Here is a 72,089-nt window from a genome sequence, read left to right on the forward strand (position 1 = left end):
CGGCAACCTGCAGAGAGGTCAGGACCAACCCTCAAGGCCAGTTTCCTAGACACAGATTAAGTTTGGGCCTGTATTCACTAAGGGTCCGATTTAGGAAATTACGCCTTTCCTATATACTTTTTAGTAGTTGGTATTCAGAGTAACCTTATTAAGGTGCGTAACAGGCTTTGTAGGCGTGGTTCACTTGCGCACGCCAAATAAGTGTAATTGAACTGCTAGAAACCTTCCCACTGGCTGGCCAACAGATGTTCTCGTGGAGTTTTTATTCAATAGGGTTTTCAGTACATTTGTCTTAATAAGTCATCCCTTTAAATACAGTACACCTTTTCACTTTGGTTTTTGTCAACAGACTCAATAGAATATATTGAGAGAACGGGTTCAGAATATTATGGATCAATGAAGGAAAGATATCTAAATATATGCATATTTGTCTCCGTTTCAACACCAGTTGGTAGATTTTAAAAAAATACTCTGATCTTGTAACCTACAAGATCAGAGTATTTTTTTTACATTTAGGGTTAGGAAAGTATTTATGAATCATAAAAAAATAGCTTGGAGAACCTTTCGGCATGAAAGAAAGTAAACAGTGGTTTGATTCATTCTAAAAATTGCCACACTCACTTATTTAACCTGTGGTAATGTTGGAATATTTGTGTACATAGAGAATAGTGTACAACATCTATTGCCTGCACCAACCATGGAACTGGGTGATGACACAGCCAAGTATGGTGCCATACATCGGGTTCAAACTGCTGTCTTAATCAGTGTTCCGCTCCATAAACGATTTAATTAGCCTTTTATTATGTTATCAATTGTTACTAATGATTCTTAGCAATAGCCACATGGCCGTGACGGCGTTTACAGAGGAAGCAAATAAAGGTAAACCTTTAGGGTTAGGTTATACCTACTGAAGGGAACTAATAGTAAATTGGCAGTTGAATAAGTGTTATTATTATGCCTACTCACAGTCGATACTGATAGTGGTTAATATTTAACATGATAGAAATAGGAGACAAAGTCGGGGTAGCCTATAATTAAGACATTCAGGAGTGTCCATCCCTGCAAGTTAAAAGGCCGTACAATAAAATTCTGCATAATGGCACGGCATGTCCCAGTGTGTAATCTTGGTTTCATCAGCCCAGAAAATATTGTTTCTCATGTCTGAGAGGCCTTCAAGTTGTAGAACTACCTCAAGGATGATCAATGGAAACAGGATGCACCTCAGCTCAATTTCCAGTATGGTCTGAATACTTATGTAAATAAGGTATTTCTGTTTTTGCAAACATTTCTAAACCTGTTTTTGTTGTGTCATTATGGGGTGTTGTGTGTAGATTGAGGGGAAAAATGTATTAATATATTGTTAGTTACGCTGTAACATAACAATGTGGAAAAAGTGAAGGGGTCTGAATACTTTCTGAATGCACTGTAGATGTGCAGTTGCAATTTATAATGCTGTCAACATTCTAACTATACCCAGTACTAGGCATCTCTGAGGCAGTATTACATTCATGTCTGGACCTTTTCTGTCGGCAGCTTACAATCTGGCCAAGGAGCAGAGACTGAACTTTGGAGACGACATCCCGAGTGCCCTGCGGGTCGCTAAGAAGAAGCGCTGGAATAGCATTGAGGAGAAGCGCATCAACCAGGAGAACAAGCTGCATGCATATCTCACCAAACTTATCCTAGCAGAGAAGGAGAGGTGAGGGAGGGACCGGGAGCTAGGCTTTTGGGCAGATAATCATACTAGTGTATGAGCAAAATGTCTGCACTGATATTCCTACATTTTGGCCCATTCCACCTGACAGCTGGTGTAACTGAGTCAGGTTTGTCGGCCTCTTTGCTCGCACACGCTTTTTCAGTTCTGCCCACACATTTTCTATAGGATTGAGGTCAGGGCTCTGTGATGACAACTCCAATACCTTGACTTGTTGTCCTTACGCCATTTTCCCACAACTTTTTCGGTCCGAGAACCTTCTAGAGCCACGTACCTCACCACGCACTATCGACCTGGGGTCTAGAACAGGTTTCTAAAGTTTCGTAACTCTAGTTCTGACGGTTCTTTTTTAGCTCGAACAAAGCTAACTAATGTATATCTCAGTGTATGTCTCTACGCACCCCAATGTGTCCCTCCTTCCAAGCTGTGCTTGTGTGTGATTTAGTTTTTCTTTGAAATTTTATGGGAAAAATGACTATTTACAGTTCATGGGGGTTGCCTAATCACACACATGAAGTTTTGGAAAGATCTGACTTTTTAACCCTTTGAAACATCCCCTGTGACACCAATTATGGCACTTCCGGTTGGCACAGGAAGCTATAGGTAAACACATATCCTCATTGGGGTATGCCTTTACAGAATCCTGAGTTTTAAGTGTTTATGTTAAGAACTGACCGATTTACACAGGGTTGAATGCACTATTTAAATGTGAGGGCTCAATGTATGAGTTGCAACAGCACCTCACCACACGCAGCAGCAACTGTTGCTGATGCTGCCTATCTTTCTTTTCTAGTTTGTGAGAAGACAAAGAACAGGGCCATTCTTTCACCTGACAGCTAGCCAGCCGGAGAGACGGGGAACAGGATAGGGAAACAGTGCCCAGCGGGCGCTGCAGAGCCACCAGAGAAGATGGCTAGCAGCCCAGAGAAGAGTTCCACAGCACAGGAGCTGAAGGAGCAGGGCAACCAACTGTTCCTCTGCCGCAAGTACCAGGAAGCTGCCACCTGCTACAGCAAAACCATAGTGAGTAGCAAGCTACTGCTCTTAAGGGGAATGATGATGTAAAATGTCTACACCTTTTCAGATGACTGAAAGTCTATATGATATGAGATATTGACACTGTCCTATTCACCTACTCTGAATAGATGTCAGAATAGAAGTAGCTTGGTCTGATGCACTCTTACAAAAATAGCTTGTGCAATATGTAACGTGCGTGGTTGCACCTGTGTGTGTGTGTGTATACATCTTGCCAACAGAACCGTAACCCCTCAGTGGCGGTGTCCTACACCAACCGTACTCTGTGCCAAGTGAAGCTGCAAGCAGAACGACAAAGCCCTGGCGGACTGCAAGGAACTGGACCCCCATTCTGTCAAAGCCCACTTCTTCCTGTGCCAGTGTCACCTGGAGCTGGAGAACTACAACGAGGCCATCGGCAACCTGCAGAGAGGTCAGGACCAACCCTCAAGGCCAGTTTCCTAGACACAGATTAAGTTTGGGCCTGTATTCACTAAGGGTCCGATTTAGGAAATTACGCCTTTCCTATATACTTTTTAGTAGTTGGTATTCAGAGTAACCTTATTAAGGTGCGTAACAGGCTTTGTAGGCGTGGTTCACTTGCGCACGCCAAATAAGTGTAATTGAACTGCTAGAAACCTTCCCACTGGCTGGCCAACAGATGTTCTCGTGGAGTTTTTATTCAATAGGGTTTTCAGTACATTTGTCTTAATAAGTCATCCCTTTAAATACAGTACACCTTTTCACTTTGGTTTTTGTCAACAGACTCAATAGAATATATTGAGAGAACGGGTTCAGAATATTATGGATCAATGAAGGAAAGATATCTAAATATATGCATATTTGTCTCCGTTTCAACACCAGTTGGTAGATTTTAAAAAAATACTCTGATCTTGTACCTACAAGATCAGAGTATTTTTTTTACATTTAGGGTTAGGAAAGTATTTATGAATCATAAAAAAATAGCTTGGAGAACCTTTCGGCATGAAAGAAAGTAAACAGTGGTTTGATTCATTCTAAAAATTGCCACACTCACTTATTTAACCTGTGGTAATGTTGGAATATTTGTGTACATAGAGGATAGTGTACAACATCTATTGCCTGCACCAACCATGGAACTGGGTGATGACACAGCCAAGTATGGTGCCATACATCGGGTTCAAACTGCTGTCTTAATCAGTGTTCCGCTCCATAAACAATTTAATTAGCCTTTTATTATGTTATCAATTGTTACTAATGATTCTTAGCAATAGCCACATGGCCGTGACGGCGTTTACAGAGGAAGCAAATAAAGGTAAACCTTTAGGGGTTAGGTTATACCTACTGAAGGGAACTAATAGTAAATTGGCAGTTGAATAAGTGTTATTATTATGCCTACTCACAGTCGATACTGATAGTGGTTAATATTTAACATGATAGAAATAGGAGACAAAGTCGGGGTAGCCTATAATTAAGACATTCAGGAGTGTCCATCCCTGCAAGTTAAAAGGCCGTACAATAAAATTCTGCATAATGGCACGGCATGTCCCAGTGTGTAATCTTGGTTTCATCAGCCCAGAAAATATTGTTTCTCATGTCTGAGAGGCCTTCAAGTTGTAGAACTACCTCAAGGATGATCAATGGAAACAGGATGCACCTCAGCTCAATTTCCAGTATGGTCTGAATACTTATGTAAATAAGGTATTTCTGTTTTTGCAAACATTTCTAAACCTGTTTTTGTTGTGTCATTATGGGGTGTTGTGTGTAGATTGAGGGGAAAAATGTATTAATATATTGTTAGTTACGCTGTAACATAACAATGTGGAAAAAGTGAAGGGGTCTGAATACTTTCTGAATGCACTGTAGATGTGCAGTTGCAATTTATAATGCTGTCAACATTCTAACTATACCCAGTACTAGGCATCTCTGAGGCAGTATTACATTCATGTCTGGACCTTTTCTGTCGGCAGCTTACAATCTGGCCAAGGAGCAGAGACTGAACTTTGGAGACGACATCCCGAGTGCCCTGCGGGTCGCTAAGAAGAAGCGCTGGAATAGCATTGAGGAGAAGCGCATCAACCAGGAGAACAAGCTGCATGCATATCTCACCAAACTTATCCTAGCAGAGAAGGAGAGGTGAGGGAGGGACCGGGAGCTAGGCTTTTGGGCAGATAATCATACTAGTGTATGAGCAAAATGTCTGCACTGATATTCCTACATTTTGGCCCATTCCACCTGACAGCTGGTGTAACTGAGTCAGGTTTGTCGGCCTCTTTGCTCGCACACGCTTTTTCAGTTCTGCCCACACATTTTCTATAGGATTGAGGTCAGGGCTCTGTGATGACAACTCCAATACCTTGACTTTGTTGTCCTTACGCCATTTTCCCACAACTTTTTCGGTCCGAGAACCTTCTAGAGCCACGTACCTCACCACGCACTATCGACCTGGGGTCTAGAACAGGTTTCTAAAGTTTCGTAACTCTAGTTCTGACGGTTCTTTTTTAGCTCGAACAAAGCTAACTAATGTATATCTCAGTGTATGTCTCTACGCACCCCAATGTGTCCCTCCTTCCAAGCTGTGCTTGTGTGTGATTTAGTTTTTCTTTGAAATTTTATGGGAAAAATGACTATTTACAGTTCATGGGGGTTGCCTAATCACACACATGAAGTTTTGGAAAGATCTGACTTTTTAACCCTTTGAAACATCCCCTGTGACACCAATTATGGCACTTCCGGTTGGCACAGGAAGCTATAGGTAAACACATATCCTCATTGGGGTATGCCTTTACAGAATCCTGAGTTTTAAGTGTTTATGTTAAGAACTGACCGATTTACACAGGGTTGAATGCACTATTTAAATGTGAGGGCTCAATGTATGAGTTGCAACAGCACCTCACCACACGCAGCAGCAACTGTTGCTGATGCTGCCTATCTTTCTTTTCTAGTTTGTGAGAAGACAAAGAACAGGGCCATTCTTTCACCTGACAGCTAGCCAGCCGGAGAGACGGGGAACAGGATAGGGAAACAGTGCCCAGCGGGCGCTGCAGAGCCACCAGAGAAGATGGCTAGCAGCCCAGAGAAGAGTTCCACAGCACAGGAGCTGAAGGAGCAGGGCAACCAACTGTTCCTCTGCCGCAAGTACCAGGAAGCTGCCACCTGCTACAGCAAAACCATAGTGAGTAGCAAGCTACTGCTCTTAAGGGGAATGATGATGTAAAATGTCTACACCTTTTCAGATGACTGAAAGTCTATATGATATGAGATATTGACACTGTCCTATTCACCTACTCTGAATAGATGTCAGAATAGAAGTAGCTTGGTCTGATGCACTCTTACAAAAATAGCTTGTGCAATATGTAACGTGCGTGGTTGCACCTGTGTGTGTGTGTGTATACATCTTGCCAACAGAACCGTAACCCCTCAGTGGCGGTGTCCTACACCAACCGTACTCTGTGCCAAGTGAAGCTGCAAGCAGAACGACAAAGCCCTGGCGGACTGCAAGCACGCGCTGGAACTGGACCCCCATTCTGTCAAAGCCCACTTCTTCCTGTGCCAGTGTCACCTGGAGCTGGAGAACTACAACGAGGCCATCGGCAACCTGCAGAGAGGTCAGGACCAACCCTCAAGGCCAGTTTCCTAGACACAGATTAAGTTTGGGCCTGTATTCACTAAGGGTCCGATTTAGGAAATTAGCCTTTCCTATACTTTTAGTAGTTGGTATTCAGAGTAACCTTATTAAGGTGCGTAACAGGCTTTGTAGGCGTGGTTCACTTGCGCACGCCAAATAAGTGTAATTGAACTGCTAGAAACCTTCCCACTGGCTGGCCAACAGATGTTCTCGTGGAGTTTTTATTCAATAGGGTTTTCAGTACATTTGTCTTAATAAGTCATCCCTTTAAATACAGTACACCTTTTCACTTTGGTTTTTGTCAACAGACTCAATAGAATATATTGAGAGAACGGGTTCAGAATATTATGGATCAATGAAGGAAAGATATCTAAATATATGCATATTTGTCTCCGTTTCAACACCAGTTGGTAGATTTTAAAAAATACTCTGATCTTGTACCTACAAGATCAGAGTATTTTTTTTACATTTAGGGTTAGGAAAGTATTTATGAATCATAAAAAAATAGCTTGGAGAACCTTTCGGCATGAAAGAAAGTAAACAGTGGTTTGATTCATTCTAAAAATTGCCACACTCACTTATTTAACCTGTGGTAATGTTGGAGTATTTGTGTACATAGAGAATAGTGTACAACATCTATTGCCTGCACCAACCATGGAACTGGGTGATGACACAGCCAAGTATGGTGCCATACATCGGGTTCAAACTGCTGTCTTAATCAGTGTTCCGCTCCATAAACGATTTAATTAGCCTTTTATTATGTTATCAATTGTTACTAATGATCCTTAGCAATAGCCACATGGCCGTGACGGCGTTTACAGAGGAAGCAAATAAAGGTAAACCTTTAGGGGTTAGGTTATACCTACTGAAGGGAACTAATAGTAAATTGGCAGTTGAATAAGTGTTATTATTATGCCTACTCACAGTCGATACTGATAGCGGTTAATATTTAACATGATAGAAATAGGAGACAAAGTCGGGGTAGCCTATAATTAAGACATTCAGGAGTGTCCATCCCTGCAAGTTAAAAGGCCGTACAATAAAATTCTGCATAATGGCACGGCATGTCCCAGTGTGTAATCTTGGTTTCATCAGCCCAGAAAATATTGTTTCTCATGTCTGAGAGGCCTTCAAGTTGTAGAACTACCTCAAGGATGATCAATGGAAACAGGATGCACCTCAGCTCAATTTCCAGTATCATAGCAAATGGTCTGAATACTTATGTAAATAAGGTATTTCTGTTTTTGCAAACATTTCTAAACCTGTTTTTGTTGTGTCATTATGGGGTGTTGTGTGTAGATTGAGGGGAAAAATGTATTAATATATTGTTAGTTACGCTGTAACATAACAATGTGGAAAAAGTGAAGGGGTCTGAATACTTTCTGAATGCACTGTAGATGTGCAGTTGCAATTTATAATGCTGTCAACATTCTAACTATACCCAGTACTAGGCATCTCTGAGGCAGTATTACATTCATGTCTGGACCTTTTCTGTCGGCAGCTTACAATCTGGCCAAGGAGCAGAGACTGAACTTTGGAGACGACATCCCGAGTGCCCTGCGGGTCGCTAAGAAGAAGCGCTGGAATAGCATTGAGGAGAAGCGCATCAACCAGGAGAACAAGCTGCATGCATATCTCACCAAACTTATCCTAGCAGAGAAGGAGAGGTGAGGGAGGGACCGGGAGCTAGGCTTTTGGGCAGATAATCATACTAGTGTATGAGCAAAATGTCTGCACTGATATTCCTACATTTTGGCCCATTCCACCTGACAGCTGGTGTAACTGAGTCAGGTTTGTCGGCCTCTTTGCTCGCACACGCTTTTTCAGTTCTGCCCACACATTTTCTATAGGATTGAGGTCAGGGCTCTGTGATGACAACTCCAATACCTTGACTTTGTTGTCCTTACGCCATTTTCCCACAACTTTTTCGGTCCGAGAACCTTCTAGAGCCACGTACCTCACCACGCACTATCGACCTGGGGTCTAGAACAGGTTTCTAAAGTTTCGTAACTCTAGTTCTGACGGTTCTTTTTTAGCTCGAACAAAGCTAACTAATGTATATCTCAGTGTATGTCTCTACGCACCCCAATGTGTCCCTCCTTCCAAGCTGTGCTTGTGTGTGATTTAGTTTTTCTTTGAAATGTTATGGGAAAAATGACTGATTTACAGTTCATGGGGGTTGCCTAATCACACACATGAAGTTTTGGAAAGATCTGACTTTTTTAACCCTTTGAAACATCCCCTGTGACACCAATTATGGCACTTCCGGTTGGCACAGGAAGCTATAGGTAAACACATATCCTCATTGGGGTATGCCTTTACAGAATCCTGAGTTTTAAGTGTTTATGTTAAGAACTGACCGATTTACACAGGGTTGAATGCACTATTTAAATGTGAGGGCTCAATGTATGAGTTGCAACAGCACCTCACCACACGCAGCAGCAACTGTTGCTGATGCTGCCTATCTTTCTTTTCTAGTTTGTGAGAAGACAAAGAACAGGGCCATTCTTTCACCTGACAGCTAGCCAGCCGGAGAGACGGGGAACAGGATAGGGAAACAGTGCGCTGCAGAGCCACCAGAGAAGATGGCTAGCAGCCCAGAGAAGAGTTCCACAGCACAGGAGCTGAAGGAGCAGGGCAACCAACTGTTCCTCTGCCGCAAGTACCAGGAAGCTGCCACCTGCTACAGCAAAACCATAGTGAGTAGCAAGCTACTGCTCTTAAGGGGAATGATGATGTAAAATGTCTACACCTTTTCAGATGACTGAAAGTCTATATGATATGAGATATTGACACTGTCCTATTCACCTACTCTGAATAGATGTCAGAATAGAAGTAGCTTGGTCTGATGCACTCTTACAAAAATAGCTTGTGCAATATGTAACGTGCGTGGTTGCACCTGTGTGTGTGTGTATACATCTTGCCAACAGAACCGTAACCCCTCAGTGGCGGTGTACTACACCAACCGTACTCTGTGCCAAGTGAAGCTGCAAGCAGAACGACAAAGCCCTGGCGGACTGCAAGGAACTGGACCCCCATTCTGTCAAAGCCCACTTCTTCCTGTGCCAGTGTCACCTGGAGCTGGAGAACTACAACGAGGCCATCGGCAACCTGCAGAGAGGTCAGGACCAACCCTCAAGGCCAGTTTCCTAGACACAGATTAAGTTTGGGCCTGTATTCACTAAGGGTCCGATTTAGGAAATTACGCCTTTCCTATATACTTTTTAGTAGTTGGTATTCAGAGTAACCTTATTAAGGTGCGTAACAGGCTTTGTAGGCGTGGTTCACTTGCGCACGCCAAATAAGTGTAATTGAACTGCTAGAAACCTTCCCACTGGCTGGCCAACAGATGTTCTCGTGGAGTTTTTATTCAATAGGGTTTTCAGTACATTTGTCTTAATAAGTCATCCCTTTAAATACAGTACACCTTTTCACTTTGGTTTTTGTCAACAGACTCAATAGAATATATTGAGAGAACGGGTTCAGAATATTATGGATCAATGAAGGAAAGATATCTAAATATATGCATATTTGTCTCCGTTTCAACACCAGTTGGTAGATTTTAAAAAAATACTCTGATCTTGTACCTACAAGATCAGAGTATTTTTTTTACATTTAGGGTTAGGAAAGTATTTATGAATCATAAAAAAATAGCTTGGAGAACCTTTCGGCATGAAAGAAAGTAAACAGTGGTTTGATTCATTCTAAAAATTGCCACACTCACTTATTTAACCTGTGGTAATGTTGGAATATTTGTGTACATAGAGAATAGTGTACAACATCTATTGCCTGCACCAACCATGGAACTGGGTGATGACACAGCCAAGTATGGTGCCATACATCGGGTTCAAACTGCTGTCTTAATCAGTGTTCCGCTCCATAAACGATTTAATTAGCCTTTTATTATGTTATCAATTGTTACTAATGATCCTTAGCAATAGCCACATGGCCGTGACGGCGTTTACAGAGGAAGCAAATAAAGGTAAACCTTTAGGGGTTAGGTTATACCTACTGAAGGGAACTAATAGTAAATTGGCAGTTGAATAAGTGTTATTATTATGCCTACTCACAGTCGATACTGATAGCGGTTAATATTTAACATGATAGAAATAGGAGACAAAGTCGGGGTAGCCTATAATTAAGACATTCAGGAGTGTCCATCCCTGCAAGTTAAAAGGCCGTACAATAAAATTCTGCATAATGGCACGGCATGTCCCAGTGTGTAATCTTGGTTTCATCAGCCCAGAAAATATTGTTTCTCATGTCTGAGAGGCCTTCAAGCTGTAGAACTACCTCAAGGATGATCAATGGAAACAGGATGCACCTCAGCTCAATTTCCAGTATCATAGCAAATGGTCTGAATACTTATGTAAATAAGGTATTTCTGTTTTTGCAAACATTTCTAAACCTGTTTTTGTTGTGTCATTATGGGGTGTTGTGTGTAGATTGAGGGGAAAAATGTATTAATATATTGTTAGTTACGCTGTAACATAACAATGTGGAAAAAGTGAAGGGGTCTGAATACTTTCTGAATGCACTGTAGATGTGCAGTTGCAATTTATAATGCTGTCAACATTCTAACTATACCCAGTACTAGGCATCTCTGAGGCAGTATTACATTCATGTCTGGACCTTTTCTGTCGGCAGCTTACAATCTGGCCAAGGAGCAGAGACTGAACTTTGGAGACGACATCCCGAGTGCCCTGCGGGTCGCTAAGAAGAAGCGCTGGAATAGCATTGAGGAGAAGCGCATCAACCAGGAGAACAAGCTGCATGCATATCTCACCAAACTTATCCTAGCAGAGAAGGAGAGGTGAGGGAGGGACCGGGAGCTAGGCTTTTGGGCAGATAATCATACTAGTGTATGAGCAAAATGTCTGCACTGATATTCCTACATTTTGGCCCATTCCACCTGACAGCTGGTGTAACTGAGTCAGGTTTGTCGGCCTCTTTGCTCGCACACGCTTTTTCAGTTCTGCCCACACATTTTCTATAGGATTGAGGTCAGGGCTCTGTGATGACAACTCCAATACCTTGACTTTGTTGTCCTTACGCCATTTTCCCACAACTTTTTCGGTCCGAGAACCTTCTAGAGCCACGTACCTCACCACGCACTATCGACCTGGGGTCTAGAACAGGTTTCTAAAGTTTCGTAACTCTAGTTCTGACGGTTCTTTTTTAGCTCGAACAAAGCTAACTAATGTATATCTCAGTGTATGTCTCTACGCACCCCAATGTGTCCCTCCTTCCAAGCTGTGCTTGTGTGTGATTTAGTTTTTCTTTGAAATGTTATGGGAAAAATGACTGATTTACAGTTCATGGGGGTTGCCTAATCACACACATGAAGTTTTGGAAAGATCTGACTTTTTTAACCCTTTGAAACATCCCCTGTGACACCAATTATGGCACTTCCGGTTGGCACAGGAAGCTATAGGTAAACACATATCCTCATTGGGGTATGCCTTTACAGAATCCTGAGTTTTAAGTGTTTATGTTAAGAACTGACCGATTTACACAGGGTTGAATGCACTATTTATCACAAGCTGCTGGTTGGGTATGGAAAAACACGTTTAGGGTGATTTTAACTACTTCCGGTTGCTTCAGGAAGCTTAGAATCGACACAGGTAGACCTCATAGTATCCTGATGGACTGTCATTGAAGACAGGTTCATAAGGCATTCATAACCCACATAGGCTTCAGGTTGACTTTAGAGGAGCAGGCAATGTATTCCTATGGGGAGAGATGTCGTTGTAATCTGTGAGATCAAAAAAAAACTGTTTTACTGTTAAGGGTTAATGCCACGCGGTCAAGGTTAGGCTTGCACAGATCGGGAGGACCTCAGGAACGTACCTGATGTCGAATTGTGCTTCTCACCCTAACGGTTCTCTCACTGTCACCCAAAAGCAAATGACATTTAGGGCCAGGCTTCATTTTGGGCCTACTTTTTTCACGGTCGCTGCACTCAGAGCGAGCTACGGTCAAACGGGGCATCTCCTTGAACTCGGAACGGCCTAGAGAATATGGAAATGCCATTGCAGGCTCTGTGTGTCTTTAAGCACCGCACTTTGTCACTCCATCCTTGCTGTGTGTGTGTGTGTGTGTGTGTGAGAGAGCTTTTCTTTGACATCTGTTGGGAGAAATGACTGATTTACAGTTCATGGGGGGAAAAAACAACATAACTTCCAAAGGTTTTCAACCACTTTTCGTGAACATGAGAATATTTCTACCATAAAACTACTACACAATTTTGTGTACTTTACTCAGAAAATATCCTTTTAGTCAGATTTCCAACATTGGTGATTAACATGATTTAATATGACTTTTGTGGCAATTTCTACAGAAACACTACTAAAGGACAGAATGGAGGTATAATTTGTAGAATTTCAACCATGAGATCTTTTTCAATAATAATAGAAATAATTGTATGCATTTTAGTCAGTGACATTGGTGATTAACATTAGGCAATTTCTATCATAAAATTACAACACAACAGAAGTGAAGTGCCATTTGGAGAATTTCAACCTCGGAGATATTTTATAATATTTGAGGAAATCAATTTTACGTATTTTAACAGGCAAAGCATAATTTCCAAAAGATTTCAAACACTTTGGGAAATGCGTGCCTGTAGTGAAATTGCATGTTTGCATAGCGCGCGGAGGTGATAGTGCGGCAGAGTCGATTTCCGCGCTTATAAACGCAACGTCGTTACAGTATTTTATCAGCAAAACATCATTTCCAAAATATTTCAAACACTTGTTAACATGATGTAATATGACCTTGAGGCAATTTCTACCACAAAACTACTAATGGTAAGGATTGGTTTTGGGGTATTGGTAACTTTTTTGTTATTGAATCTTACCTCGCGGTGCTCCGTCGTATATCCGACGTCAGCATGACAACAAACTAGCTAGCTCTTAGCTCTCTGTTATAGTATAGTTATAGTATAGTTACAGTTCAATGGGAAAAGCAAATCAATTAAGACTTGAAATTGAAATATACTGGCACATCAATCGTCTGTATATGAAATTCATTTGAAAGGGTGAGGTTAAAGATGTTTGTTTTTGTGTGTAGTTCACCACTAATCGGTAGCTAGGTAACGTTAGTTTAATAACCGAAATTTGAGCTAGGCTAGCTGTTAGCTAACGCTTGACTTTGTCATCATGAGATAACGTTACATTAGACATACAAGCTTCGCTAGCGATATGTTTTTGGAGGCGTAATGACCTTATCTTTCATATCCGTGATAACCCATTTTCAAAAAACTAAAATTTAAATTGATACACAGCTTTATAGGGCTGGGGTTCCCACACGACCATATTTCCATCTCACAGCGCTTATTTACGGAAGACAGAGTGGACTACCTGAGCTAATTAGCAATCTGTTTCTCCGAATACGCCTGCTGTGTGAAGACAGACGCCACAAACGTGTTGTTACTGAAAAATACTGTTCTGTGTTAACCGGTTAAGACCGTGTACAGTAGGTGTGTATTTTTTTTGCATTAGTGAAATTATTTTGACGTGATATGAACCTAGAGGGATTTATTTCAAGAACCGTAACGTTACTGCAACTGAGAATCGATTCACGTTTAGATGGCTTCCAGAGCTAATTCTCCCTTTAAATATAACATGTACCTAAGGTCATTTGACAAAGGAGTAACGCTAGGCTAAGTTTAATTCCACTAACGTTAGCATCGTTGCTTAGCTGTGGGATTTGGACGTTGCATTGTAGCAGAAGTTTGACTCAGTAAACCATATCAGCAAACCAATGGGGAAAGTCCACGGTCTTTACCAACGCAACTAGCTAGCTAGCTACCTTGTTTTGTGTAGTGACACAGGGACTGAGGGAGGGCGCAACGTCAGCCATTAGCTAGTTAGCGTAGTTTTGACATACAGTCCTTTCAGTGTGGTCATGGCCAGGTGGTGTGCCCGAAAATGAGTCTCAACCATTGACTTCAGCATCTTAGTTGCACAACCATATGTTGATGCATAACTAGCTAGCCAGTGAAATGTGAGGGCTCAATGTATGAGTTGCAACAGCACCTCACCACACGCAGCAGCAACTGTTGCTGATGCTGCCTATCTTTCTTTTCTAGTTTGTGAGAAGACAAAGAACAGGGCCATTCTTTCACCTGACAGCTAGCCAGCCGGAGAGACGGGGAACAGGATAGGGAAACAGTGCGCTGCAGAGCCACCAGAGAAGATGGCTAGCAGCCCAGAGAAGAGTTCCACAGCACAGGAGCTGAAGGAGCAGGGCAACCAACTGTTCCTCTGCCGCAAGTACCAGGAAGCTGCCACCTGCTACAGCAAAACCATAGTGAGTAGCAAGCTACTGCTCTTAAGGGGAATGATGATGTAAAATGTCTACACCTTTTCAGATGACTGAAAGTCTATATGATATGAGATATTGACACTGTCCTATTCACCTACTCTGAATAGATGTCAGAATAGAAGTAGCTTGGTCTGATGCACTCTTACAAAAATAGCTTGTGCAATATGTAACGTGCGTGGTTGCACCTGTGTGTGTGTGTGTATACATCTTGCCAACAGAACCGTAACCCCTCAGTGGCGGTGTCCTACACCAACCGTACTCTGTGCCAAGTGAAGCTGCAAGCAGAACGACAAAGCCCTGGCGGACTGCAAGCACGCGCTGGAACTGGACCCCCATTCTGTCAAAGCCCACTTCTTCCTGTGCCAGTGTCACCTGGAGCTGGAGAACTACAACGAGGTCATCGGCAACCTGCAGAGAGGTCAGGACCAACCCTCAAGGCCAGTTTCCTAGACACAGATTAAGTTTGGGCCTGTATTCACTAAGGGTCCGATTTAGGAAATAACGCCTTTCCTATATACTTTTTAGTAGTTGGTATTCAGAGTAACCTTATTAAGGTGCGTAACAGGCTTTGTAGGCGTGGTTCACTTGCGCACGCCAAATAAGTGTAATTGAACTGCTAGAAACCTTCCCACTGGCTGGCCAACAGATGTTCTCGTGGAGTTTTTATTCAATAGGGTTTTCAGTACATTTGTCTTAATAAGTCATCCCTTTAAATACAGTACACCTTTTCACTTTGGTTTTTGTCAACAGACTCAATAGAATATATTGAGAGAACGGGTTCAGAATATTATGGATCAATGAAGGAAAGATATCTAAATATATGCATATTTGTCTCCGTTTCAACACCAGTTGGTAGATTTAAAAAAATACTCTGATCTTGTACCTACAAGATCAGAGTATTTTTTTTACATTTAGGGTTAGGAAAGTATTTATGAATCATAAAAAAATAGCTTGGAGAACCTTTCGGCATGAAAGAAAGTAAACAGTGGTTTGATTCATTCTAAAAATTGCCACACTCACTTATTTAACCTGTGGTAATGTTGGAATATTTGTGTACATAGAGAATAGTGTACAACATCTATTGCCTGCACCAACCATGGAACTGGGTGATGACACAGCCAAGTATGGTGCCATACATCGGGTTCAAACTGCTGTCTTAATCCGTGTTCCGCTCCATAAACGATTTAATTAGCCTTTTATTATGTTATCAATTGTTACTAATGATCCTTAGCAATAGCCACATGGCCGTGACGGCGTTTACAGAGGAAGCAAATAAAGGTAAACCTTTAGGGGTTAGGTTATACCTACTGAAGGGAACTAATAGTAAATTGGCAGTTGAATAAGTGTTATTATTATGCCTACTCACAGTCGATACTGATAGCGGTTAATATTTAACATGATAGAAATAGGAGACAAAGTCGGGGTAGCCTATAATTAAGACATTCAGGAGTGTCCATCCCTGCAAGTTAAAAGGCCGTACAATAAAATTCTGCATAATGGCACGGCATGTCCCAGTGTGTAATCTTGGTTTCATCAGCCCAGAAAATATTGTTTCTCATGTCTGAGAGGCCTTCAAGCTGTAGAACTACCTCAAGGATGATCAATGGAAACAGGATGCACCTCAGCTCAATTTCCAGTATCATAGCAAATGGTCTGAATACTTATGTAAATAAGGTATTTCTGTTTTTGCAAACATTTCTAAACCTGTTTTTGTTGTGTCATTATGGGGTGTTGTGTGTAGATTGAGGGGAAAAATGTATTAATATATTGTTAGTTACGCTGTAACATAACAATGTGGAAAAAGTGAAGGGGTCTGAATACTTTCTGAATGCACTGTAGATGTGCAGTTGCAATTTATAATGCTGTCAACATTCTAACTATACCCAGTACTAGGCATCTCTGAGGCAGTATTACATTCATGTCTGGACCTTTTCTGTCGGCAGCTTACAATCTGGCCAAGGAGCAGAGACTGAACTTTGGAGACGACATCCCGAGTGCCCTGCGGGTCGCTAAGAAGAAGCGCTGGAATAGCATTGAGGAGAAGCGCATCAACCAGGAGAACAAGCTGCATGCATATCTCACCAAACTTATCCTAGCAGAGAAGGAGAGGTGAGGGAGGGACCGGGAGCTAGGCTTTTGGGCAGATAATCATACTAGTGTATGAGCAAAATGTCTGCACTGATATTCCTACATTTTGGCCCATTCCACCTGACAGCTGGTGTAACTGAGTCAGGTTTGTCGGCCTCTTTGCTCGCACACGCTTTTTCAGTTCTGCCCACACATTTTCTATAGGATTGAGGTCAGGGCTCTGTGATGACAACTCCAATACCTTGACTTTGTTGTCCTTACGCCATTTTCCCACAACTTTTTCGGTCCGAGAACCTTCTAGAGCCACGTACCTCACCACGCACTATCGACCTGGGGTCTAGAACAGGTTTCTAAAGTTTCGTAACTCTAGTTCTGACGGTTCTTTTTTAGCTCGAACAAAGCTAACTAATGTATATCTCAGTGTATGTCTCTACGCACCCCAATGTGTCCCTCCTTCCAAGCTGTGCTTGTGTGTGATTTAGTTTTTCTTTGAAATGTTATGGGAAAAATGACTGATTTACAGTTCATGGGGGTTGCCTAATCACACACATGAAGTTTTGGAAAGATCTGACTTTTTTAACCCTTTGAAACATCCCCTGTGACACCAATTATGGCACTTCCGGTTGGCACAGGAAGCTATAGGTAAACACATATCCTCATTGGGGTATGCCTTTACAGAATCCTGAGTTTTAAGTGTTTATGTTAAGAACTGACCGATTTACACAGGGTTGAATGCACTATTTAAATGTGAGGGCTCAATGTATGAGTTGCAACAGCACCTCACCACACGCAGCAGCAACTGTTGCTGATGCTGCCTATCTTTCTTTTCTAGTTTGTGAGAAGACAAAGAACAGGGCCATTCTTTCACCTGACAGCTAGCCAGCCGGAGAGACGGGGAACAGGATAGGGAAACAGTGCGCTGCAGAGCCACCAGAGAAGATGGCTAGCAGCCCAGAGAAGAGTTCCACAGCACAGGAGCTGAAGGAGCAGGGCAACCAACTGTTCCTCTGCCGCAAGTACCAGGAAGCTGCCACCTGCTACAGCAAAACCATAGTGAGTAGCAAGCTACTGCTCTTAAGGGGAATGATGATGTAAAATGTCTACACCTTTTCAGATGACTGAAAGTCTATATGATATGAGATATTGACACTGTCCTATTCACCTACTCTGAATAGATGTCAGAATAGAAGTAGCTTGGTCTGATGCACTCTTACAAAAATAGCTTGTGCAATATGTAACGTGCGTGGTTGCACCTGTGTGTGTGTGTATACATCTTGCCAACAGAACCGTAACCCCTCAGTGGCGGTGTCCTACACCAACCGTACTCTGTGCCAAGTGAAGCTGCAAGCAGAACGACAAAGCCCTGGCGGACTGCAAGCACGCGCTGGAACTGGACCCCCATTCTGTCAAAGCCCACTTCTTCCTGTGCCAGTGTCACCTGGAGCTGGAGAACTACAACGAGGCCATCGGCAACCTGCAGAGAGGTCAGGACCAACCCTCAAGGCCAGTTTCCTAGACACAGATTAAGTTTGGGCCTGTATTCACTAAGGGTCCGATTTAGGAAATTACGCCTTTCCTATATACTTTTTAGTAGTTGGTATTCAGAGTAACCTTATTAAGGTGCGTAACAGGCTTTGTAGGCGTGGTTCACTTGCGCACGCCAAATAAGTGTAATTGAACTGCTAGAAACCTTCCCACTGGCTGGCCAACAGATGTTCTCGTGGAGTTTTTATTCAATAGGGTTTTCAGTACATTTGTCTTAATAAGTCATCCCTTTAAATACAGTACACCTTTTCACTTTGGTTTTTGTCAACAGACTCAATAGAATATATTGAGAGAACGGGTTCAGAATATTATGGATCAATGAAGGAAAGATATCTAAATATATGCATATTTGTCTCCGTTTCAACACCAGTTGGTAGATTTTAAAAAAATACTCTGATCTTGTACCTACAAGATCAGAGTATTTTTTTTACATTTAGGGTTAGGAAAGTATTTATGAATCATAAAAAAATAGCTTGGAGAACCTTTCGGCATGAAAGAAAGTAAACAGTGGTTTGATTCATTCTAAAAATTGCCACACTCACTTATTTAACCTGTGGTAATGTTGGAATATTTGTGTACATAGAGAATAGTGTACAACATCTATTGCCTGCACCAACCATGGAACTGGGTGATGACACAGCCAAGTATGGTGCCATACATCGGGTTCAAACTGCTGTCTTAATCAGTGTTCCGCTCCATAAACGATTTAATTAGCCTTTTATTATGTTATCAATTGTTACTAATGATCCTTAGCAATAGCCACATGGCCGTGACGGCGTTTACAGAGGAAGCAAATAAAGGTAAACCTTTAGGGGTTAGGTTATACCTACTGAAGGGAACTAATAGTAAATTGGCAGTTGAATAAGTGTTATTATTATGCCTACTCACAGTCGATACTGATAGCGGTTAATATTTAACATGATAGAAATAGGAGACAAAGTCGGGGTAGCCTATAATTAAGACATTCAGGAGTGTCCATCCCTGCAAGTTAAAAGGCCGTACAATAAAATTCTGCATAATGGCACGGCATGTCCCAGTGTGTAATCTTGGTTTCATCAGCCCAGAAAATATTGTTTCTCATGTCTGAGAGGCCTTCAAGCTGTAGAACTACCTCAAGGATGATCAATGGAAACAGGATGCACCTCAGCTCAATTTCCAGTATCATAGCAAATGGTCTGAATACTTATGTAAATAAGGTATTTCTGTTTTTGCAAACATTTCTAAACCTGTTTTTGTTGTGTCATTATGGGGTGTTGTGTGTAGATTGAGGGGAAAAATGTATTAATATATTGTTAGTTACGCTGTAACATAACAATGTGGAAAAAGTGAAGGGGTCTGAATACTTTCTGAATGCACTGTAGATGTGCAGTTGCAATTTATAATGCTGTCAACATTCTAACTATACCCAGTACTAGGCATCTCTGAGGCAGTATTACATTCATGTCTGGACCTTTTCTGTCGGCAGCTTACAATCTGGCCAAGGAGCAGAGACTGAACTTTGGAGACGACATCCCGAGTGCCCTGCGGGTCGCTAAGAAGAAGCGCTGGAATAGCATTGAGGAGAAGCGCATCAACCAGGAGAACAAGCTGCATGCATATCTCACCAAACTTATCCTAGCAGAGAAGGAGAGGTGAGGGAGGGACCGGGAGCTAGGCTTTTGGGCAGATAATCATACTAGTGTATGAGCAAAATGTCTGCACTGATATTCCTACATTTTGGCCCATTCCACCTGACAGCTGGTGTAACTGAGTCAGGTTTGTCGGCCTCTTTGGGGGTTGCCTAATCACACACATGACTTTTTTAACCCTTTGAAACATCCCCTGTGACACCAATTATGGCACTTCCGGTTGGCACAGGAAGCTATAGGTAAACACATATCCTCATTGGGGTATGCCTTTACAGAATCCTGAGTTTTAAGTGTTTATGTTAAGAACTGACCGATTTACACAGGGTTGAATGCACTATTTATCACAAGCTGCTGGTTGGGTATGGAAAAACACGTTTAGGGTGATTTTAACTACTTCCGGTTGCTTCAGGAAGCTTAGAATCGACACAGGTAGACCTCATAGTATCCTGATGGACTGTCATTGAAGACAGGTTCATAAGGCATTCATAACCCACATAGGCTTCAGGTTGACTTTAGAGGAGCAGGCAATGTATTCCTATGGGGAGAGATGTCGTTGTAATCTGTGAGATCAAAAAAAAACTGTTTTACTGTTAAGGGTTAATGCCACGCGGTCAAGGTTAGGCTTGCACAGATCGGGAGGACCTCAGGAACGTACCTGATGTCGAATTGTGCTTCTCACCCTAACGGTTCTCTCACTGTCACCCAAAAGCAAATGACATTTAGGGCCAGGCTTCATTTTGGGCCTACTTTTTTCACGGTCGCTGCACTCAGAGCGAGCTACGGTCAAGCGGGGCATCTCCTTGAACTCGGAACGGCCTAGAGAATATGGAAATGCCATTGCAGGCTCTGTGTGTCTTTAAGCACCGCACTTTGTCACTCCATCCTTGCTGTGTGTGTGTGTGTGTGTGTGTGAGAGAGCTTTTCTTTGACATCTGTTGGGAGAAATGACTGATTTACAGTTCATGGGGGGAAAAAACAACATAACTTCCAAAGGTTTTCAACCACTTTTCGTGAACATGAGAATATTTCTACCATAAAACTACTACACGATTTTGTGTACTTTACTCAGAAAATATCCTTTTAGTCAGATTTCCAACATTGGTGATTAACATGATTTAATATGACTTTTGTGGCAATTTCTACAGAAACACTACTAAAGGACAGAATGGAGGTATAATTTGTAGAATTTCAACCATGAGATCTTTTTCAATAATAATAGAAATAATTGTATGCATTTTAGTCAGTGACATTGGTGATTAACATTAGGCAATTTCTATCATAAAATTACAACACAACAGAAGTGAAGTGCCATTTGGAGAATTTCAACCTCGGATATATTTTATAATATTTGAGGAAATCAATTTTACGTATTTTAACAGGCAAAGCATAATTTCCAAAAGATTTCAAACACTTTGGGAAATGCGTGCCTGTAGTGAAATTGCATGTTTGCATAGCGCGCGGAGGTGATAGTGCGGCAGAGTCGATTTCCGCGCTTATAAACGCAACGTCGTTACAGTATTTTATCAGCAAAACATCATTTCCAAAATATTTCAAACACTTGTTAACATGATGTAATATGACCTTGAGGCAATTTCTACCACAAAACTACTAATGGTAAGGATTGGTTTTGGGGTATTGGTAACTTTTTTGTTATTGAATCTTACCTCGCGGTGCTCCGTCGTATATCCGACGTCAGCATGACAACAAACTAGCTAGCTCTTAGCTCTCTGTTATAGTATAGTTATAGTATAGTTACAGTTCAATGGGAAAAGCAAATCAATTAAGACTTGAAATTGAAATATACTGGCACATCAATCGTCTGTATATGAAATTCATTTGAAAGGGTGAGGTTAAAGATGTTTGTTTTTGTGTGTAGTTCACCACTAATCGGTAGCTAGGTAACGTTAGTTTAATAACCGAAATTTGAGCTAGGCTAGCTGTTAGCTAACGCTTGACTTTGTCATCATGAGATAACGTTACATTAGACATACAAGCTTCGCTAGCGATATGTTTTTGGAGGCGTAATGACCTTATCTTTCATATCCGTGATAACCCATTTTCAAAAAACTAAAATTTAAATTGATACACAGCTTTATAGGGCTGGGGTTCCCACACGACCATATTTCCATCTCACAGCGCTTATTTACGGAAGACAGAGTGGACTACCTGAGCTAATTAGCAATCTGTTTCTCCGAATACGCCTGCTGTGTGAAGACAGACGCCACAAACGTGTTGTTACTGAAAAATACTGTTCTGTGTTAACCGGTTAAGACCGTGTACAGTAGGTGTGTATTTTTTTTGCATTAGTGAAATTATTTTGACGTGATATGAACCTAGAGGGATTTATTTCAAGAACCGTAACGTTACTGCAACTGAGAATCGATTCACGTTTAGATGGCTTCCAGAGCTAATTCTCCCTTTAAATATAACATGTACCTAAGGTCATTTGACAAAGGAGTAACGCTAGGCTAAGTTTAATTCCACTAACGTTAGCATCGTTGCTTAGCTGTGGGATTTGGACGTTGCATTGTAGCAGAAGTTTGACTCAGTAAACCATATCAGCAAACCAATGGGGAAAGTCCACGGTCTTTACCAACGCAACTAGCTAGCTAGCTACCTTGTTTTGTGTAGTGACACAGGGACTGAGGGAGGGCGCAACGTCAGCCATTAGCTAGTTAGCGTAGTTTTGACATACAGTCCTTTCAGTGTGGTCATGGCCAGGTGGTGTGCCCGAAAATGAGTCTCAACCATTGACTTCAGCATCTTAGTTGCACAACCATATGTTGATGCATAACTAGCTAGCCAGTGAAATGTGAGGGCTCAATGTATGAGTTGCAACAGCACCTCACCACACGCAGCAGCAACTGTTGCTGATGCTGCCTATCTTTCTTTTCTAGTTTGTGAGAAGACAAAGAACAGGGCCATTCTTTCACCTGACAGCTAGCCAGCCGGAGAGACGGGGAACAGGATAGGGAAACAGTGCGCTGCAGAGCCACCAGAGAAGATGGCTAGCAGCCCAGAGAAGAGTTCCACAGCACAGGAGCTGAAGGAGCAGGGCAACCAACTGTTCCTCTGCCGCAAGTACCAGGAAGCTGCCACCTGCTACAGCAAAACCATAGTGAGTAGCAAGCTACTGCTCTTAAGGGGAATGATGATGTAAAATGTCTACACCTTTTCAGATGACTGAAAGTCTATATGATATGAGATATTGACACTGTCCTATTCACCTACTCTGAATAGATGTCAGAATAGAAGTAGCTTGGTCTGATGCACTCTTACAAAAATAGCTTGTGCAATATGTAACGTGCGTGGTTGCACCTGTGTGTGTGTGTGTATACATCTTGCCAACAGAACCGTAACCCCTCAGTGGCGGTGTCCTACACCAACCGTACTCTGTGCCAAGTGAAGCTGCAAGCAGAACGACAAAGCCCTGGCGGACTGCAAGCACGCGCTGGAACTGGACCCCCATTCTGTCAAAGCCCACTTCTTCCTGTGCCAGTGTCACCTGGAGCTGGAGAACTACAACGAGGTCATCGGCAACCTGCAGAGAGGTCAGGACCAACCCTCAAGGCCAGTTTCCTAGACACAGATTAAGTTTGGGCCTGTATTCACTAAGGGTCCGATTTAGGAAATAACGCCTTTCCTATATACTTTTTAGTAGTTGGTATTCAGAGTAACCTTATTAAGGTGCGTAACAGGCTTTGTAGGCGTGGTTCACTTGCGCACGCCAAATAAGTGTAATTGAACTGCTAGAAACCTTCCCACTGGCTGGCCAACAGATGTTCTCGTGGAGTTTTTATTCAATAGGGTTTTCAGTACATTTGTCTTAATAAGTCATCCCTTTAAATACAGTACACCTTTTCACTTTGGTTTTTGTCAACAGACTCAATAGAATATATTGAGAGAACGGGTTCAGAATATTATGGATCAATGAAGGAAAGATATCTAAATATATGCATATTTGTCTCCGTTTCAACACCAGTTGGTAGATTTTAAAAAAATACTCTGATCTTGTACCTACAAGATCAGAGTATTTTTTTTACATTTAGGGTTAGGAAAGTATTTATGAATCATAAAAAAATAGCTTGGAGAACCTTTCGGCATGAAAGAAAGTAAACAGTGGTTTGATTCATTCTAAAAATTGCCACACTCACTTATTTAACCTGTGGTAATGTTGGAATATTTGTGTACATAGAGAATAGTGTACAACATCTATTGCCTGCACCAACCATGGAACTGGGTGATGACACAGCCAAGTATGGTGCCATACATCGGGTTCAAACTGCTGTCTTAATCAGTGTTCCGCTCCATAAACGATTTAATTAGCCTTTTATTATGTTATCAATTGTTACTAATGATTCTTAGCAATAGCCACATGGCCGTGACGGCGTTTACAGAGGAAGCAAATAAAGGTAAACCTTTAGGGGTTAGGTTATACCTACTGAAGGGAACTAATAGTAAATTGGCAGTTGAATAAGTGTTATTATTATGCCTACTCACAGTCGATACTGATAGCGGTTAATATTTAACATGATAGAAATAGGAGACAAAGTCGGGGTAGCCTATAATTAAGACATTCAGGAGTGTCCATCCCTGCAAGTTAAAAGGCCGTACAATAAAATTCTGCATAATGGCACGGCATGTCCCAGTGTGTAATCTTGGTTTCATCAGCCCAGAAAATATTGTTTCTCATGTCTGAGAGGCCTTCAAGTTGTAGAACTACCTCAAGGATGATCAATGGAAACAGGATGCACCTCAGCTCAATTTCCAGTATGGTCTGAATACTTATGTAAATAAGGTATTTCTGTTTTTGCAAACATTTCTAAACCTGTTTTTGTTGTGTCATTATGGGGTGTTGTGTGTAGATTGAGGGGAAAAATGTATTAATATATTGTTAGTTACGCTGTAACATAACAATGTGGAAAAAGTGAAGGGGTCTGAATACTTTCTGAATGCACTGTAGATGTGCAGTTGCAATTTATAATGCTGTCAACATTCTAACTATACCCAGTACTAGGCATCTCTGAGGCAGTATTACATTCATGTCTGGACCTTTTCTGTCGGCAGCTTACAATCTGGCCAAGGAGCAGAGACTGAACTTTGGAGACGACATCCCGAGTGCCCTGCGGGTCGCTAAGAAGAAGCGCTGGAATAGCATTGAGGAGAAGCGCATCAACCAGGAGAACAAGCTGCATGCATATCTCACCAAACTTATCCTAGCAGAGAAGGAGAGGTGAGGGAGGGACCGGGAGCTAGGCTTTTGGGCAGATAATCATACTAGTGTATGAGCAAAATGTCTGCACTGATATTCCTACATTTTGGCCCATTCCACCTGACAGCTGGTGTAACTGAGTCAGGTTTGTCGGCCTCTTTGGGGGTTGCCTAATCACACACATGACTTTTTTAACCCTTTGAAACATCCCCTGTGACACCAATTATGGCACTTCCGGTTGGCACAGGAAGCTATAGGTAAACACATATCCTCATTGGGGTATGCCTTTACAGAATCCTGAGTTTTAAGTGTTTATGTTAAGAACTGACCGATTTACACAGGGTTGAATGCACTATTTATCACAAGCTGCTGGTTGGGTATGGAAAAACACGTTTAGGGTGATTTTAACTACTTCCGGTTGCTTCAGGAAGCTTAGAATCGACACAGGTAGACCTCATAGTATCCTGATGGACTGTCATTGAAGACAGGTTCATAAGGCATTCATAACCCACATAGGCTTCAGGTTGACTTTAGAGGAGCAGGCAATGTATTCCTATGGGGAGAGATGTCGTTGTAATCTGTGAGATCAAAAAAAAACTGTTTTACTGTTAAGGGTTAATGCCACGCGGTCAAGGTTAGGCTTGCACAGATCGGGAGGACCTCAGGAACGTACCTGATGTCGAATTGTGCTTCTCACCCTAACGGTTCTCTCACTGTCACCCAAAAGCAAATGACATTTAGGGCCAGGCTTCATTTTGGGCCTACTTTTTTCACGGTCGCTGCACTCAGAGCGAGCTACGGTCAAGCGGGGCATCTCCTTGAACTCGGAACGGCCTAGAGAATATGGAAATGCCATTGCAGGCTCTGTGTGTCTTTAAGCACCGCACTTTGTCACTCCATCCTTGCTGTGTGTGTGTGTGTGTGTGAGAGAGCTTTTCTTTGACATCTGTTGGGAGAAATGATTGACTTCTGAGTTCTACGAGATTTCTATGATTTTCTGAAGTAACACACACTCACTAAATAAGTCAGTTCTTAATAAGCCCACCCGGAAATGCAAATGCGCTACGCTAAATGCTAATAGTGCTCGTTAAAACTCAAACGTTCATTAAAACACACATGTAGGGTATTGAATTAAAGCTACACTCGTGAATCTAGCCAACAAGTCAGATTTTTTAAATGCTTTTCGGTGAAAGCATGAGAAGCTATTATCTGATAGCATGCAACACCCCGAAATACCTGAAGGCGACGTAAACAAAATAATTAGCGTAGCCGGCACTACACAAATAGCAGAAATAAAATATAAAAAATTCATTACCTTTGACGAGCTTCTTTGTTGGCACTCCTATATGCCCTATAAACATCACTATTGGGTCTTTTTTTTCGATTAAATCGGTGGAAACTGTGATTCAGAAAAAAACACCGTTTTCAAAACGCAGCGTCATTCCTTAAAATTAAAAAGGTCGACTATAAACTGTCACAAAACACTTCGAAATACTTTTGTAATCCAACTTTAGGTATTAGTAAACGTTAATAATCTATCAAATTGATCACGGGGCGATGTGTAATTTAATAGCTCCACGTCTTCAAATCATGTTAGGAAATCTCTCTTCCAAAACTTCCTGTCGGAGACCGGATGGAATGGGGTTTCTTCTTTGTTTGACCAAGAAATAACTCCCAGAAATTGACAAGACTGGCGACATCGTGTGGAAGCTGTAGGAAATTGCAATCTCAGCACCATTTAATTTGGTGTGGCGCATGGATATTTTTTTCAGTGACCAGTTTTTCTTGCGCTTTTTGATGAAACACACGCTCTGTTATAGCCACAGCCGTGATTTAACTAGTTTTAGAAACGTGAGAGCGTTTTCTATCCACACATACTAATCACATGCATATACTATATTCCTGGCATGAGTAGCAGGACGCTGAAATGTTGCGCGATTTTTAACAGAATGTTCGAAAAAGTAGGGGGTAGGCTTAACACTTAAAACTCATGATTCTGTAAAGGGCATACCCCAATGAGGATATGTGTTTACCTATAGCTTCCTGTGCCAACCGAAAGTGCCATAATTGGTGTCAGATGGGCTGTTTGGCGACATCGTGTGGAAGCTGTAGGAATTGCAATGTCAGCACCATTTTAATTTGGTGTCCCTTAAAAAAATGTCAGATCTTAGGCAACTCCCAAATCAGTAATTTCTCCCAACAATGTCAAAGAAAAGCTCTCACACACACACAGATTACAACACCTCTCCCCTCATTCCTGAGGTCCTCCCGATCTGTGCAAGTCTAACCTTGACCGCGTGGCATTAACCCTTAACAGTAAAACAGTTTTTTTTTGATCTCACAGATTACAACGACATCTCTCCCCATAGGAATACATTGCCTGCTCCTCTAAAGTCAACCTGAAGCCTATGTGGGTTATGAATGCCTTATGAACCTGTCTTCAATGACAGTCCATCAGGACACTAGGACACTGAGGTCTACCTGTGTCGATTCTAAGCTTCCTGAAGCAACCGGAAGTGGTTAAAATCACCCTAAACGTGTTTTTTTCATATCCAACCAGCAGTTTGTGATAAAGAGTGCATTCAACCCTGTGTAAATCGGTCAGTTCTTGACATAAACACTTAAAACTCAGGATTCTGTAAAGGCATACCCCAATGAGGATATGTGTTTACCTATAGCTTCCTGTGCCAACCGGAAGTGCCATAATTGGTGTCAGAGGGGCTGTTTGGCGACATCGTGTGGAAGCTGTAGGAATTGCAATGTCAGCACCATTTTAATTTGGTGTCCCTTAAAAAAATGTCAGATCTTTCCAACACTTCATTTGTGTGATTAGGCAACTCTCAAATCAGTAATTTCTCCCAACAATGTCAAAGAAAAGCTCACACACACACACAGATTACGACACCTCTCCCCTCAGAGGTCCTCCCGATCTGTGCAAGCCTAACCTTGACCGTGTGGCATTAACTCTTAACAGTAAAACAGTTTTTTTTTTATATCACAGATTACAATGACATCTCTCCCCATAGGAATACATTGCCTGCTCCTCTAAAGTCAACCTGAAGCCTATGTGGGTTATGAATGCCTTATGAACCTGTCTTCAATGACAGTCCATCAGGATACTATGAGGTCTACCTGTGTCGATTCTAAGCTTCCTGAAGCAACCGGAAGTACCCAACCAGCAGTTTGTGATGAAGAGTGCATTCAACCCTGTGTAAATCGGTCAGTTCTTAACATAAACACTTAAAACTCAGGATTCTGTAAAGGCATACCCCAATGAGGATATGTGTTTGTGTGGCTTCCTGTGCCAACCGGAAGTGCCGTAATTGGTGTCACAGGGGCTGTTTCAAAGGGTTGAAAAAAGTCAAATCTTTCCAAAACTTCATTTGTGTGATTAGGCAACTCTCAAATCAGTAATTTCTCCCAACAATGTCAAAGAAAAGCACACACACACCTGTTGGATTTTTAAAGTGTTTAAACCTGGCATTTTAAAATCAACTTTGAACGAAACGTTCAACTAATTGTATTTTATGGTTTGAAACCTGCTGAAAATTGTCCAAGGTGTTACTACCATCTTAACTGTGGACAACATTGTATTTGCTAACTGCATCAAACATGATTTAGAGCTTGTTTATGGAAAAGTGTCTATAACTGTATTTCAATGTTGCAACTTGCTGAAAGTGTATCTTATCTGGCAAAATAGTGTCTGATTTGCACGTTATGTCTAGATTATTGCTACAGGCATGTTTGTTCTATGTTTTAACTTCGTTTTATTAAAATTGTAATTTAATAAAACCAAGAATGTCTAACTTTTCATTGTGGCTATTTATTATCACTAAGTGATGTGCTGGTGTGAAGGATTTAGTATTATCCAAATATATCCACTGAGCATATACAGTTAGTGGAGAAATTATTTTGTGTGGGAATATACAGTGGCAAAAAAAAGTATGTGAACCCTTTGGAATTACCTGCATTTCTGCATAAATTGGTCATTATGTGATGTGTTATGTCCTTATTGAACACACCATGTGAACCCTTGTATTTAAGTCAACCCTCCTTTGGCAGCAATTAACCTCAACCGAATGTTTTCTGTAGTTGCGGATTAGACCTTCAAATGTCAGGAGGAATTTTGCACCATACACTTTTACCAAACTGTTTCAGTTCAACAATATTCGTAGGATGCCTGGTGTGAACCGCTCTCGGGTTCATGTCACAGCATTTTAAATCTGCTTAAAGTCGTGAAGTCGGGACTGGGTCATCTTCTGTTGAAGCCAGTTGTTGATTTTACTCCTGTCTGTTTTGGTCATTGTTCATTGTTCTGTTGCTTCACCCTACTTTTACGCTTTAATTGGCAGACGGATAGCTCAAAAACACTGTCAACAAATTCCAACAAGTTTCAACCATAAACCACAGTTAGAACCCCTTTTCCCTGAACAAGGTCTAAAACACATGTTTGATGTGCAAATCAAATGTTGTTGGGATCCTCAGAAACACTGTCACCAAATTCAAGCAAAATTTCAACCATAAAGTACAGTTATAACCACTTTTCCCTGAACAAGGTCTAAAACACATGTTTGATGCAATTGCAAAGAAAATGTCCACAATGGAGATAGTAGGAACACCTTGGACCATTTTCAGTAGGTTTCAAGCATAAAATACTGTTATAACCACTTTTCCCTGAACAAGGTCTAAAACTCATGTTTGATGCAATTGCAAAGAAAATGTCCACAATTGAGATAGTAGGAACACCTTGGACAATTTTCAGCATAAAATACAGTTATAACCACTTTTCCCTGAACAAGGTCTAAAACACATGTTTGATGCAATTAGCAAATAAAATGTTGTCCACGCGTTGTTGGGATGGTAAGAAACACTGTCACCAAATTCAAGCAAAATTTCAACCATAAAGTACAGTTATAACCACTTTTCCCTGAACAAGGTCTAAAACACATGTTTGATGCAATTGCAAAGAAAATGTCCACAATTGAGATAGTAGGAACACCTTGGACAATTTTCAGTAGGTTTCAAGCATAAAATACTGTTATAACCACTTTTCCCTGAACAAGGTCTAAAACTCATGTTTGATGCAATTGCAAAGAAAATGTCCACAATTGAGATAGTAGGAACACCTTGGACCATTTTCAGTAGGTTTCAAGCATAAAATACAGTTATAACCACTTTTCTCAGAACAAGGTCTAAAACATGTTTGATGCAATTGCAAAGAAAATGTCCACAATTGAGATAGTAGGAACACCTTGGACCATTTTCAGTAGGTTTCAAGCATAAAATACTGTTATAACCACTTTTCCCTGAACAAGGTCTAATACACACGTGTTTGGTGCAATTAGCAAATAAAATGTTGTCCACGCGTTGTTGGGATGGTAAGAAACACTGTCACCAAATTCAAGCAAAATTTCAACCATAAAGTACAGTTATAACCACTTTTCCCTGAACAAGGTCTAAAACACATGTTTGATGCAATTGCAAAGAAAATGTCCACAATGGAGATAGTAGGAACACCTTGGACCATTTTCAGTAGGTTTCAAGCATAAAATACTGTTATAACCACTTTTCCCTGAACAAGGTCTAAAACTCATGTTTGATGCAATTGCAAAGAAAATGTCCACAATTGAGATAGTAGGAACACCTTGGACAATTTTCAGCATAAAATACAGTTATAACCACTTTTCCCTGAACAAGGTCTAAAACACATGTTTGATGCAATTAGCAAATAAAATGTTGTCCACGCGTTGTTGGGATGGTAAGAAACACTGTCACCAAATTCAAGCAAAATTTCAACCATAAAGTACAGTTATAACCACTTTTCCCTGAACAAGGTCTAAAACACATGTTTGATGCAATTGCAAAGAAAATGTCCACAATTGAGATAGTAGGAACACCTTGGACAATTTTCAGTAGGTTTCAAGCATAAAATACTGTTATAACCACTTTTCCCTGAACAAGGTCTAAAACTCATGTTTGATGCAATTGCAAAGAAAATGTCCACAATTGAGATAGTAGGAACACCTTGGACCATTTTCAGTAGGTTTCAAGCATAAAATACAGTTATAACCACTTTTCTCAGAACAAGGTCTAAAACATGTTTGATGCAATTGCAAAGAAAATGTCCACAATTGAGATAGTAGGAACACCTTGGACCATTTTCAGTAGGTTTCAAGCATAAAATACTGTTATAACCACTTTTCCCTGAACAAGGTCTAATACACACGTGTTTGGTGCAATTAGCAAATAAAATGTTGTCCACGCGTTGTTGGGATGGTAAGAAACACTGTCACCAAATTCAAGCAAAATTTCAACCATAAAGTACAGTTATAACCACTTTTCCCTGAACAAGGTCTAAAACACATGTTTGATGCAATTGCAAAGAAAATGTCCACAATGGAGATAGTAGGAACACCTTGGACCATTTTCAGTAGGTTTCAAGCATAAAATACTGTTATAACCACTTTTCCCTGAACAAGGTCTAAAACTCATGTTTGATGCAATTGCAAAGAAAATGTCCACAATTGAGATAGTAGGAACACCTTGGACAATTTTCAGCATAAAATACAGTTATAACCACTTTTCCCTGAACAAGGTCTAAAACACATGTTTGATGCAATTAGCAAATAAAATGTTGTCCACGCGTTGTTGGGATGGTAAGAAACACTGTCACCAAATTCAAGCAAAATTTCAACCATAAAATACAGTTATAACCACTTTTCCCTGAACAAGGTCTAAAACACATGTTTGATGCAATTGCAAAGAAAATGTCCACAATTGAGATAGTAGGAACACCTTGGACAATTTTCAGCATAAAATACAGTTATAACCACTTTTCCCTGAACAAGGTCTAAAACACATGTTTGATGCAATTAGCAAATAAAATGTTGTCCACGCGTTGTTGGGATGGTAAGAAACACTGTCACCAAATTCAAGCAAAATTTCAACCATAAAATACAGTTATAACCACTTTTCCCTGAACAAGGTCTAAAACACATGTTTGATGCAATTGCAAAGAAAATGTCCACAATTGAGATAGTAGGAACACCTTGGACCATTTTTAGTAGGTTTCAAGCATAAAATACAGTTATAACCACTTTTCCCTGAACAAGGTCTAAAATACATGTTTGATGCAATTGCAAAGAAAATGTCCACAATTGAGATAATAGGAACACCTTGGACAATTTTCAGCATAAAATACAGTTATAACCACTTTTCCCTGAACAAGGTCTAAAACACATGTTTGATGCAATTAGCAAATAAAATGTTGTCCACGCGTTGTTGGGATGGTAAGAAACACTGTCACCAAATTCAAGCAAAATTTCAACCATAAAGTACAGTTATAACCACTTTTCCCTGAACAAGGTCTAAAACACATGTTTGATGCAATTGCAAAGAAAATGTCCACAATGGAGATAGTAGGAACACCTTGGACCATTTTCAGTAGGTTTCAAGCATAAAATACTGTTATAACCACTTTTCCCTGAACAAGGTCTAAAACTCATGTTTGATGCAATTGCAAAGAAAATGTCCACAATTGAGATAGTAGGAACACCTTGGACAATTTTCAGCATAAAATACAGTTATAACCACTTTTCCCTGAACAAGGTCTAAAACACATGTTTGATGCAATTAGCAAATAAAATGTTGTCCACGCGTTGTTGGGATGGTAAGAAACACTGTCACCAAATTCAAGCAAAATTTCAACCATAAAATACAGTTATAACCACTTTTCCCTGAACAAGGTCTAAAACACATGTTTGATGCAATTGCAAAGAAAATGTCCACAATTGAGATAGTAGGAACACCTTGGACAATTTTCAGCATAAAATACAGTTATAACCACTTTTCCCTGAACAAGGTCTAAAACACATGTTTGATGCAATTAGCAAATAAAATGTTGTCCACGCGTTGTTGGGATGGTAAGAAACACTGTCACCAAATTCAAGCAAAATTTCAACCATAAAATACAGTTATAACCACTTTTCCCTGAACAAGGTCTAAAACACATGTTTGATGCAATTGCAAAGAAAATGTCCACAATTGAGATAGTAGGAACACCTTGGACCATTTTTAGTAGGTTTCAAGCATAAAATACAGTTATAACCACTTTTCCCTGAACAAGGTCTAAAATACATGTTTGATGCAATTGCAAAGAAAATGTCCACAATTGAGATAATAGGAACACCTTGGACAATTTTCAGCATAAAATACAGTTATAACCACTTTTCCCTGAACAAGGTCTAAAACACATGTTTGATGCAATTAGCAAATAAAATGTTGTCCACGCGTTGTTGGGATGGTAAGAAACACTGTCACCAAATTCAAGCAAAATTTCAACCATAAAATACAGTTATAACCACTTTTCCCTGAACAAGGTCTAAAACACATGTTTGATGCAATTGCAAAGAAAATGTCCACAATTGAGATAGTAGGAACACCTTGGACCATTTTCAGTAGGTTTCAAGCATAAAATACTGTTATAACCACTTTTCCCTGAACAAGGTCTAATACACACGTGTTTGGTGCAATTAGCAAATAAAATGTTGTCCACGCGTTGTTGGGATGGTAAGAAACACTGTCACCAAATTCAAGCAAAATTTCAACCATAAAATACAGTTATAACCACTTTTCCCTGAACAAGGTCTAAAACACATGTTTGATGCAATTGCAAAGAAAATGTCCACAATTGAGATAGTAGGAACACCTTGGACCATTTTCAGTAGGTTTCAAGCATAAAATACTGTTATAACCACTTTCCCCTGAACAAGGTCTAAAACACATGTTTGATGCAAATTGCAAAGAAAATGTCCACAATTGAGATAATAGGAACACCTTGGACAATTTTCAGTAGGTTTCAAGCATAAAATACAGTTATAACCACTTTTCCCTGAACAAGGTCTAAAATACATGTTTGATGCAATTGCAAAGAAAATGTCCACAATTGAGATAGTAGGAACACCTTGGACAATTTTCAGCATAAAATACAGTTATAACCACTTTTCCCTGAACAAGGTCTAAAACACATGTTTGATGCAATTGCAAAGAAAATGTCCACAATTGAGATAGTAGGAACACCTTGGACAATTTTCAGCATAAAATACAGTTATAACCACTTTTCTCAGAACAAGGTCTAAAACACATGTTTGATGCAATTGCAAAGAAAATATCCACAATTGAGATAGTAGGAAATCCTTGGACAATTTTCAGTAGGTTTCAAGCATAAAATACAGTTATAACCACTTTTCCCTGAACAAGGTCTAAAACACATGTTTGATGCAAATTGCAAAGAAAATGTCCACAATTGAGATAATAGGAAATCCTTGGACAATTTTCAGTAGGTTTCAAGCATAAAATACAGTTATAACCACTTTTCCCTGAACAAGGTCTAAAACACATGTTTGATGCAATTGCAAAGAAAATGTCCACAATTGAGATAGTAGGAACACCTTGGACAATTTTCAGCATAAAATACAGTTATAACCACTTTTCCCTGAACAAGGTCTAAAACACATGTTTGATGCAATTAGCAAATAAAATGTTGTCCACGCGTTGTTGGGATGGTAAGAAACACTGTCACCAAATTCAAGCAAAATTTCAACCATAAAATACAGTTATAACCACTTTTCCCTGAACAAGGTCTAAAACACATGTTTGATTCAATTGCAAAGAAAATGTCCACAATTGAGATAGTAGGAACACCTTGGACAATTTTCAGTAGGTTTCAAGCATAAAATACTGTTATAACCACTTTTCACTGAACAAGGTCTAAAATACATGTTTGATGCAATTGCAAAGAAAATGTCCACAATTGAGATAGTAGGAACACCTTGGACAATTTTCAGCATAAAATACAGTTATAACCACTTTTCCCTGAACAAGGTCTAAAACACATGTTTGATGCAATTGCAAAGAAAATGTCCACAATTGAGATAGTAGGAACACGTTGGACAATTTTCAGCATAAAATACAGTTATAACCACTTTTCTCAGAACAAGGTCTAAAACACATGTTTGATGCAATTGCAAAGAAAATGTCCACAATTGAGATAGTAGGAACACCTTGGACCATTTTCAGTAGGTTTCAAGCATAAAATACAGTTATAACCACTTTTCCCTGAACAAGGTCTAAAATACATGTTTGATGCAATTGCAAAGAAAATGTCCACAATTGAGATAGTAGGAACACCTTGGACAATTTTCAGCATAAAATACAGTTATAACCACTTTTCCCTGAACAAGGTCTAAAACACATGTTTGATGCAATTGCAAAGAAAATGTCCACAATTGAGATAGTAGGAACACCTTGGACAATTTTCAGCATAAAATACAGTTATAACCACTTTTCTCAGAACAAGGTCTAAAACACATGTTTGATGCAATTGCAAAGAAAATATCCACAATTGAGATAGTAGGAAATCCTTGGACAATTTTCAGTAGGTTTCAAGCATAAAATACAGTTATAACCACTTTTCCCTGAACAAGGTCTAAAACACATGTTTGATGCAAATTGCAAAGAAAATGTCCACAATTGAGATAGTAGGAACACCTTGGACAATTTTCAGCATAAAATACAGTTATAACCACTTTTCTCAGAACAAGGTCTAAAACACATGTTTGATGCAATTGCAAAGAAAATGTCCACAATTGAGATACTTGGACAATTTTCAGCATAAAATACAGTTATAACCACTTTTCCCTGAACAAGGTCTAAAACACATGTTTGATGCAATTGCAAAGAAAATGTCCACAATTGAGATAGTAGGAACACCTTGGACAATTTTCAGCATAAAATACAGTTATAACCACTTTTCTCAGAACAAGGTCTAAAACACATGTTTGATGCAATTGCAAAGAAAATGTCCACAATTGAGATAGTAGGAACACCTTGGACCATTTTCAGTAGGTTTCAAGCATAAAATACAGTTATAACCACTTTTCCCTGAACAAGGTCTAAAACACATGTTTGATGCAATTGCAAAGAAAATGTCCACAATTGAGATAGTAGGAACACCTTGGACAATTTTCAGCATAAAATACAGTTATAACCACTTTTCTCAGAACAAGGTCTAAAACACATGTTTGATGCAATTGCAAAGAAAATGTCCACAATTGAGATAGTAGGAACACCTTGGACCATTTTCAGTAGGTTTCAGCATAAAATACAGTTATAACCACTTTTCCCTGAACAAGGTCTAAAACACATGTTTGATGCAATTGCAAAGAAAATGTCCACAATTGAGATACTTGGACAATTTTCAGCATAAAATACAGTTATAACCACTTTTCCCTGAACAAGGTCTAAAACACATGTTTGATGCAATTGCAAAGAAAATGTCCACAATTGAGATAGTAGGAACACCTTGGACAATTTTCAGTAGGTTTCAAGCATAAAATACTGTTATAACCACTTTTCACTGAACAAGGTCTAAAATACATGTTTGATGCAATTGCAAAGAAAATGTCCACAATTGAGATAGTAGGAACACCTTGGACAATTTTCAGCATAAAATACAGTTATAACCACTTTTCCCTGAACAAGGTCTAAAACACATGTTTGATGCAATTGCAAAGAAAATGTCCACAATTGAGATAGTAGGAACACGTTGGACAATTTTCAGCATAAAATACAGTTATAACCACTTTTCTCAGAACAAGGTCTAAAACACATGTTTGATGCAATTGCAAAGAAAATGTCCACAATTGAGATAGTAGGAACACCTTGGACCATTTTCAGTAGGTTTCAAGCATAAAATACAGTTATAACCACTTTTCCCTGAACAAGGTCTAAAACACATGTTTGATGCAATTGCAAAGAAAATGTCCACAATTGAGATAGTAGGAACACCTTGGACAATTTTCAGCATAAAATACAGTTATAACCACTTTTCCCTGAACAAGGTCTAAAACACATGTTTGATGCAATTGCAAAGAAAATGTCCACAATTGAGATAGTAGGAACACGTTGGACAATTTTCAGCATAAAATACAGTTATAACCACTTTTCCCTGAACAAGGTCTAAAACACATGTTTGATGCAATTGCAAAGAAAATGTCCACAATTGAGATAGTAGGAACACCTTGGACCATTTTCAGTAGGTTTCAAGCATAAAATACAGTTATAACCACTTTTCCCTGAACAAGGTCTAAAACACATGTTTGATGCAATTGCAAAGAAAATGTCCACAATTGAGATAGTTGGAACACCTTGGACAATTTTCAGCATAAAATACAGTTATAACCACTTTTCCCTGAACAAGGTCTAAAACACATGTTTGATGCAATTGCAAAGAAAATGTCCACAATTGAGATAGTAGGAACACGTTGGACAATTTTCAGCATAAAATACAGTTATAACCACTTTTCTCAGAACAAGGTCTAAAACACATGTTTGATGCAATTGCAAAGAAAATGTCCACAATTGAGATAGTAGGAACACCTTGGACCATTTTCAGTAGGTTTCAAGCATAAAATACAGTTATAACCACTTTTCCCTGAACAAGGTCTAAAACACATGTTTGATGCAATTGCAAAGAAAATGTCCACAATTGAGATAGTAGGAACACCTTGGACCATTTTCAGCATAAAATACAGTTATAACCACTTTTCCCTGAACAAGGTCTAAAACACATGTTTGATGCAATTGCAAAGAAAATGTCCACAATTGAGATAGTAGGAACACCTTGGACAATTTTCAGCATAAAATACAGTTATAACCACTTTTCCCTGAACAAGGTCTAAAACACATGTTTGATGCAATTGCAAAGAAAATGTCCACAATTGAGATAGTAGGAACACCTTGGACAATTTTCAGCATAAAATACAGTTATAACCACTTTTCCCTGAACAAGGTCTAAAACACATGTTTGATGCAATTGCAAAGAAAATGTCCACAATTGAGATAGTAGGAACACCTTGGACAATTTTCAGCATAAAATACAGTTATAACCACTTTTCTCAGAACAAGGTCTAAAACACATGTTTGATGCAATTGCAAAGAAAATGTCCACAATTGAGATAGTAGGAACACCTTGGACCATTTTCAGTAGGTTTCAAGCATAAAATACAGTTATAACCACTTTTCCCTGAACAAGGTCTAAAACACATGTTTGATGCAATTGCAAAGAAAATGTCCACAATTGAGATAGTAGGAACACCTTGGACAATTTTCAGCATAAAATACAGTTATAACCACTTTTCCCTGAACAAGGTCTAAAACACATGTTTGATGCAATTAGCAAATAAAATGTTGTCCACGCGTTGTTGGGATGGTAAGAAACACTGTCACCAAATTCAAGCAAAATTTCAACCATAAAATACAGTTATAACCACTTTTCCCTGAACAAGGTCTAAAACACATGTTTGATTCAATTGCAAAGAAAATGTCCACAATTGAGATAGTAGGAACACCTTGGACAATTTTCAGCATAAAATACAGTTATAATCACTTTTCTCAGAACAAGGTCTAAAACACATGTTTGATGCAATTGCAAAGAAAATGTCCACAATTGAGATAGTAGGAACACCTTGGACCATTTTCAGTAGGTTTCAGCATAAAATACAGTTATAACCACTTTTCCCTGAACAAGGTCTAAAACACATGTTTGATGCAATTGCAAAGAAAATGTCCACAATTGAGATAGTAGGAACACCTTGGACAATTTTCAGCATAAAATACAGTTATAACCACTTTTCTCAGAACAAGGTCTAAAACACATGTTTGATGCAATTGCAAAGAAAATGTCCACAATTGAGATAGTAGGAACACCTTGGACCATTTTCAGTAGGTTTCAGCATAAAATACAGTTATAACCACTTTTCCCTGAACAAGGTCTAAAACACATGTTTGATGCAATTGCAAAGAAAATGTCCACAATTGAGATAGTAGGAACACCTTGGACAATTTTCAGCATAAAATACAGTTATAACCACTTTTCCCTGAACAAGGTCTAAAACACATGTTTGATGCAATTGCAAAGAAAATGTCCACAATTGAGATAGTAGGAACACCTTGGACAATTTTCAGCATAAAATACAGTTATAACCACTTTTCTCAGAACAAGGTCTAAAACACATGTTTGATGCAATTGCAAAGAAAATGTCCACAATTGAGACAGTAGGAACACCTTGGACCATTTTCAGTAGGTTTTAAGCATAAAATACAGTTATAACCACTTTTCCCTGAACAAGGTCTAAAACACATGTTTGATGCAATTGCAAAGAAAATGTCCACAATTGAGATAGTAGGAACACCTTGGACAATTTTCAGCATAAAATACAGTTATAACCACTTTTCCCTGAACAAGGTCTAAAACACATGTTTGATGCAATTAGCAAATAAAATGTTGTCCACGCGTTGTTGGGATGGTAAGAAACACTGTCACCAAATTCAAGCAAAATTTCAACCATAAAATACAGTTATAACCACTTTTCCCTGAACAAGGTCTAAAACACATGTTTGATTCAATTGCAAAGAAAATGTCCACAATTGAGTTAGTAGGAACACCTTGGACAATTTTCAGCATAAAATACAGTTATAACCACTTTTCCCTGAACAAGGTCTAAAACACATGTTTGATGCAATTGCAAAGAAAATGTCCACAATTGAGATAGTAGGAACACGTTGGACAATTTTCAGCATAAAAAACAGTTATAACCACTTTTCTCAGAACAAGGTCTAAAACACATGTTTGATGCAATTGCAAAGAAAATGTCCACAATTGAGATAGTAGGAACACCTTGGACCATTTTCAGTAGGTTTCAAGCATAAAATACAGTTATAACCACTTTTCCCTGAACAAGGTCTAAAACACATGTTTGATGCAATTGCAAAGAAAATGTCCACAATTGAGATAGTAGGAACACCTTGGACAATTTTCAGCATAAAATACAGTTATAACCACTTTTCCCTGAACAAGGTCTAAAACACATGTTTGATGCAATTGCAAAGAAAATGTCCACAATTGAGATAGTAGGAACACCTTGGACAATTTTCAGCATAAAATACAGTTATAACCACTTTTCCCTGAACAAGGTCTAAAACACATGTTTGATGCAATTGCAAAGAAAATGTCCACAATTGAGATAGTAGGAACACCTTGGACAATTTTCAGCATAAAATACAGTTATAACCACTTTTCTCAGAACAAGGTCTAAAACACATGTTTGATGCAATTGCAAAGAAAATGTCCACAATTGAGAGATAGTAGGAACACCTTGGACCATATTCAGTAGGTTTCAAGCATAAAATACAGTTATAACCACTTTTCCCAGAACAAGGTCTAAAAAGTGTTTGATGCAATTGCAAAGAAAATGTCCACAATTGAGATAGTAGGAACACCTTGGACAATTTTCAGCATAAAATACAGTTATAACCACTTTTCTCAGAACAAGGTCTAAAACACATGTTTGATGCAATTGCAAAGAAAATGTCCACAATTGAGATAGTAGGAACACCTTGGACAATTTTCAGTAGGTTTCAAGCATAAAATACTGTTATAACCACAATTGTGAACATTTTATTTGCTAATTGCATCAAACATGTGTTTTAGACGTTGTTCAGGGAAAAGTGGTTATAAACAGTATTTTATGGTTGAAATTTTGCTTGAATTTGGTGACAGTGTTTCTTACCATTCCAACAACGCGTGGACAACATTTTATTTGCTAATTGCATCAAACATGTGTTTTAGACCTTGTTCAGGGAAAAGTGGTTATAACAGTATTTTATGCTTGAAACCTACTGAAAATGGTCCAAGGTGTTCCTACTATCTCAATTGTGGACATTTTCTTTGCAATTGCATCAAACATGTGTTTTAGACCTTGTACAGGGAAAAGTGGTTATTACTGTATTTTATGGTTGAAATTTTGCTTGAATTTGGTGACAGTGTTTCTGACCATCCCAACAACGCGTGGACAACATTTTATTTGCTAATTGCACCAAACATGTGTTTTAGACCTTGTACAGGGAAAAGTGGTTATAACATTATTTTATGTTTGAAACCTACTGAAAATGGTCCAAGGTGTTCCTACTATCTCAATTGTGGACATTTTCTTTGCAATTGCATCAAACATGTGTTTTAGACCTTGTTCAGGGGAAAGTGGTTATAACAGTATTTTATGCTTGAAACCTACTGAAAATGGTCCAAGGTGTTCCTACTATCTCAATTGTGGACATTTTCTTTGCAATTGCATCAAACATGTGTTTTAGACCTTGTACAGGGAAAAGTGGTTATTACTGTATTTTATGGTTGAAATTTTGCTTGAATTTGGTGACAGTGTTTCTTACCATCCCAACAACGCGTGGACAACATTTTATTTGCTAATTGCACCAAACATGTGTTTTAGACCTTGTACAGGGAAAAGTGGTTATAACAGTATTTTATGCTTGAAACCTACTGAAAATGGTCCAAGGTGTTCCTACTATCTCAATTGTGGACATTTTCTTTGCAATTGCATCAAACATGTGTTTTAGACCTTGTACAGGGAAAAGTGGTTATTACTGTATTTTATGGTTGAAATTTTGCTTGAATTTGGTGACAGTGTTTCTTACCATCCCAACAACGCGTGGACAACATTTTATTTGCTAATTGCACCAAACATGTGTTTTAGACCTTGTACAGGGAAAAGTGGTTATAACAGTATTTTATGCTTGAAACCTACTGAAAATGGTCCAAGGTGTTCCTACTATCTCAATTGTGGACATTTTCTTTGCAATTGCATCAAACATGTGTTTTAGACCTTGTTCAGGGGAAAGTGGCTATAACTGTATTTTATGGTTGAAATTTTGCTTGAATCTGGTGACAGTGTTTCTTACAATCCCAACAACGCGTGGACAACATTTTATTTGCTAATTGCATCAAACATGTGTTTTAGACCTTGTTCTGGGAAGTGGTTATAACTGTATTTTACGCTGAAACCAATTTGCAATTGCATTAAACATGTCCACAATTGAGACCTTGTTCTGGGAAAAGTGTAGCTGTATAACTGTATTTTATGGTTGAAATTTTGCTTGAATTTGGTGACAGTGTTTCTTACGATACCAACAACATTTGATTTGCACATCAAACATGTGTTTTAGACCTTGTTCAGGGAAAAGGGGTTCTAACTGTGGTTTATGGTTGAAACTTGTTGGAATTTGTTGACAGTGTTTTTGAGCTATCCGTCTGCCAATTAAAGCGTAAAAGTAGGGTGAAGCAACAGAGGACAATGACCAAAACAGACAGGAGTAAAATCAACAACTGGCTTCAACAGAAGATGACCCAGTCCCGACTTCACGACTTTAAGCAGATTTAAAATGCTGTGACATGAACCCGAGAGCGGTTCACACCAGGCATCCTACGAATATTGTTGAACTGAAACAGTTTGGTAAAAGTGTATGGTGCAAAATTCCTCCTGACATTTGAAGGTCTAATCCGCAACTACAGAAAACATTCGGTTGAGGTTAATTGCTGCCAAAAGAGGGTTAACTTGTTATTAAATACAAGGGTTCACATGGTGTGTTCAATAAGGACAATACACATAATTGTTTGTTTATGTGTTGTGACAAGATGAAGATCACATAATGACCAATTTATGCAGGTAATTCCAAAGGGTTCACATACTTTTTTTTGCCACTGTATATTCCCACACAAAATAATTTCTCCACTAACTGTATATGCTCAGTTAACCTACATACTATTTGTGGATATGTTTGGATAATACTAAATCCTTCACACCAGCACATCACTTAGTGATAATAAATAGCCACAATGAAAAGTTAGACATTCTTGGTTTTATTAAATTACAATTTAAATGAAACGAAGTTAAAACATAGAACAAACATGCCTGTCACAGAACATTGAGGACAAAGAAAAATGGCTACTGGTAGCAATAATCTAGACATAACGTGCAAATCAGGCACTATTTTGCCAGATAAGATACACTTTCAGCAAGTTGCAACATTGAAATACAGTTATAGACACTTTTCCATAAACAAGCTCTAAATCATGTTTGATGCAATTAGCAAATACAATGTTGTCCACAGTTAAGATGGCAGTAACACCTTGGACAATTTTCAGCAGGTTTCAAACCATAAAATACAATTAGTTGTCCAGAGCTGCGTTTTTGGGATGTTAGGAACACTATCAACAAATTTCAGGAAGAGGTATTGTAAGAGAACACCCCCCTGAAATGGACAAAAATTGATGGGAAGTCATTGGCACTTGACAAACCATATACACTGTGTCCAATACCACTCAATAAGACGTTTCGTTCAAAGTTGATTTTAAAATGCCAGGTTTAAACACTTTAAAAATCCAACAGGTGTGTGTGTGTGTGTATGTGTGCTTTTCTTTGACATATTTTGGGAGAAATTATTGATTTACAGTTCATGGGGGTTGCCTAATCACACACATGAAGTTTTGGAAAGATCTGACTTTTTTAACCCTTTGAAACATCCCCTGTGACACCAATTATGGCACTTCCGGTTGGCACAGGAAGCTATAGGTAAACACATATCCTCATTGGGGTATGCCTTTACAGAATCCTGAGTTTTAAGTGTTTATGTTAAGACCGATTTACACAGGGTTGAATGCACTCTTTATCACAAACTGCTGGTTGGGTATGAAAAAAACACGTTTAGGGTGATTTTAACCACTTCCGGTTGCTTCAGGAAGCTTAGAATCGACACAGGTAGACCTCATAGTGTCCTGATGGACTGTCATTGAAGACAGGTTCATAAGGCATTCATAACCCACATAGGCTTCAGGTTGACTTTAGAGGAGCAGGCAATGTATTCCTATGGGGAGAGATGTCGTTGTAATCTGTGAGATCAAAAAAAAATGTTTTACTGTTAAGGGTTAATGCCACACGGTCAAGGTTAGGCTTGCACAGATCGGGAGGACCTCTGAGGGGAGAGGTGTCGTAATCTCTGTGTGTGTGTGAGCATTGACATTGTTGGGAGAAATTACTGACTTGGGAGTTGCCTAATCACACAAATGAAGTTTTGGAAAGATCTGACATTTTTTTAAGGGACACCAAATTAAAATGGTGCTGACATTGCAATTCCTACAGCTTCCACACGATGTCGCCAAACAGCCCCTCTGACACCAATTATGGCACTTCCGGTTGGCACAGGAAGCTATAGGTAAACACATATCCTTATTGGGGTATGCCTTTACAGAATCCTGAGTTTTAAGTGTTTATGTCAAGAACTGACCGATTTACACAGGGTTGAATGCACTATTTATCACAAACTGCTGGTTGGGTATGAAAAAAACACGTTTAGGGTGATTTTAACCACTTCCGGTTGCTTCAGGAAGCTTAGAATCGACACAGGTAGACCTCATAGTGTCCTGATGGACTGTCATTGAAGACAGGTTCATAAGGCATTCATAACCCACATAGGCTTCAGGTTGACTTTAGAGGAGCAGGCAATGTATTCTTATGGGGAGAGATGTCGTTGTAATCTGTGAGATCAAAAAAAAACTGTTTTACTGTTAAGGGTTAATGCCACGCGGTCAAGGTTAGACTTGCACAGATCGGGAGGACCTCAGGAATGAGGGGAGAGGTGTCGTAATCTGTGTGTGTGTGAGAGCTTTTCTTTGACATTGTTGGGAGAAATTACTGATTTGGGAGTTGCCTAATCACACAAATGAAGTGTTGGAAAGATCTGACATTTTTTTAAGGGACACCAAATTAAAATGGTGCTGACATTGCAATTCCTACAGCTTCCACACGATGTCGCCAAACAGCCCCTCTGACACCAATTATGGCACTTCCGGTTGGCACAGGAAGCTATAGGTAAACACATGTCCTCATTGGTGTCCTGCTACTCATGCCAGGAATATAGTACATGCATATGATTAGTATGTGTGGATAGAAAACACTCTCACGTTTCTAAAACTAGTTAAATCACGGCTGTGGCTATAACAGAGCGTGTGTTTCATCAAAAAGCGCAAGAAAATTGGTCACTGAAAAAAATATCCATGCGCCACACCAAATTAAATGGTGCTGAGATTGCAATTCCTACAGCTTCCACACGATGTCGCCAGTCTTGTCAATTTCTGGGAGTTATTTATTGGTCAAACAAAGAAGAAACCCCATTCCATCCGGTCTCCGACAGGAAGTTTTGGAAGAGAGATTTCCGAACATGATTTGAAGACGTGGAGCTATTGAATTACACATCGCCCCGTGATCAATTTGATAGATCATTAACGTTTACTAATACCTAAAGTTGGATTACAAAAGTATTTCGAAGTGTTTTGTGAAAGTTTATCGTCGACCTTTTTAATTTTAAGAAATGACGCTGCGTTTTGAAAACGGTGTTTTTTTCTGAATCACAGTTTCCACCGATTTAATCGAAAAAAAAGACCCAATAGTGATGTTTATAGGGCATATAGGAGTGCCAACAAAGAAGCTCGTCAAAGGTAATGAATATTTTATTTCTGCTATTTGTGTAGTGCCGGCTACGCTAATTATTTTGTTTACGTCGCCTTCAGGTATTTCGGGGTGTTGCATGCTATCAGATAATAGCTTCTCATGCTTTCACCGAAAAGCATTTTAAAAATCTGACTTGTTGGCTAGATTCACAACGAGTGTAGCTTTAATTCAATACCCTACATGTGTGTTTTAATGAACGTTTGAGTTTTAACGAGCACTATTAGCATTTAGCGTAGCGCATTTGCATTTCCAGGTGGCTAGATGGGTCGGGTGGGCTTATTAAGAACTGACTTATTTAGTGAGTGTGTGTTATTTCAGAAAATCATAGAAATCTCGTAGAACTCAGAAGCACACTTTAAAAAGATTCGTATGAACACACTGCAACTGGATCTGTAACTGTTTAAAAAAAAAAAAAAAAAAACTATTTTTGAACATCACGTATTTGACATTGTACGAATCCCCTTAACATAAAGACTTAAAACTCAAAATTCTATAATTGCCTACCCCATGTGTTCACTTTCAGCTTCCTGTGTAAACCGGAAGTGTCTTAAAATGGTGTCATAGGTGCTGTTTCCAAGGGTTAAAAATGTCAGATCTTTTCAAAACTTCATGTGTGATTAGGCAACCCCCATGAACTGTAAGTCAGTCATTTCTCCCAACAGATGTCAAAGAAAAGCTCTCTCACACACACACACACACACAGCAAGGATGGAGTGACAAAGTGCGGTGCTTAAAGACACACAGAGCCTGCAATGGCATTTCCATATTCTCTAGGCCGTTCCGAGTTCAAGGAGATGCCCCGCTTGACCGTAGCTCGCTCTGAGTGCAGCGACCGTGAAAAAAGTAGGCCCAAAATGAAGCCTGGCCCTAAATGTCATTTGCTTTTGGGTGACAGTGAGAGAACCGTTAGGGTGAGAAGCACAATTCGACATCAGGTACGTTCCTGAGGTCCTCCCGATCTGTGCAAGCCTAACCTTGACCGCGTGGCATTAACCCTTAACAGTAAAACAGTTTTTTTTTGATCTCACAGATTACAACGACATCTCTCCCCATAGGAATACATTGCCTGCTCCTCTAAAGTCAACCTGAAGCCTATGTGGGTTATGAATGCCTTATGAACCTGTCTTCAATGACAGTCCATCAGGATACTATGAGGTCTACCTGTGTCGATTCTAAGCTTCCTGAAGCAACCGGAAGTGGTTAAAATCACCCTAAACGTGTTTTTCCATACCCAACCAGCAGCTTGTGATAAATAGTGCATTCAACCCTGTGTAAATCGGTCAGTTCTTAACATAAACACTTAAAACTCAGGATTCTGTAAAGGCATACCCCAATGAGGATATGTGTTTACCTATAGCTTCCTGTGCCAACCGGAAGTGCCATAATTGGTGTCACAGGGGATGTTTCAAAGGGTTAAAAAAGTCAGATCTTTCCAAAACTTCATGTGTGTGATTAGGCAACCCCCATGAACTGTAAATCAGTCATTTTTCCCATAAAATTTCAAAGAAAAACTAAATCACACACAAGCACAGCTTGGAAGGAGGGACACATTGGGGTGCGTAGAGACATACACTGAGATATACATTAGTTAGCTTTGTTCGAGCTAAAAAAGAACCGTCAGAACTAGAGTTACGAAACTTTAGAAACCTGTTCTAGACCCCAGGTCGATAGTGCGTGGTGAGGTACGTGGCTCTAGAAGGTTCTCGGACCGAAAAAGTTGTGGGAAAATGGCGTAAGGACAACAAAGTCAAGGTATTGGAGTTGTCATCACAGAGCCCTGACCTCAATCCTATAGAAAATGTGTGGGCAGAACTGAAAAAGCGTGTGCGAGCAAAGAGGCCGACAAACCTGACTCAGTTACACCAGCTGTCAGGTGGAATGGGCCAAAATGTAGGAATATCAGTGCAGACATTTTGCTCATACACTAGTATGATTATCTGCCCAAAAGCCTAGCTCCCGGTCCCTCCCTCACCTCTCCTTCTCTGCTAGGATAAGTTTGGTGAGATATGCATGCAGCTTGTTCTCCTGGTTGATGCGCTTCTCCTCAATGCTATTCCAGCGCTTCTTCTTAGCGACCCGCAGGGCACTCGGGATGTCGTCTCCAAAGTTCAGTCTCTGCTCCTTGGCCAGATTGTAAGCTGCCGACAGAAAAGGTCCAGACATGAATGTAATACTGCCTCAGAGATGCCTAGTACTGGGTATAGTTAGAATGTTGACAGCATTATAAATTGCAACTGCACATCTACAGTGCATTCAGAAAGTATTCAGACCCCTTCACTTTTTCCACATTGTTATGTTACAGCGTAACTAACAATATATTAATACATTTTTCCCCTCAATCTACACACAACACCCCATAATGACACAACAAAAACAGGTTTAGAAATGTTTGCAAAAACAGAAATACCTTATTTACATAAGTATTCAGACCATTTGCTATGATACTGGAAATTGAGCTGAGGTGCATCCTGTTTCCATTGATCATCCTTGAGGTAGTTCTACAACTTGAAGGCCTCTCAGACATGAGAAACAATATTTTCTGGGCTGATGAAACCAAGATTACACACTGGGACATGCCGTGCCATTATGCAGAATTTTATTGTACGGCCTTTTAACTTGCAGGGATGGACACTCCTGAATGTCTTAATTATAGGCTACCCCGACTTTGTCTCCTATTTCTATCATGTTAAATATTAACCGCTATCAGTATCGACTGTGAGTAGGCATAATAATAACACTTATTCAACTGCCAATTTACTATTAGTTCCCTTCAGTAGGTATAACCTAACCCCTAAAGGTTTACCTTTATTTGCTTCCTCTGTAAACGCCGTCACGGCCATGTGGCTATTGCTAAGGATCATTAGTAACAATTGATAACATAATAAAAGGCTAATTAAATCGTTTATGGAGCGGAACACTGATTAAGACAGCAGTTTGAACCCGATGTATGGCACCATACTTGGCTGTGTCATCACCCAGTTCCATGGTTGGTGCAGGCAATAGATGTTGTACACTATTCTCTATGTACACAAATACTCCAACATTACCACAGGTTAAATAAGTGAGTGTGGCAATTTTTAGAATGAATCAAACCACTGTTTACTTTCTTTCATGCCGAAAGGTTCTCCAAGCTATTTTTTTATGATTCATAAATACTTTCCTAACCCTAAATGTAAAAAAAATACTCTGATCTTGTAGGTACAAGATCAGAGTATTTTTTAAAAATCTACCAACTGGTGTTGAAACGGAGACAAATATGCATATATTTAGATATCTTTCCTTCATTGATCCATAATATTCTGAACCCGTTCTCTCAATATATTCTATTGAGTCTGTTGACAAAAACCAAAGTGAAAAGGTGTACTGTATTTAAAGGGATGACTTATTAAGACAAATGTACTGAAAACCCTATTGAATAAAAACTCCACGAGAACATCTGTTGGCCAGCCAGTGGGAAGGTTTCTAGCAGTTCAATTACACTTATTTGGCGTGCGCAAGTGAACCACGCCTACAAAGCCTGTTACGCACCTTAATAAGGTTACTCTGAATACCAACTACTAAAAAGTATATAGGAAAGGCGTAATTTCCTAAATCGGACCCTTAGTGAATACAGGCCCAAACTTAATCTGTGTCTAGGAAACTGGCCTTGAGGGTTGGTCCTGACCTCTCTGCAGGTTGCCGATGGCCTCGTTGTAGTTCTCCAGCTCCAGGTGACACTGGCACAGGAAGAAGTGGGCTTTGACAGAATGGGGGTCCAGTTCCAGCGCGTGCTTGCAGTCCGCCAGGGCTTTGTCGTTCTGCTTGCAGCTTCACTTGGCACAGAGTACGGTTGGTGTAGTACACCGCCACTGAGGGGTTACGGTTCTGTTGGCAAGATGTATACACACACACACAGGTGCAACCACGCACGTTAGGCCTACATATTGCACAAGCTATTTTTGTAAGAGTGCATCAGACCAAGCTACTTCTATTCTGACATCTATTCAGAGTAGGTGAATAGGACAGTGTCAATATCTCATATCATATAGACTTTCAGTCATCTGAAAAGGTGTAGACATTTTACATCATCATTCCCCTTAAGAGCAGTAGCTTGCTACTCACTATGGTTTTGCTGTAGCAGGTGGCAGCTTCCTGGTACTTGCGGCAGAGGAACAGTTGGTTGCCCTGCTCCTTCAGCTCCTGTGCTGTGGAACTCTTCTCTGGGCTGCTAGCCATCTTCTCTGGTGGCTCTGCAGCGCCCGCTGCGCACTGTTTCCCTATCCTGTTCCCCGTCTCTCCGGCTGGCTAGCTGTCAGGTGAAAGAATGGCCCTGTTCTTTGTCTTCTCACAAACTAGAAAAGAAAGATAGGCAGCATCAGCAACAGTTGCTGCTGCGTGTGGTGAGGTGCTGTTGCAACTCATACATTGAGCCCTCACATTTCACTGGCTAGCTAGTTATGCATCAACATATGGTTGTGCAACTAAGATGCTGAAGTCAATGGTTGAGACGCATTAAAACCAGTCATTATCAGGCACACCACCTGGCCATGACCACACTGAAAGGACTGTATGTCAAAACTACGCTAACTAGCTAATGGCTGACGTTGCGCCCTCCCTCAGTCCCTGTGTCACTACACAAAACAAGGTAGCTAGCTAGCTAGTTGCGTTGGTAAAGACCGTGGACTTTCCCCATCGGTTTGCTGATATGGTTTACTGAGTCAAACTTCTGCTACAATGCAACGTCCAAATCCCACAGCTAAGCAACGATGCTAACGTTAGTGGAATTAAACTTAGCCTAGCGTTACTCCTTTGTCCAATGACCTTAGGTACATGTTATATTTAAAGGGAGAATTAGCTCTGGAAGCCATCTAAACGTGAATCGATTCTCAGTTGCAGTAACGTTACGGTTCTTGAAATAAATCCCTCTAGGTTCATATCACATCAAAATAATTTCACTAATGCAAAAAAATACACACCTACTGTACACGGTCTTAACCGGTTAACACAGAACAGTATTTTTCAGTAACAACACGTTTGTGGCGTCTGTCTTCACACGGAGAAACAGATTGCTAATTAGCTCAGGTAGTCCACCCTGTCTTCCGTAAATAAGCGCTGTGAGATGGAAATATGGTCGTGTGGGAACCCCAGCCCTATAAAGCTGTGTATCAATTTAAATTTTAGTTTTTTGAAAATGGGTTATCACGGATATGAAAGATAAGGTCATTACGCCTCCAAAAACATATCGCTAGCGATGCTTGTTTAATGTTCAGAACGAACGTCACGGCTCCTAACAGAACTCCCCCTCCAGAATACGCCTCTTCACCCAATGATTTAGCCACATGTATGTCTAATGTAACGTTATCTCATGATGACAAAGTCAAGCGTTAGCTAACAGCTAGCCTAGCTCAAATTTCGGTTATTAAACTAACGTTACCTAGCTACCGATTAGTGGTGAACTACACACAAAAACAAACATCTTTAACCTCACCCTTTCAAATGAATTTCATATACAGACGATTGATGTGCCAGTATATTTCAATTTCAGGTCTTAATTGATTTGCTTTTCCCATTGAACTGTAACTATACTATAACTATACTATAACAGAGAGCTAAGAGCTAGCTAGTTTGTTGTCATGCTGACGTCGGATATACAACGGAGCACCGCGAGGTAAGATTCAATAACAAAAAAGTTACCAATACCCCAAAACCAATCCTTACCATTAGTAGTTTTGTGGTAGAAATTGCCTCAAGGTCATATTACATCATGTTAACAAGTGTTTGAAATATTTTGGAAATGATGTTTTGCTGATAAAATACTGTAACGACCTTGCGTTTATAAGCGCGGAAATCGACTCTGCCGCACGATCACCTCCGCGCGCTATGCAAACATGCAATTTCACTAGAGGCACGCATTTCCCAAAGTGTTTGAAATCTTTTGGAAATTATGCTTTGCCTGTTAAAATACGTAAAATTGATTTCCTCAAATATTATAAAATATCTCCGAGGTTGAAATTCTCCAAATGGCACTTCACTTCTGTTGTGTTGTAATTTTATGATAGAAATTGCCTAATGTTAATCACCAATGTCACTGACTAAAATGCATACAATTATTTCTATTATTATTGAAAAAGATCTCATGGTTGAAATTCTACAAATTATACCTCCATTCTGTCCTTTAGTAGTGTTTCTGTAGAAATTGCCACAAAAGTCATATTAAATCATGTTAATCACCAATGTTGGAAATCTGACTAAAAGGATATTTTCTGAGTAAAGTACACAAAATCGTGTAGTAGTTTTATGGTAGAAATATTCTCATGTTCACGAAAAGTGGTTGAAAACCTTTGGAAGTTATGTTGTTTTTTCCCCCCTTTTCCCCCATGAACTGTAAATCAGTCATTTCTCCCAACAGATGTCAAAGAAAAGCTCTCTCACACACACACACACACACAGCAAGGATGGAGTGACAAAGTGCGGTGCTTAAAGACACACAGAGCCTGCAATGGCATTTCCATATTCTCTAGGCCGTTCCGAGTTCAAGGAGATGCCCCGCTTGACCGTAGCTCGCTCTGAGTGCAGCGACCGTGAAAAAAGTAGGCCCAAAATGAAGCCTGGCCCTAAATGTCATTTGCTTTTGGGTGACAGTGAGAGAACCGTTAGGGTGAGAAGCACAATTCGACATCAGGTACGACGTTCCTGAGGTCCTCCCGATCTGTGCAAGCCTAACCTTGACCGCGTGGCATTAACCCTTAACAGTAAAACAGTTTTTTTTTGATCTCACAGATTACAACGACATCTCTCCCCATAGGAATACATTGCCTGCTCCTCTAAAGTCAACCTGAAGCCTATGTGGGTTATGAATGCCTTATGAACCTGTCTTCAATGACAGTCCATCAGGATACTATGAGGTCTACCTGTGTCGATTCTAAGCTTCCTGAAGCAACCGGAAGTGGTTAAAATCACCCTAAACGTGTTTTTCCATACCCAACCAGCAGCTTGTGATAAATAGTGCATTCAACCCTGTGTAAATCGGTCAGTTCTTAACATAAACACTTAAAACTCAGGATTTTGTAAAGGCATACCCCAATGAGGATATGTGTTTACCTATAGCTTCCTGTGCCAACCGGAAGTGCCATAATTGGTGTCACAGGGGATGTTTCAAAGGGTTAAAAAAGTCAGATCTTTCCAAAACTTCATGTGTGTGATTAGGCAACCCCCATGAACTGTAAATCAGTCATTTTTCCCATAAAATTTCAAAGAAAAACTAAATCACACACAAGCACAGCTTGGAAGGAGGGACACATTGGGGTGCGTAGAGACATACACTGAGATATACATTAGTTAGCTTTGTTCGAGCTAAAAAAGAACTAGAGAACTAGAGTTACGAAACTTTAGAAACCTGTTCTAGACCCCAGGTCGATGGTGAGGTACGTGGCTCTAGAAGGTTCTCGGACCGAAAAAGTTGTGGGAAAATGGCGTAAGGACAACAAAGTCAAGGTATTGGAGTTGTCATCACAGAGCCCTGACCTCAATCCTATAGAAAATGTGTGGGCAGAACTGAAAAAGCGTGTGCGAGCAAAGAGGCCGACAAACCTGACTCAGTTACACCAGCTGTCAGGTGGAATGGGCCAAAATGTAGGAATATCAGTGCAGACATTTTGCTCATACACTAGTATGATTATCTGCCCAAAAGCCTAGCTCCCGGTCCCTCCCTCACCTCTCCTTCTCTGCTAGGATAAGTTTGGTGAGATATGCATGCAGCTTGTTCTCCTGGTTGATGCGCTTCTCCTCAATGCTATTCCAGCGCTTCTTCTTAGCGACCCGCAGGGCACTCGGGATGTCGTCTCCAAAGTTCAGTCTCTGCTCCTTGGCCAGATTGTAAGCTGCCGACAGAAAAGGTCCAGACATGAATGTAATACTGCCTCAGAGATGCCTAGTACTGGGTATAGTTAGAATGTTGACAGCATTATAAATTGCAACTGCACATCTACAGTGCATTCAGAAAGTATTCAGACCCCTTCACTTTTTCCACATTGTTATGTTACAGCGTAACTAACAATATATTAATACATTTTTCCCCTCAATCTACACACAACACCCCATAATGACACAACAAAAACAGGTTTAGAAATGTTTGCAAAAACAGAAATACCTTATTTACATAAGTATTCAGACCATTTGCTATGATACTGGAAATTGAGCTGAGGTGCATCCTGTTTCCATTGATCATCCTTGAGGTAGTTCTACAACTTGAAGGCCTCTCAGACATGAGAAACAATATTTTCTGGGCTGATGAAACCAAGATTACACACTGGGACATGCCGTGCCATTATGCAGAATTTTATTGTACGGCCTTTTAACTTGCAGGGATGGACACTCCTGAATGTCTTAATTATAGGCTACCCCGACTTTGTCTCCTATTTCTATCATGTTAAATATTAACCGCTATCAGTATCGACTGTGAGTAGGCATAATAATAACACTTATTCAACTGCCAATTTACTATTAGTTCCCTTCAGTAGGTATAACCTAACCCCTAAAGGTTTACCTTTATTTGCTTCCTCTGTAAACGCCGTCACGGCCATGTGGCTATTGCTAAGGATCATTAGTAACAATTGATAACATAATAAAAGGCTAATTAAATCGTTTATGGAGCGGAACACTGATTAAGACAGCAGTTTGAACCCGATGTATGGCACCATACTTGGCTGTGTCATCACCCAGTTCCATGGTTGGTGCAAGCAATAGATGTTGTACACTATTCTCTATGTACACAAATACTCCAACATTACCACAGGTTAAATAAGTGAGTGTGGCAATTTTTAGAATGAATCAAACCACTGTTTACTTTCTTTCATGCCGAAAGGTTCTCCAAGCTATTTTTTTATGATTCATAAATACTTTCCTAACCCTAAATGTAAAAAAAATACTCTGATCTTGTAGGTACAAGATCAGAGTATTTTTTAAAAATCTACCAACTGGTGTTGAAACGGAGACAAATATGCATATATTTAGATATCTTTCCTTCATTGATCCATAATATTCTGAACCCGTTCTCTCAATATATTCTATTGAGTCTGTTGACAAAAACCAAAGTGAAAAGGTGTACTGTATTTAAAGGGATGACTTATTAAGACAAATGTACTGAAAACCCTATTGAATAAAAACTCCACGAGAACATCTGTTGGCCAGCCAGTGGGAAGGTTTCTAGCAGTTCAATTACACTTATTTGGCGTGCGCAAGTGAACCACGCCTACAAAGCCTGTTACGCACCTTAATAAGGTTACTCTGAATACCAACTACTAAAAAGTATATAGGAAAGGCGTAATTTCCTAAATCGGACCCTTAGTGAATACAGGCCCAAACTTAATCTGTGTCTAGGAAACTGGCCTTGAGGGTTGGTCCTGACCTCTCTGCAGGTTGCCGATGGCCTCGTTGTAGTTCTCCAGCTCCAGGTGACACTGGCACAGGAAGAAGTGGGCTTTGACAGAATGGGGGTCCAGTTCCAGCGCGTGCTTGCAGTCCGCCAGGGCTTTGTCGTTCTGCTTGCAGCTTCACTTGGCACAGAGTACGGTTGGTGTAGTACACCGCCACTGAGGGGTTACGGTTCTGTTGGCAAGATGTATACACACACACACAGGTGCAACCACGCACGTTAGGCCTACATATTGCACAAGCTATTTTTGTAAGAGTGCATCAGACCAAGCTACTTCTATTCTGACATCTATTCAGAGTAGGTGAATAGGACAGTGTCAATATCTCATATCATATAGACTTTCAGTCATCTGAAAAGGTGTAGACATTTTACATCATCATTCCCCTTAAGAGCAGTAGCTTGCTACTCACTATGGTTTTGCTGTAGCAGGTGGCAGCTTCCTGGTACTTGCGGCAGAGGAACAGTTGGTTGCCCTGCTCCTTCAGCTCCTGTGCTGTGGAACTCTTCTCTGGGCTGCTAGCCATCTTCTCTGGTGGCTCTGCAGCGCCCGCTGCGCACTGTTTCCCTATCCTGTTCCCCGTCTCTCCGGCTGGCTAGCTGTCAGGTGAAAGAATGGCCCTGTTCTTTGTCTTCTCACAAACTAGAAAAGAAAGATAGGCAGCATCAGCAACAGTTGCTGCTGCGTGTGGTGAGGTGCTGTTGCAACTCATACATTGAGCCCTCACATTTCACTGGCTAGCTAGTTATGCATCAACATATGGTTGTGCAACTAAGATGCTGAAGTCAATGGTTGAGACGCATTAAAACCAGTCATTATCAGGCACACCACCTGGCCATGACCACACTGAAAGGACTGTATGTCAAAACTACGCTAACTAGCTAATGGCTGACGTTGCGCCCTCCCTCAGTCCCTGTGTCACTACACAAAACAAGGTAGCTAGCTAGCTAGTTGCGTTGGTAAAGACCGTGGACTTTCCCCATCGGTTTGCTGATATGGTTTACTGAGTCAAACTTCTGCTACAATGCAACGTCCAAATCCCACAGCTAAGCAACGATGCTAACGTTAGTGGAATTAAACTTAGCCTAGCGTTACTCCTTTGTCCAATGACCTTAGGTACATGTTATATTTAAAGGGAGAATTAGCTCTGGAAGCCATCTAAACGTGAATCGATTCTCAGTTGCAGTAACGTTACGGTTCTTGAAATAAATCCCTCTAGGTTCATATCACATCAAAATAATTTCACTAATGCAAAAAAATACACACCTACTGTACACGGTCTTAACCGGTTAACACAGAACAGTATTTTTCAGTAACAACACGTTTGTGGCGTCTGTCTTCACACGGAGAAACAGATTGCTAATTAGCTCAGGTAGTCCACCCTGTCTTCCGTAAATAAGCGCTGTGAGATGGAAATATGGTCGTGTGGGAACCCCAGCCCTATAAAGCTGTGTATCAATTTAAATTTTAGTTTTTTGAAAATGGGTTATCACGGATATGAAAGATAAGGTCATTACGCCTCCAAAAACATATCGCTAGCGATGCTTGTTTAATGTTCAGAACGAACGTCACGGCTCCTAACAGAACTCCCCCTCCAGAATACGCCTCTTCACCCAATGATTTAGCCACATGTATGTCTAATGTAACGTTATCTCATGATGACAAAGTCAAGCGTTAGCTAACAGCTAGCCTAGCTCAAATTTCGGTTATTAAACTAACGTTACCTAGCTACCGATTAGTGGTGAACTACACACAAAAACAAACATCTTTAACCTCACCCTTTCAAATGAATTTCATATACAGACGATTGATGTGCCAGTATATTTCAATTTCAGGTCTTAATTGATTTGCTTTTCCCATTGAACTGTAACTATACTATAACTATACTATAACAGAGAGCTAAGAGCTAGCTAGTTTGTTGTCATGCTGACGTCGGATATACAACGGAGCACCGCGAGGTAAGATTCAATAACAAAAAAGTTACCAATACCCCAAAACCAATCCTTACCATTAGTAGTTTTGTGGTAGAAATTGCCTCAAGGTCATATTACATCATGTTAACAAGTGTTTGAAATATTTTGGAAATGATGTTTTGCTGATAAAATACTGTAACGACCTTGCGTTTATAAGCGCGGAAATCGACTCTGCCGCACGATCACCTCCGCGCGCTATGCAAACATGCAATTTCACTAGAGGCACGCATTTCCCAAAGTGTTTGAAATCTTTTGGAAATTATGCTTTGCCTGTTAAAATACGTAAAATTGATTTCCTCAAATATTATAAAATATCTCCGAGGTTGAAATTCTCCAAATGGCACTTCACTTCTGTTGTGTTGTAATTTTATGATAGAAATTGCCTAATGTTAATCACCAATGTCACTGACTAAAATGCATACAATTATTTCTATTATTATTGAAAAAGATCTCATGGTTGAAATTCTACAAATTATACCTCCATTCTGTCCTTTAGTAGTGTTTCTGTAGAAATTGCCACAAAAGTCATATTAAATCATGTTAATCACCAATGTTGGAAATCTGACTAAAAGGATATTTTCTGAGTAAAGTACACAAAATCGTGTAGTAGTTTTATGGTAGAAATATTCTCATGTTCACGAAAAGTGGTTGAAAACCTTTGGAAGTTATGTTGTTTTTTCCCCCCTTTTCCCCCATGAACTGTAAATCAGTCATTTCTCCCAACAGATGTCAAAGAAAAGCTCTCTCACACACACACACACACACACAGCAAGGATGGAGTGACAAAGTGCGGTGCTTAAAGACACACAGAGCCTGCAATGGCATTTCCATATTCTCTAGGCCGTTCCGAGTTCAAGGAGATGCCCCGCTTGACCGTAGCTCGCTCTGAGTGCAGCGACCGTGAAAAAAGTAGGCCCAAAATGAAGCCTGGCCCTAAATGTCATTTGCTTTTGGGTGACAGTGAGAGAACCGTTAGGGTGAGAAGCACAATTCGACATCAGGTACGACGTTCCTGAGGTCCTCCCGATCTGTGCAAGCCTAACCTTGACCGCGTGGCATTAACCCTTAACAGTAAAACAGTTTTTTTTTGATCTCACAGATTACAACGACATCTCTCCCCATAGGAATACATTGCCTGCTCCTCTAAAGTCAACCTGAAGCCTATGTGGGTTATGAATGCCTTATGAACCTGTCTTCAATGACAGTCCATCAGGATACTATGAGGTCTACCTGTGTCGATTCTAAGCTTCCTGAAGCAACCGGAAGTGGTTAAAATCACCCTAAACGTGTTTTTCCATACCCAACCAGCAGCTTGTGATAAATAGTGCATTCAACCCTGTGTAAATCGGTCAGTTCTTAACATAAACACTTAAAACTCAGGATTTTGTAAAGGCATACCCCAATGAGGATATGTGTTTACCTATAGCTTCCTGTGCCAACCGGAAGTGCCATAATTGGTGTCACAGGGGATGTTTCAAAGGGTTAAAAAAGTCAGATCTTTCCAAAACTTCATGTGTGTGATTAGGCAACCCCCATGAACTGTAAATCAGTCATTTTTCCCATAAAATTTCAAAGAAAAACTAAATCACACACAAGCACAGCTTGGAAGGAGGGACACATTGGGGTGCGTAGAGACATACACTGAGATATACATTAGTTAGCTTTGTTCGAGCTAAAAAAGAACTAGAGAACTAGAGTTACGAAACTTTAGAAACCTGTTCTAGACCCCAGGTCGATGGTGAGGTACGTGGCTCTAGAAGGTTCTCGGACCGAAAAAGTTGTGGGAAAATGGCGTAAGGACAACAAAGTCAAGGTATTGGAGTTGTCATCACAGAGCCCTGACCTCAATCCTATAGAAAATGTGTGGGCAGAACTGAAAAAGCGTGTGCGAGCAAAGAGGCCGACAAACCTGACTCAGTTACACCAGCTGTCAGGTGGAATGGGCCAAAATGTAGGAATATCAGTGCAGACATTTTGCTCATACACTAGTATGATTATCTGCCCAAAAGCCTAGCTCCCGGTCCCTCCCTCACCTCTCCTTCTCTGCTAGGATAAGTTTGGTGAGATATGCATGCAGCTTGTTCTCCTGGTTGATGCGCTTCTCCTCAATGCTATTCCAGCGCTTCTTCTTAGCGACCCGCAGGGCACTCGGGATGTCGTCTCCAAAGTTCAGTCTCTGCTCCTTGGCCAGATTGTAAGCTGCCGACAGAAAAGGTCCAGACATGAATGTAATACTGCCTCAGAGATGCCTAGTACTGGGTATAGTTAGAATGTTGACAGCATTATAAATTGCAACTGCACATCTACAGTGCATTCAGAAAGTATTCAGACCCCTTCACTTTTTCCACATTGTTATGTTACAGCGTAACTAACAATATATTAATACATTTTTCCCCTCAATCTACACACAACACCCCATAATGACACAACAAAAACAGGTTTAGAAATGTTTGCAAAAACAGAAATACCTTATTTACATAAGTATTCAGACCATTTGCTATGATACTGGAAATTGAGCTGAGGTGCATCCTGTTTCCATTGATCATCCTTGAGGTAGTTCTACAACTTGAAGGCCTCTCAGACATGAGAAACAATATTTTCTGGGCTGATGAAACCAAGATTACACACTGGGACATGCCGTGCCATTATGCAGAATTTTATTGTACGGCCTTTTAACTTGCAGGGATGGACACTCCTGAATGTCTTAATTATAGGCTACCCCGACTTTGTCTCCTATTTCTATCATGTTAAATATTAACCGCTATCAGTATCGACTGTGAGTAGGCATAATAATAACACTTATTCAACTGCCAATTTACTATTAGTTCCCTTCAGTAGGTATAACCTAACCCCTAAAGGTTTACCTTTATTTGCTTCCTCTGTAAACGCCGTCACGGCCATGTGGCTATTGCTAAGGATCATTAGTAACAATTGATAACATAATAAAAGGCTAATTAAATCGTTTATGGAGCGGAACACTGATTAAGACAGCAGTTTGAACCCGATGTATGGCACCATACTTGGCTGTGTCATCACCCAGTTCCATGGTTGGTGCAGGCAATAGATGTTGTACACTATTCTCTATGTACACAAATACTCCAACATTACCACAGGTTAAATAAGTGAGTGTGGCAATTTTTAGAATGAATCAAACCACTGTTTACTTTCTTTCATGCCGAAAGGTTCTCCAAGCTATTTTTTTATGATTCATAAATACTTTCCTAACCCTAAATGTAAAAAAAATACTCTGATCTTGTAGGTACAAGATCAGAGTATTTTTTTAAAATCTACCAACTGGTGTTGAAACGGAGACAAATATGCATATATTTAGATATCTTTCCTTCATTGATCCATAATATTCTGAACCCGTTCTCTCAATATATTCTATTGAGTCTGTTGACAAAAACCAAAGTGAAAAGGTGTACTGTATTTAAAGGGATGACTTATTAAGACAAATGTACTGAAAACCCTATTGAATAAAAACTCCACGAGAACATCTGTTGGCCAGCCAGTGGGAAGGTTTCTAGCAGTTCAATTACACTTATTTGGCGTGCGCAAGTGAACCACGCCTACAAAGCCTGTTACGCACCTTAATAAGGTTACTCTGAATACCAACTACTAAAAAGTATATAGGAAAGGCGTAATTTCCTAAATCGGACCCTTAGTGAATACAGGCCCAAACTTAATCTGTGTCTAGGAAACTGGCCTTGAGGGTTGGTCCTGACCTCTCTGCAGGTTGCCGATGGCCTCGTTGTAGTTCTCCAGCTCCAGGTGACACTGGACCAGGAAGAAGTGGGCTTTGACAGAATGGGGGTCCAGTTCCAGCGCGTGCTTGCAGTCCGCCAGGGCTTTGTCGTTCTGCTTGCAGCTTCACTTGGCACAGAGTACGGTTGGTGTAGTACACCGCCACTGAGGGGTTACGGTTCTGTTGGCAAGATGTATACACACACACACAGGTGCAACCACGCACGTTACATATTGCACAAGCTATTTTTGTAAGAGTGCATCAGACCAAGCTACTTCTATTCTGACATCTATTCAGAGTAGGTGAATAGGACAGTGTCAATATCTCATATCATATAGACTTTCAGTCATCTGAAAAGGTGTAGACATTTTACATCATCATTCCCCTTAAGAGCAGTAGCTTGCTACTCACTATGGTTTTGCTGTAGCAGGTGGCAGCTTCCTGGTACTTGCGGCAGAGGAACAGTTGGTTGCCCTGCTCCTTCAGCTCCTGTGCTGTGGAACTCTTCTCTGGGCTGCTAGCCATCTTCTCTGGTGGCTCTGCAGCGCCCGCTGGGCACTGTTTCCCTATCCTGTTCCCCGTCTCTCCGGCTGGCTAGCTGTCAGGTGAAAGAATGGCCCTGTTCTTTGTCTTCTCACAAACTAGAAAAGAAAGATAGGCAGCATCAGCAACAGTTGCTGCTGCGTGTGGTGAGGTGCTGTTGCAACTCATACATTGAGCCCTCACATTTAAATAGTGCATTCAACCCTGTGTAAATCGGTCAGTTCTTAACATAAACACTTAAAACTCAGGATTCTGTAAAGGCATACCCCAATGAGGATATGTGTTTACCTATAGCTTCCTGTGCCAACCGGAAGTGCCATAATTGGTGTCACAGGGGATGTTTCAAAGGGTTAAAAAGTCAGATCTTTCCAAAACTTCATGTGTGTGATTAGGCAACCCCCATGAACTGTAAATAGTCATTTTTCCCATAAAATTTCAAAGAAAAACTAAATCACACACAAGCACAGCTTGGAAGGAGGGACACATTGGGGTGCGTAGAGACATACACTGAGATATACATTAGTTAGCTTTGTTCGAGCTAAAAAAGAACCGTCAGAACTAGAGTTACGAAACTTTAGAAACCTGTTCTAGACCCCAGGTCGATAGTGCGTGGTGAGGTACGTGGCTCTAGAAGGTTCTCGGACCGAAAAAGTTGTGGGAAAATGGCGTAAGGACAACAAAGTCAAGGTATTGGAGTTGTCATCACAGAGCCCTGACCTCAATCCTATAGAAAATGTGTGGGCAGAACTGAAAAAGCGTGTGCGAGCAAAGAGGCCGACAAACCTGACTCAGTTACACCAGCTGTCAGGTGGAATGGGCCAAAATGTAGGAATATCAGTGCAGACATTTTGCTCATACACTAGTATGATTATCTGCCCAAAAGCCTAGCTCCCGGTCCCTCCCTCACCTCTCCTTCTCTGCTAGGATAAGTTTGGTGAGATATGCATGCAGCTTGTTCTCCTGGTTGATGCGCTTCTCCTCAATGCTATTCCAGCGCTTCTTCTTAGCGACCCGCAGGGCACTCGGGATGTCGTCTCCAAAGTTCAGTCTCTGCTCCTTGGCCAGATTGTAAGCTGCCGACAGAAAAGGTCCAGACATGAATGTAATACTGCCTCAGAGATGCCTAGTACTGGGTATAGTTAGAATGTTGACAGCATTATAAATTGCAACTGCACATCTACAGTGCATTCAGAAAGTATTCAGACCCCTTCACTTTTTCCACATTGTTATGTTACAGCGTAACTAACAATATATTAATACATTTTTCCCCTCAATCTACACACAACACCCCATAATGACACAACAAAAACAGGTTTAGAAATGTTTGCAAAAACAGAAATACCTTATTTACATAAGTATTCAGACCATTTGCTATGATACTGGAAATTGAGCTGAGGTGCATCCTGTTTCCATTGATCATCCTTGAGGTAGTTCTACAACTTGAAGGCCTCTCAGACATGAGAAACAATATTTTCTGGGCTGATGAAACCAAGATTACACACTGGGACATGCCGTGCCATTATGCAGAATTTTATTGTACGGCCTTTTAACTTGCAGGGATGGACACTCCTGAATGTCTTAATTATAGGCTACCCCGACTTTGTCTCCTATTTCTATCATGTTAAATATTAACCGCTATCAGTATCGACTGTGAGTAGGCATAATAATAACACTTATTCAACTGCCAATTTACTATTAGTTCCCTTCAGTAGGTATAACCTAACCCCTAAAGGTTTACCTTTATTTGCTTCCTCTGTAAACGCCGTCACGGCCATGTGGCTATTGCTAAGGATCATTAGTAACAATTGATAACATAATAAAAGGCTAATTAAATCGTTTATGGAGCGGAACACTGATTAAGACAGCAGTTTGAACCCGATGTATGGCACCATACTTGGCTGTGTCATCACCCAGTTCCATGGTTGGTGCAGGCAATAGATGTTGTACACTATTCTCTATGTACACAAATACTCCAACATTACCACAGGTTAAATAAGTGAGTGTGGCAATTTTTAGAATGAATCAAACCACTGTTTACTTTCTTTCATGCCGAAAGGTTCTCCAAGCTATTTTTTTATGATTCATAAATACTTTCCTAACCCTAAATGTAAAAAAAATACTCTGATCTTGTAGGTACAAGATCAGAGTATTTTTTTAAAATCTACCAACTGGTGTTGAAACGGAGACAAATATGCATATATTTAGATATCTTTCCTTCATTGATCCATAATATTCTGAACCCGTTCTCTCAATATATTCTATTGAGTCTGTTGACAAAAACCAAAGTGAAAAGGTGTACTGTATTTAAAGGGATGACTTATTAAGACAAATGTACTGAAAACCCTATTGAATAAAAACTCCACGAGAACATCTGTTGGCCAGCCAGTGGGAAGGTTTCTAGCAGTTCAATTACACTTATTTGGCGTGCGCAAGTGAACCACGCCTACAAAGCCTGTTACGCACCTTAATAAGGTTACTCTGAATACCAACTACTAAAAAGTATATAGGAAAGGCGTAATTTCCTAAATCGGACCCTTAGTGAATACAGGCCCAAACTTAATCTGTGTCTAGGAAACTGGCCTTGAGGGTTGGTCCTGACCTCTCTGCAGGTTGCCGATGGCCTCGTTGTAGTTCTCCAGCTCCAGGTGACACTGGCACAGGAAGAAGTGGGCTTTGACAGAATGGGGGTCCAGTTCCAGCGCGTGCTTGCAGTCCGCCAGGGCTTTGTCGTTCTGCTTGCAGCTTCACTTGGCACAGAGTACGGTTGGTGTAGTACACCGCCACTGAGGGGTTACGGTTCTGTTGGCAAGATGTATACACACACACACAGGTGCAACCACGCACGTTAGGCCTACATATTGCACAAGCTATTTTTGTAAGAGTGCATCAGACCAAGCTACTTCTATTCTGACATCTATTCAGAGTAGGTGAATAGGACAGTGTCAATATCTCATATCATATAGACTTTCAGTCATCTGAAAAGGTGTAGACATTTTACATCATCATTCCCCTTAAGAGCAGTAGCTTGCTACTCACTATGGTTTTGCTGTAGCAGGTGGCAGCTTCCTGGTACTTGCGGCAGAGGAACAGTTGGTTGCCCTGCTCCTTCAGCTCCTGTGCTGTGGAACTCTTCTCTGGGCTGCTAGCCATCTTCTCTGGTGGCTCTGCAGCGCCCGCTGCGCACTGTTTCCCTATCCTGTTCCCCGTCTCTCCGGCTGGCTAGCTGTCAGGTGAAAGAATGGCCCTGTTCTTTGTCTTCTCACAAACTAGAAAAGAAAGATAGGCAGCATCAGCAACAGTTGCTGCTGCGTGTGGTGAGGTGCTGTTGCAACTCATACATTGAGCCCTCACATTTCACTGGCTAGCTAGTTATGCATCAACATATGGTTGTGCAACTAAGATGCTGAAGTCAATGGTTGAGACGCATTAAAACCAGTCATTATCAGGCACACCACCTGGCCATGACCACACTGAAAGGACTGTATGTCAAAACTACGCTAACTAGCTAATGGCTGACGTTGCGCCCTCCCTCAGTCCCTGTGTCACTACACAAAACAAGGTAGCTAGCTAGCTAGTTGCGTTGGTAAAGACCGTGGACTTTCCCCATCGGTTTGCTGATATGGTTTACTGAGTCAAACTTCTGCTACAATGCAACGTCCAAATCCCACAGCTAAGCAACGATGCTAACGTTAGTGGAATTAAACTTAGCCTAGCGTTACTCCTTTGTCCAATGACCTTAGGTACATGTTATATTTAAAGGGAGAATTAGCTCTGGAAGCCATCTAAACGTGAATCGATTCTCAGTTGCAGTAACGTTACGGTTCTTGAAATAAATCCCTCTAGGTTCATATCACATCAAAATAATTTCACTAATGCAAAAAAATACACACCTACTGTACACGGTCTTAACCGGTTAACACAGAACAGTATTTTTCAGTAACAACACGTTTGTGGCGTCTGTCTTCACACGGAGAAACAGATTGCTAATTAGCTCAGGTAGTCCACCCTGTCTTCCGTAAATAAGCGCTGTGAGATGGAAATATGGTCGTGTGGGAACCCCAGCCCTATAAAGCTGTGTATCAATTTAAATTTTAGTTTTTTGAAAATGGGTTATCACGGATATGAAAGATAAGGTCATTACGCCTCCAAAAACATATCGCTAGCGATGCTTGTTTAATGTTCAGAACGAACGTCACGGCTCCTAACAGAACTCCCCCTCCAGAATACGCCTCTTCACCCAATGATTTAGCCACATGTATGTCTAATGTAACGTTATCTCATGATGACAAAGTCAAGCGTTAGCTAACAGCTAGCCTAGCTCAAATTTCGGTTATTAAACTAACGTTACCTAGCTACCGATTAGTGGTGAACTACACACAAAAACAAACATCTTTAACCTCACCCTTTCAAATGAATTTCATATACAGACGATTGATGTGCCAGTATATTTCAATTTCAGGTCTTAATTGATTTGCTTTTCCCATTGAACTGTAACTATACTATAACTATACTATAACAGAGAGCTAAGAGCTAGCTAGTTTGTTGTCATGCTGACGTCGGATATACAACGGAGCACCGCGAGGTAAGATTCAATAACAAAAAAGTTACCAATACCCCAAAACCAATCCTTACCATTAGTAGTTTTGTGGTAGAAATTGCCTCAAGGTCATATTACATCATGTTAACAAGTGTTTGAAATATTTTGGAAATGATGTTTTGCTGATAAAATACTGTAACGACCTTGCGTTTATAAGCGCGGAAATCGACTCTGCCGCACGATCACCTCCGCGCGCTATGCAAACATGCAATTTCACTAGAGGCACGCATTTCCCAAAGTGTTTGAAATCTTTTGGAAATGATGCTTTGCCTGTTAAAATACGTAAAATTGATTTCCTCAAATATTATAAAATATCTCCGAGGTTGAAATTCTCCAAATGGCACTTCACTTCTGTTGTGTTGTAATTTTATGATAGAAATTGCCTAATGTTAATCACCAATGTCACTGACTAAAATGCATACAATTATTTCTATTATTATTGAAAAAGATCTCATGGTTGAAATTCTACAAATTATACCTCCATTCTGTCCTTTAGTAGTGTTTCTGTAGAAATTGCCACAAAAGTCATATTAAATCATGTTAATCACCAATGTTGGAAATCTGACTAAAAGGATATTTTCTGAGTAAAGTACACAAAATCGTGTAGTAGTTTTATGGTAGAAATATTCTCATGTTCACGAAAAGTGGTTGAAAACCTTTGGAAGTTATGTTGTTTTTTCCCCCCTTTTCCCCCATGAACTGTAAATCAGTCATTTCTCCCAACAGATGTCAAAGAAAAGCTCTCTCACACACACACACACACACACAGCAAGGATGGAGTGACAAAGTGCGGTGCTTAAAGACACACAGAGCCTGCAATGGCATTTCCATATTCTCTAGGCCGTTCCGAGTTCAAGGAGATGCCCCGCTTGACCGTAGCTCGCTCTGAGTGCAGCGACCGTGAAAAAAGTAGGCCCAAAATGAAGCCTGGCCCTAAATGTCATTTGCTTTTGGGTGACAGTGAGAGAACCGTTAGGGTGAGAAGCACAATTCGACATCAGGTACGACGTTCCTGAGGTCCTCCCGATCTGTGCAAGCCTAACCTTGACCGCGTGGCATTAACCCTTAACAGTAAAACAGTTTTTTTTTGATCTCACAGATTACAACGACATCTCTCCCCATAGGAATACATTGCCTGCTCCTCTAAAGTCAACCTGAAGCCTATGTGGGTTATGAATGCCTTATGAACCTGTCTTCAATGACAGTCCATCAGGATACTATGAGGTCTACCTGTGTCGATTCTAAGCTTCCTGAAGCAACCGGAAGTGGTTAAAATCACCCTAAACGTGTTTTTCCATACCCAACCAGCAGCTTGTGATAAATAGTGCATTCAACCCTGTGTAAATCGGTCAGTTCTTAACATAAACACTTAAAACTCAGGATTTTGTAAAGGCATACCCCAATGAGGATATGTGTTTACCTATAGCTTCCTGTGCCAACCGGAAGTGCCATAATTGGTGTCACAGGGGATGTTTCAAAGGGTTAAAAAAGTCAGATCTTTCCAAAACTTCATGTGTGTGATTAGGCAACCCCCATGAACTGTAAATCAGTCATTTTTCCCATAAAATTTCAAAGAAAAACTAAATCACACACAAGCACAGCTTGGAAGGAGGGACACATTGGGGTGCGTAGAGACATACACTGAGATATACATTAGTTAGCTTTGTTCGAGCTAAAAAAGAACCGTCAGAACTAGAGTTACGAAACTTTAGAAACCTGTTCTAGACCCCAGGTCGATAGTGCGTGGTGAGGTACGTGGCTCTAGAAGGTTCTCGGACCGAAAAAGTTGTGGGAAAATGGCGTAAGGACAACAAAGTCAAGGTATTGGAGTTGTCATCACAGAGCCCTGACCTCAATCCTATAGAAAATGTGTGGGCAGAACTGAAAAAGCGTGTGCGAGCAAAGAGGCCGACAAACCTGACTCAGTTACACCAGCTGTCAGGTGGAATGGGCCAAAATGTAGGAATATCAGTGCAGACATTTTGCTCATACACTAGTATGATTATCTGCCCAAAAGCCTAGCTCCCGGTCCCTCCCTCACCTCTCCTTCTCTGCTAGGATAAGTTTGGTGAGATATGCATGCAGCTTGTTCTCCTGGTTGATGCGCTTCTCCTCAATGCTATTCCAGCGCTTCTTCTTAGCGACCCGCAGGGCACTCGGGATGTCGTCTCCAAAGTTCAGTCTCTGCTCCTTGGCCAGATTGTAAGCTGCCGACAGAAAAGGTCCAGACATGAATGTAATACTGCCTCAGAGATGCCTAGTACTGGGTATAGTTAGAATGTTGACAGCATTATAAATTGCAACTGCACATCTACAGTGCATTCAGAAAGTATTCAGACCCCTTCACTTTTTCCACATTGTTATGTTACAGTGTAACTAACAATATATTAATACATTTTTCCCCTCAATCTACACACAACACCCCATAATGACACAACAAAAACAGGTTTAGAAATGTTTGCAAAAACAGAAATACCTTATTTACATAAGTATTCAGACCATTTGCTATGATACTGGAAATTGAGCTGAGGTGCATCCTGTTTCCATTGATCATCCTTGAGGTAGTTCTACAACTTGAAGGCCTCTCAGAAACAATATTTTCTGGGCTGATGAAACCAAGATTACACACTGGGACATGCCGTGCCATTATGCAGAATTTTATTGTACGGCCTTTTAACTTGCATGTCTTAATTATAGGCTACCCCGACTTTGTCTCCTATTTCTATCATGTTAAATATTAACCGCTATCAGTATCGACTGTGAGTAGGCATAATAATAACACTTATTCAACTGCCAATTTACTATTAGTTCCCTTCAGTAGGTATAACCTAACCCCTAAAGGTTTACCTTTATTTGCTTCCTCTGTAAACGCCGTCACGGCCATGTGGCTATTGCTAAGGATCATTAGTAACAATTGATAACATAATAAAAGGCTAATTAAATCGTTTATGGAGCGGAACACTGATTAAGACAGCAGTTTGAACCCGATGTATGGCACCATACTTGGCTGTGTCATCACCCAGTTCCATGGTTGGTGCAGGCAATAGATGTTGTACACTATTCTCTATGTACACAAATACTCCAACATTACCACAGGTTAAATAAGTGAGTGTGGCAATTTTTAGAATGAATCAAACCACTGTTTACTTTCTTTCATGCCGAAAGGTTCTCCAAGCTATTTTTTTATGATTCATAAATACTTTCCTAACCCTAAATGTAAAAAAAATACTCTGATCTTGTAGGTACAAGATCAGAGTATTTTTTTTAAATCTACCAACTGGTGTTGAAACGGAGACAAATATGCATATATTTAGATATCTTTCCTTCATTGATCCATAATATTCTGAACCCGTTCTCTCAATATATTCTATTGAGTCTGTTGACAAAAACCAAAGTGAAAAGGTGTACTGTATTTAAAGGGATGACTTATTAAGACAAATGTACTGAAAACCCTATTGAATAAAAACTCCACGAGAACATCTGTTGGCCAGCCAGTCGGAAGGTTTCTAGCAGTTCAATTACACTTATTTGGCGTGCGCAAGTGAACCACGCCTACAAAGCCTGTTACGCACCTTAATAAGGTTACTCTGAATACCAACTACTAAAAAGTATATAGGAAAGGCGTAATTTCCTAAATCGGACCCTTAGTGAATACAGGCCCAAACTTAATCTGTGTCTAGGAAACTGGCCTTGAGGGTTGGTCCTGACCTCTCTGCAGGTTGCCGATGGCCTCGTTGTAGTTCTCCAGCTCCAGGTGACACTGGCACAGGAAGAAGTGGGCTTTGACAGAATGGGGGTCCAGTTCCAGCGCGTGCTTGCAGTCCGCCAGGGCTTTGTCGTTCTGCTTGCAGCTTCACTTGGCACAGAGTACGGTTGGTGTAGTACACCGCCACTGAGGGGTTACGGTTCTGTTGGCAAGATGTATACACACACACACAGGTGCAACCACGCACGTTACATATTGCACAAGCTATTTTTGTAAGAGTGCATCAGACCAAGCTACTTCTATTCTGACATCTATTCAGAGTAGGTGAATAGGACAGTGTCAATATCTCATATCATATAGACTTTCAGTCATCTGAAAAGGTGTAGACATTTTACATCATCATTCCACTTAAGAGCAGTAGCTTGCTACTCACTATGGTTTTGCTGTAGCAGGTGGCAGCTTCCTGGTACTTGCGGCAGAGGAACAGTTGGTTGCCCTGCTCCTTCAGCTCCTGTGCTGTGGAACTCTTCTCTGGGCTGCTAGCCATCTTCTCTGGTGGCTCTGCAGCGCCCGCTGCGCACTGTTTCCCTATCCTGTTCCCCGTCTCTCCGGCTGGCTAGCTGTCAGGTGAAAGAATGGCCCTGTTCTTTGTCTTCTCACAAACTAGAAAAGAAAGATAGGCAGCATCAGCAACAGTTGCTGCTGCGTGTGGTGAGGTGCTGTTGCAACTCATACATTGAGCCCTCACATTTAAATAGTGCATTCAACCCTGTGTAAATCGGTCAGTTCTTAACATAAACACTTAAAACTCAGGATTCTGTAAAGGCATACCCCAATGAGGATATGTGTTTACCTATAGCTTCCTGTGCCAACCGGAAGTGCCATAATTGGTGTCACAGGGGATGTTTCAAAGGGTTAAAAAGTCAGATCTTTCCAAAACTTCATGTGTGTGATTAGGCAACCCCCATGAACTGTAAATGTCATTTTTCCCATAAAATTTCAAAGAAAAACTAAATCACACACAAGCACAGCTTGGAAGGAGGGACACATTGGGGTGCGTAGAGACATACACTGAGATATACATTAGTTAGCTTTGTTCGAGCTAAAAAAGAACCGTCAGAACTAGAGTTACGAAACTTTAGAAACCTGTTCTAGACCCCAGGTCGATAGTGCGTGGTGAGGTACGTGGCTCTAGAAGGTTCTCGGACCGAAAAAGTTGTGGGAAAATGGCGTAAGGACAACAAAGTCAAGGTATTGGAGTTGTCATCACAGAGCCCTGACCTCAATCCTATAGAAAATGTGTGGGCAGAACTGAAAAAGCGTGTGCGAGCAAAGAGGCCGACAAACCTGACTCAGTTACACCAGCTGTCAGGTGGAATGGGCCAAAATGTAGGAATATCAGTGCAGACATTTTGCTCATACACTAGTATGATTATCTGCCCAAAAGCCTAGCTCCCGGTCCCTCCCTCACCTCTCCTTCTCTGCTAGGATAAGTTTGGTGAGATATGCATGCAGCTTGTTCTCCTGGTTGATGCGCTTCTCCTCAATGCTATTCCAGCGCTTCTTCTTAGCGACCCGCAGGGCACTCGGGATGTCGTCTCCAAAGTTCAGTCTCTGCTCCTTGGCCAGATTGTAAGCTGCCGACAGAAAAGGTCCAGACATGAATGTAATACTGCCTCAGAGATGCCTAGTACTGGGTATAGTTAGAATGTTGACAGCATTATAAATTGCAACTGCACATCTACAGTGCATTCAGAAAGTATTCAGACCCCTTCACTTTTTCCACATTGTTATGTTACAGCGTAACTAACAATATATTAATACATTTTTCCCCTCAATCTACACACAACACCCCATAATGACACAACAAAAACAGGTTTAGAAATGTTTGCAAAAACAGAAATACCTTATTTACATAAGTATTCAGACCATTTGCTATGATACTGGAAATTGAGCTGAGGTGCATCCTGTTTCCATTGATCATCCTTGAGGTAGTTCTACAACTTGAAGGCCTCTCAGACATGAGAAACAATATTTTCTGGGCTGATGAAACCAAGATTACACACTGGGACATGCCGTGCCATTATGCAGAATTTTATTGTACGGCCTTTTAACTTGCAGGGATGGACACTCCTGAATGTCTTAATTATAGGCTACCCCGACTTTGTCTCCTATTTCTATCATGTTAAATATTAACCGCTATCAGTATCGACTGTGAGTAGGCATAATAATAACACTTATTCAACTGCCAATTTACTATTAGTTCCCTTCAGTAGGTATAACCTAACCCCTAAAGGTTTACCTTTATTTGCTTCCTCTGTAAACGCCGTCACGGCCATGTGGCTATTGCTAAGGATCATTAGTAACAATTGATAACATAATAAAAGGCTAATTAAATCGTTTATGGAGCGGAACACTGATTAAGACAGCAGTTTGAACCCGATGTATGGCACCATACTTGGCTGTGTCATCACCCAGTTCCATGGTTGGTGCAGGCAATAGATGTTGTACACTATTCTCTATGTACACAAATACTCCAACATTACCACAGGTTAAATAAGT

General features: G+C 40.4%; 2 long non-coding RNA genes across 6 annotated transcripts; both read right to left on the minus strand.

Moving 5' to 3' along the window:
* Positions 1-28,502: 28,502 nt before the first annotated feature.
* On the minus strand, positions 28,503-36,375 carry LOC110512504. Of its 5 annotated transcripts, none has more exons than XR_005037946.1 (5): positions 36,150-36,375; positions 34,215-34,838; positions 33,325-33,843; positions 32,312-33,197; positions 28,503-32,184 (listed from the first exon to the last, which is right to left on the minus strand). It is a non-coding gene; the product is annotated as an uncharacterized LOC110512504 (long non-coding RNA). The 5 variants fall into 5 exon arrangements; XR_005037947.1 differs by lacking the exon at positions 36,150-36,375 and having other exon boundaries at positions 28,506-29,755; positions 29,883-32,184; positions 34,215-34,986; XR_005037948.1 differs by lacking the exon at positions 36,150-36,375 and having other exon boundaries at positions 28,506-30,653; positions 30,781-32,184; positions 34,215-34,985.
* A 2,217-nt stretch (positions 36,376-38,592) lies between these two features.
* Positions 38,593-39,186, minus strand: LOC118942047. Its single transcript, XR_005037950.1, has 3 exons — positions 39,146-39,186; positions 38,788-38,903; positions 38,593-38,661 (listed from the first exon to the last, which is right to left on the minus strand). It is a non-coding gene; the product is annotated as an uncharacterized LOC118942047 (long non-coding RNA).
* Positions 39,187-72,089: the final 32,903 nt, after the last annotated feature.

Source organism: Oncorhynchus mykiss, chromosome 20 (assembly GCF_013265735.2).
Source record: "Oncorhynchus mykiss isolate Arlee chromosome 20, USDA_OmykA_1.1, whole genome shotgun sequence".
Taxonomy (NCBI): Eukaryota; Metazoa; Chordata; class Actinopteri; order Salmoniformes; family Salmonidae; genus Oncorhynchus; species Oncorhynchus mykiss.